General features: G+C 48.9%; 1 protein-coding gene and 1 non-coding gene across 5 annotated transcripts; both read right to left on the reverse strand.

Annotated features, from left to right (window-relative positions):
- Positions 1–2088: 2088 nt before the first annotated feature.
- EFHD1 (EF-hand domain family member D1) lies at positions 2089–52722 on the reverse strand. Of its 4 annotated transcripts, none has more exons than XM_032753816.2 (4): positions 52037–52722; positions 22615–22762; positions 12792–12926; positions 2089–3269 (listed from the first exon to the last, which is right to left on the reverse strand). In XM_032753816.2, exons 1-4 carry the CDS (start codon positions 52330–52332, stop codon positions 3135–3137), a joined length of 714 nt encoding a protein of 237 aa, XP_032609707.1. In that variant the 5' UTR covers positions 52333–52722; the 3' UTR covers positions 2089–3134. The 4 variants fall into 4 exon arrangements, with proteins under 4 accessions (XP_032609707.1, XP_058293176.1, XP_032609708.1 ...); XM_058437193.1 differs by lacking the exon at positions 52037–52722 and adding an exon at positions 51203–51304; XM_032753817.2 differs by lacking the exon at positions 52037–52722 and adding an exon at positions 47547–47577.
- LOC116809966 (small nucleolar RNA U13) lies at positions 5806–5908 on the reverse strand. The gene has a single exon (XR_004370121.1). It is a non-coding gene; the product is annotated as a small nucleolar RNA U13 (small nucleolar RNA).
- Positions 52723–70871: the final 18149 nt, after the last annotated feature.

Raw genomic sequence — 70871 nt, forward strand, 5'->3', positions numbered from 1 at the left:
GATCTCGGTTCACTGCAACCTCCACTTCCTGGGCTCAAGCGATCCTCCCACCTCAGCCTCAGCCTCCCAAGTAGCTGGGACCACAGATGCCCATGCCCAGCTAATTTTTTTGAATTTTTGATAGAAATGGGGTTTCACTATATTGCCCCGGCTGGCCTCAAATTCTTGAGCTCAAGCAATCCCCCTGCCTCAGCCTCCCAAAGTGCTGGGATTACAGGCATGAGCCACCGCTCCCGGCCAAGCTTGGCGTTTTAAAAGTTTTTTCGTAGACACAGGGTCTAACTGTATTGCCCAGGCTGGTCTCAAATCCCTGAGCTTGAGTGATCTTCCTGCCTCCACCTCCCAAAGTGCTGGGATTCCAGGCATGAGCCACTGCACTCAGCCTAGGGTGCATTCTTTGTGTTGCACATTCTATAGGTTTTGACAAATGTATAAGACATTCATCCACCAGCATCAATAGCATCATGGAGAATGTTTCATTGCCCTAAAAGTCCTCTGTGCTGCGTTTATTCATCCCTCTCTCTCTCGTCGCTGACAACCACTGATCTTTTCACTGTCTTCACACTTTTACTTTTCCCAGTATGTCATACCATAGTTGGCATCAAATAGCATGTAGCCTTTTCAGATTGGCTTTTTTTTTTTGAGTTGGGGTCTCACTATGTTGCTCAGGCTGCACTCAAACTCCGAGGCTCAAGTTATCCTTCCTCCTCAGCCGCAAGCAGCTAGAACTATGAGCAAGCGCCCTGCACCCAGCTTAGGACTGGCTTTTCACTTTGCAGTATGCATGTAAGTTTCCTCCATGTCTTCTCATTACTTGATAGCTCATTTCTTTCTATTGGTAAATACTTCTCATCACTGAATAATATTCCATTGTGCGGACGTATCATAGTTTATGCACTCACCTATTGAGGAACATTTTGATTGTTCCCAAGTCTATGCAGTTATGAATGAAGCCACTATAAAAATTCATGTGCAGGCTGGCCACAGTGGCCCATGCTTGTAATCTCAGCACTTTGGGAGGTTGAGGCAGGAGGATCACTTGAGCCTAGGAGGTTGAGGCTGCAGTGAGTCATCTTCATACCACTGCCCTCCAGCCTGTGTGACAGTGCTAGACCTTGTCTCAAAAAAATCAGAAACAAAAACAAAAGCTTCATGTGCAGGTTTTTGTGTGGACACAAGCTCTCATGTAATCTGAAGAAATAGGAAGGAGCAGGATTGCTGCATCATATGGTAAGAATCTCTCCATTCCTTTTTCATGTCCCTCCCCGCTGGTGAGGAGACTAGAGGGTGACACCAGCTAGAAAAATGACGTCCGCAAAGCACAGGTCTTGGGTCTGTATAAAACAGAATAATCCTTCCTGAGGAGCAAAGGGTATTCTCTTGGGACAGAGGGCCTTGCATAGGTAGCCCAAATATCCTGGATCATACATGGGAGGGAGGGGCATTGGCTCTCATCACAGTTTCAAGGCATCTAGGATGCAAAAGAAATGAAGCTATGGTTTTTCCCTGCAGCTGAAGGCATCCTCATAGAAGGGAAGGGGAGTGCAACTGATAAGCTCAGTACTCTGAATCCTATAGAATGAAAACCAGCCCTCTAGTTCTCATTTCTTTTCTTTTTTTTTTTTTTGAGATGGAGTCTTGCTCTGTTGTCTATGCTGGAGTGCAGGGGCACCATCTCTGCTCACTGCAAACTCTCTGCCTCCCTGGTTCAAGGGATTCTCCCACCTCAGCCTCCTGAGTAGCTGGCCATTACAGACATGCGCCACCATGCCCGGCTATATTTTTACTAGAAATGGGGTTTTACCATGTTGACCAGGCTGGTCTTGAACTCCTGACCTCAAGTGACCCGCCAGCCTCAGCCTCCCAAAGTGCTGTGACTACAGATGTGAGCTACTGTGCCTGGCCTCTAGTTCCCATTTCTAACTGTACTTCAGGACTCAATGTCAAACAGAAGCCCTGGATGGGACTTGGCTCCTATAGAAAATACTCTACTCTCTCCTTTAATTCAAGAAAATTCCAGGCACATTAATGTGATGGCCACATTATTTGTACAATGTAAAAAGAAACAGCTGTAAGACAGAAAGGCAGACAATTTCTTTATTGTAAAGACAGCAGTTACAAAAGAGAATAAATATGACATTAGGATATATTTGTTAAAAATACAACAAAAACCCCTAGTATTTGTGGGCAACCCCAAGAACTCACAAGTATGGGGGGTAAGAACATCTACAGCTGGATACCCTGAAACAGATGTTAGAAACTGGCTAATGGTGAGTATGGCCACGACTCTGGGGATGTTTGAAAGGCCCTGGATCTGTCACTTGGGAATGTCAGGGGTCTACTGTAATACAATTTGCACAGAGTCAGAGTGAACAGGAACCCTTTTACTCATTGGTATCCTAACTATTCTTTCATTCTTACAGTGAAGTAGTACAGTATTTAAGAGTGGGAAAAAGGCTGAGCTGGGAAGACACAGATGGAGCAGGGTGAAGAGGGAGGGACTGGGGGAATGCTAAGGGGCCAGGAGAAAGGTGGCAGGAAGGAGCAGACCTCTGTCCTTTCTCTAATGTGTGTCACCGTGGCGGCATGCTGTTCCTCCTGGTGAAGAGTGGACGGGCAGTGGTCCACCCAGCCTCCATTAAGACCCACCATTACCCAGGAACAGAAGATGCAAAAGCAACTGGCAGAGTCCTACCAAAGATGAGAACAGGGAAGCTGGACAGGAAGCAAAGAGGAGTGCAGAGAATTCTCTGAGAAAATGGGCATTTTCTCTGAGGACACAAAAAGACAGACATATCTCTACAAATTGACATAGCAGACTACTCTTTGATGTGGAATGGTAAAGGGACAAGGACAAAGTGAAGGTTGCTGAGAAGATACAAGTTCTGGCTACAGGTAGGGCGGAGGAGCAGAGGCAGGAGACAGAGGTGGGCAGGCATCTGGCCCACGCCAGGACCCTCCTGGAGGGGCTCGGACACTGGGAGGAACGAAGGCTGGCATGGGAGCTGGCACGGGGTGGTGGATGGAGACGCTGGCTCAGGGAGGGGACCGGCAGCAGTGATGAAGATGCCTAGTCATCTCTTCTCGGGGCATCTGTGAGGCACAGCTGTGGGCAGAGGGCAAGGTCAGCAGGACTATGTACTGAAGTTGGCCTTGAGTTTCTGGAAGGCTGCCTGGCGGAGCTGCCTCTCCTCCTCCTCCCGCTTCCGCTCATCTTGCTCAGCTTTCAGCTCTGCTTCAAACTTACTGGCCGATGACAAGGCTTGGACCTGCAGAGAAATAGCAGACACAGACCAACCAAGTAAGGGAGGGCAGAGGACTCTGGAGCTGCTGACACCTGAGCCAACAGCCCATTCAGCAGACCTAGAGACAAGGGAATGTGGGCCCATGGAGGGCAGGACCCCAGCAAGCACTCTTTCCATGTGGCCTTCAAAAGTTGCTTTCTGTTGGCGCAGACACCATCTCTAACACATCACTGTATTTGTTGCTGTGCCCCCATGTGCTTCTTTTGCTGGGGTTGGTCATTCTACTTGACTTTTTTTTTCAGGATACAGTTTAACATCCCAGTTTATTAACCACTTTTACATTATTTTAATTTCACACTAATATTGTTCAGTTCTAGGGAAAAAAGGCAAACCAAAATAAATCCCCTGATGGGATTTATTTTTTATTTATTTATTTTTTTGAGACGGAGTCTCGCTCTGTCACTCAGACTGGTGTGCAGTGTCGTGATCTTGGCTCACTGCAATCTCCGCCTCCTAGGTTCAAGCAGTTCTTCTGTCTCAGCCTCTTGAGTAGCTGGGACTACAGGCGCACACCACCATGCCTGGTTAATTTTTGTATTTTTAGTAGAGACGGGGTTTCACCATATTGGTCAGGCTGGAGGCTGGTCTCGAACTCCTGACTTCAGGTGATCCACCGGTCTTGGCCTCCCAAAATGCTGGGATTACAGGCGTGAGCCACTGCACCCAGTCCCCTCATGGGATTTTTATTGGAATTGCATCCGTCTGTCTATGGCAAAGGGATACCTTTAAAATACATTTCTCCTTGGGCTGGGCGCGGTGACTCAAGCCTGTAATCTCAGCACTTTGGGAGGCTGAAGCGGGTGGATCACCTGAGGCCAGGAGCTTGAGACCAGCCTGGCCAACATGGCAAAATCCTGTCCCTACTAAAAATACAAAAACTAGCCAGGCATGGTGACGTGTGCCTGTAATCCCAGCTACTCAGGGGCTGAGGCAGGAGAATCGCTTGAGCCTTGGAGGTCGAGGCTGCAGTGAGACTCCATATCAAAATGATAATGATTTTTAAAAATACAGTTTTCCCTGAATGCCTCAGTTTTCATTCAATTATGCCTTTATGTTGCTCACTAAATCAGTCGTTCTATATTTACTTCTAGATATTACATGTTTTTGTTGGTATTGTGAATGGAATTTGGTGCCATCTGAGTATTTTAAATCTAACAATTTGTCTTCAATAATATCATATCAGATAAACCCATCTAAAAATCCTCTATTCTAGAACTGATTCTGTGAGTGTGTGTCTCAATTTGTAAAATTTCCAAACACTCTTGAGTATGTACTTTTTTTTTTTTTTTAGACAAGAGTCTCACTCTGTTGCCCAGGCTGGAGTACAATGGCACAATCTCAGCTCATTGCAACCTCTGCCTCCAGGGCTCAATCAATCCTCCTGCCTCAGCCTCTTGAGTAGCTGGGATTACAGGCACACATCATCACATGTCTGGCTAATTTTTGTATTTTTAGTAGAGACAGGGTTTTACCATGCTGCCCGGGCTGGTCTTGAACTCCTGAGCTCAAGCAATTCACCTGCCTCAGCCTCCCAAAGTGCTAGAATTACAGGCATGGGCCACCACACCCAGCCTTATGTACGTTATTTAAATAGACTATTAAATTGCTCTCCAAAGTAGCTGCTCTGATTTACACCCCCACAATCATGAACTGGAAGCTGTCATTTCCCCACAACCTTGCCAAGGTTATCATTAATGTTTTTACTTTTTGCCAATCAGATAGCCAAAAAATTGGCACCTTCTTTTATTTCCTCTTTTGTAAATTGCCCATTTATATCCTTTGTCCACGTTTCTATTCAGTTATTATATTATTTTTAAATTTGCAGTTCCTCTTTTTTTTTTTTTTTTTTTAGAAACGTCTTGCTTCATCCCCCAGGTTGAGGTTGAAGTGCAGTGGCACAATCATAGTTCACTGCAGCCTTGAACTCCCGAGCTCAAGCGATCCTCCTACCTCAGCATCCTGAGCAGCTAGGCCTATAGGTGCATGCCACCTATAGGCTAATTTTTTAATTTTTTGTAGGGATGGGGTTGCTTTATGTTGCCCAGGCTGGTCTCAAACTCCTGGGCTCAAGCAATTCTCCCACCTCAGCCTCTTAAAGCACTGGGATTATGGGCAGGTACCACTGAGCTCAGCCCCGATTTGCATTTATTTACATAAGGTTAAAAAAAAGATAAAAGAATATTTACTTTCCTCATAAATACTAGGTATTAGTCTCTGGTTATACATACTTTAGTTACTTTATCCCAGTTTTTTGCTCGTCTTTTAACTTTAAGGCATTTGGGACGATATACATATTTAAAATTTTGATGTAATCAAATTTATCAACCATTTCCGTTCTGCCATTTGCATTTTATGTCATGTTTAAGAAGGTTTTCTAAACCCCCGAGGTTCTAAACCCATTTTCCTGAATTTCCTTTGAATACCTTTATGGTTTTGTGTTCTCATTTGGCCCCTTAAGCCACAAAAATAAGCTCATTTATTTCACTTTTTTTTTCTTTCCTGTCAGAAGGCAAATGTGCTGACATCTTAACAAGATTGGAGGTAGGCGCACTTCACACATGGACATGAAAACCTAGTCATCACATTATGAACCACAAAAGGATCTAAGTGCACTTATTTTAGTGAAGAGTATAAAGTAGGGACTTGACTTTATCTTCCTAAGTGCATAGCTAATTGTCTCAGCACCTTTTATTGCTAGCCCATTATTCTCCCAATCTTCTTCATATCCTAAGTTCCCACATGAAAGAGATGTTTCTATTCTCTATCCTGTGCCACTGACTGATTTGTTTATTCCTGCACCCATACTGCGCTATTTAATATTACTGCTTTATAGAATGCCTTGATATTTATGAGGAAAGTAAATATTCTTTCTCTTTTTTTTTTTTTTTTTTTTGAGGCAGAGTTTGGCTCTCTTTGCCCAGGCTAGAGTGCAATGGTGCGATCTCGGCTCACTGCAACCTCCGCCTCCCAAGTTCAAGCAATTCTCCTGCCTCAGTCTCCCGAGTAGCTGGGATTACAGGTATGCACCACCACGCCCAGCTAATTTTGTTTTTTAGTAGAGACGAGGTTTCTCCATGTCGGTCAGGCTGGTCTCGAACTCCCCACCTCAGGTAATCCGCCCACTTCGGCCTCCCAAAGCGCTAGGATTACAGGCGTGAGCCACCGTGCCTGGCCAATATTCTTTTATTGTGCTAAAGAAGCACTGTTTTCTTATTTTAAAATGTTTTATTATGAACGGGTATTAAACTTTACCAAATACCTTTGAGATATTTAATTTAAATGACTTTTTTCTTGATAACCTATGATAGCAACATTTTCAAATTATTCTTACAGTTTTTACATCTATCTCCTTAAATGTAATCACTGCATTCCATTTTTTGAAGTTTTAAGATTCTTTTTTTTTTTTTCTTTTGAGATGGAGTCTCACTCGTCACCCAGGCTGGAGCTCAATGGCGTGATCTCAGCTCCACTTCCCGGGTTCAAGTGATTCTCCTGCCTCAGCCTCCCGAGTAACTGGGATTACAGGCACACGCCACCACGCCCAGCTAATTTTTGTTTTTTTAGTGAGACAGGGTTTCACCATGTTGACCAGGCTGGTCTCAAACTCCTAAACTGAAGTGAGGTGCCCACCTTGGCCTCCCAAAGTTCTGGGATTATAGGCATAAGCCACTGCTCCTGGCCCCTGAAGTTTTAAGATTCTTAGAGCTACATTCATTGATATAATTCTTTTTTCTAATGTGTCATTTTTATCTGACTTTCTCAGAACCAATGGCTTCAGATAATGACATGATATTATCTTTTTCAATATGTTTGCATTCTTTTTATAACATTGGAGGACAAGGGAAGAAGTAATCCTTACATTTCCCAACATTTAACTGTCTTGAGGGAGTTAGAGCAGAGTTCTCAACTTTCTAAACGTCTTTTTTTTTGAGACAAAGTCTTACTCTGCCACCCAGACTGGAGTGCAGTGGTGCAGTCATGGCTCACTGCAGCCTCAATCTCCCAGGCTCAAGTGTTCCTCCCAATTCAGCCTCCTGAGTAGCTGGGACTACAGGCATGCACCACCACACGCAGCTAATATTTTTGTTTATTTTTGTAATGACAGGGTCTCACTATGTTGCCCAGGCTGGTCTCAAACTCCTGGCCTTAAGCAATCCTCCCACCTCAGCCTCCCGAAGTGCTGGGATTATACGCATGAACCACTGCACCAGGCCTGGATGCTCCCATTTCAATGAAAAATCAGTGTCCATTTTCTAAATTCCCCCTGCATTTCACAGGGTCCATTTCTGAAGACAGGTAACTGTAATAATATTAACAGCAAGAGTTATGCTTATATAGAAAGATGTGTGTGTGTGTGTGTGTGTTTGTGTGTAGAGATGGGGTCTTGCCATGTTGCCCAGGCTGGTCTCAAACTCCTGGGCTTAAGCAATCCTCCCACCTTGGCCTCCCAATGTGCTGGGATTGCAGGTGTGAGCCACAGCACCAGGTCACTTTTACGGAATTATAATCCCTAGAGGCAGGGACTAAAAACTCTCTTTTATTGTCTGCTTTTTGTTTTGTTTTGTTTTAGAGACAGGGTCTTGCTCTGTTGCCCGGGCTGTGGTCCAGTGGCGTGATCATAACTCACTGCAACCTTGAACTCCCAGGCTTGAGCAGTTCTCCTGCCTCAGTTTCCCAAAGTGTCCAGATGTGAGCCACTGCACCCAGCCTAATCTCTTCTAAAAACTGCTCCTGTCCTCCAAAATAGCATTTCCCCAGGGTTTCCTTATACCTCTGATTACATCTTCTTCTTCTCCAAAGGCCTAAATGCCAGCCTTCCCCCACAGTCCTGGCACCAGTCTGTTCTACCATAGGTCAATCTCTAATCCTTGGTTTCAACTTGTATCTTGTGAAGTTAGCTCCTGTGGTCTATGTTGTGAGGTGCCCAGAAGCACCCATTTCCTGCCTTATTTCTTTTTTTTTTTTTTTTTTTGAGACGGAGTCTCGCTCTGTCGCCCAGGCTGGAGTGCAGTGGCGTGCTCTTGGCTCACTGCAAGCTCCGCCTCCCGGGTTCACGCCATTCTCCTGCCTCAGCCTCTCTGAGTAGCTGGGACTACAGGCGCCCGCCACTACGCCCGGCTAATTTTTTGTATTTTTAGTAGAGACGGGGTTTCACCATGGTCTCGATCTCCTGACCTCGTGATCCGCCCGCCTCGGCCTCCCAAAGTGCTGGGATTACAAGCGTGAGCCACCGCGCCCGGCACCTTATTTCTTGCTATGAGGCCTGACACATGGCCCAGGGGCCTAAGGGAGACTGACTCCACCCCTGGCTCCAGGAGCACCCAGTTGAGATAATGATATTCCAGCGTTTTCCAATGGCAGGTTCAGAATTGGACATATGTGGAAGAAATTACTCCATGACCCTCAACAGGTAGGATCCTCATCTTCCCTAGTGGCATAATTACAGCCAGGCAGACAGATCCCAGAAAAAAAGACATTCCCTAACCTCCCACGCAGCCAGGAGTCACCAGGTTCGGTCAAACAGGATGTGATCAGAAACTACTTGCAACCAACACGATGGCCTTCAAATGAAGGGGCACGCCTTTCCCATGCCCGAAGTCACCTCACACTTGACACCAAACCCAGTTCATAACTTTTCCTCCTCAAACCACAGCCATTCTGGGAATAGGGGGAGGCCAGGCTTTTTTTTTTTCCTTTCTTTGAGACACGGTCTTGCTCTGTCGCCCAGGCTGGAGTGCAATGGCATGATCTCGGCTCACTGCAACCTCTGCCCCCGGGCTCAAGCGATTCTCATGCCTCAGCCTCCCAAGTAGCTGGGACTACAGGCACATGCCATTATGCCCGGCTAATTTTTGCATTTTTAGTAGAGACGGGGTTTCACCATGTTGGCCAGGCTGGTCTCAAACTCCTGACCTCAAGTAATCCTCCCACCTCACCCTCCCAAAGTGCTGCGATTACAGATGTGAGCCACTGCACTCTGCCTGGGAGGCTGGTCTTGATGAAAAATGTCATCAACTCCCCTCCTTACAAACCTCATGGCACTTATCTCCTTCCTCCAGTGGAGTGATGATGAACACTGAGACTTCTAGAGAATTCTCAATTTGTCTCCTCCTCTTCCCTAGTCTGGTTGTCCGTACCCTTATTGGACCCACAATTCTTCTCAGGACATCTGTGAAAACTTCCCTTACTCTAAACTGTCCCCAGGCAAGTGTGTCCTGGTAGTGCCCACCCCGATCACGTCAAGGCCCTGCTCAAACACTCGAGGGCTCCCCTGCACCTGTGGCTGTGCATTGGAATCATGTCACAGCTCCATCAACTACACGTTTCCTGAAACCCACCTTGGAGAAATCCCAGGTGAATGTGGGTGGGCCTGGGAAGCTGGTGTGCAGGTGGTTCTAACACTCAGCAGTCTGGAGAAGGCCTGACCTTCCCAACCAGGTACCCAGAGAGGAGCTCCTCTCAGCCTTAGGGAGGCTGGAGCTCTCTGTCCAATAGCGTCTAGTGTAGCCGGGAGCCATCCTATCTCAGAGTCATAGACCACATGTGCCATGGTGTGCCAAAGGGTGGCAAGTGCTGGCCCAGTTTCCTGATCACCATATTCTCTTTCTTTCTCTCTTTCTTTCTCTTTCTTTCTTTCTTTCTTTCTTTTTCTTTCTTTCTTTTTTTTCTCTCTCTCTTTCTTCTTTCTCCCTCCCTCCCTCCCTCCCTTCCTTCCTTTCCTCTCTCTCTTTTTTTTTTTTTTTTGAGGTGGAGTCGTGCTCTGTCACCCGGGCTGGAGTGCAGTGGCACGATCTCGGCTCGCTGCAGCCTCCGCCTCCTGGTTCAAGCACTTCTCCTGCCTCAGCTTTCCAAGTAGCTGGGATTACAGGTGTGCGCTACCGCGCCCAGCTAATTTTTGTATTTTTAGTGGAGACGGGTTTTACCATGTTGGCCAGGCTGGGGTTGGGGTCACCATATTTGCATCTTGGCTTTCACCCCCTGCCATGTCACCAGCCCTGCTCCCTCACACATCCTGTATCCTCACACTGGGACGCCTCTCCAGCCTCCAAACACGCCTCACCCTCTATGCCTTGGAGCCTTCCACTTGCTGTTCCCACGATCACAACGCCCTCCCTTCCTTGATTACAAGGTGAATCCCCATTCATCTCAGAACGTCTGTCACAAATGGTGGCTCCTTTATGGCCCTCTCCCAAATCCAGCGACGATGCCCTCCATTTGTCATCCACGCAAATGTTTATTGAGGGCCATTATATACCAAGCACTGTAATTACAAAGATATCACACCTACTCTGCCTTTGAGTCTGGGTGAGGAGGCAGACCTATAAACATAACGAGCTGCAAGAATTTTTATTGTCATTCTTTTCATCTTTTCTCCAGTTATAAAAATAATGCACCCTCATTGTAAAACATTACAAAAATATAAAATAAGTCCCTCAGACAAAACTATTACTAATACTTTGGCATTTAATGATCCAGGTTGGATTTCACGTTTACAAAATTAGATTTCCAGCATATTGTCTTGCTTCATTTATTCTGGACATCTGTCCACACAGACACGCAGCTGCATCTCATTTTTTGACAGCTGCAGAGTGTGCAAATGTGTGGGTATATCACAATGAACTCACTTCCCTGATAATGGGAGTTTTGGTTAGTTCTAATTTTTGTCTATCACTAACAATATTGTATGAAAATCCTTGTCCATACATGTATGTGCATTTGCATAGGTGCGGTGGCTCACGCCTGTTATCCCAGCATTTTGGGAGGCGGAGGCAGGCAGATCACGAGGTCAGGAGTTTGAGACCAGCCTGGCCAATATCGTGAAACCCCGTCTCTACTAAAAATACAAAAATTAGCTGGGCGTAGTGGTGGGCGCCTGTAGGCCCAGCTACTCAGGAGGCTGAGGCAGGAGAATCGCTTGAACCTGGGAGGCGGAGGTGGCAGTGAGCCGAGATCGTGCCACTGTACTGCAGCCTGGGCGACAGAGTGAGACTCAGTCTCAAAAAAAAAAAAAAAGAAGAAGTCTTAAGAGGTAGAATTCTGGAAGGGAAATATATAAAATGTGAATAGTTAGTTTCAAACTGCTTTACAAAAAGTTGGGTCAAAGTTGCAGTGAGCCAAGATCCTGCCACTGCACTCCAGCCTGGGCAGCAGAGCGAGACTCCATCTCAAAAAATAAAATAAAATAAAATAAAAAGCTGAGTTAATTTATATTTTTACCAAAAGCATCTAAGGGTGCCTTGAAAAGATAAATTATAACACCACTTCCACGTGCACTAGAGGCACACAGAAGAGGATGGACAGTCAGGGAAAGCAGCCCAGAGGAGGGAACTCTTCAATGTGGGTCTGGATGAAGAAGCAGAGTTTTCTAGGCAGAGGCATTTGGGTAGGGCATTCAGGCAGAGGGAACAGCAGATCCAGTTGGGAAAGGCGTGGCAGCATTTGAAGTGGGTGGATGAGGCTGAAGCTGGGATCAGAGCCAGATTATAACAGGTCTTGAATGCCCAGATAAGACATTCCCAGACACTCAAACCTACTTCAACTAGAGCACGTATCACCTTGCACTGGAGCAGTGGACTGAAAACTGTCCTGCTAAGCTCGGGCTCTCAACCCTAGCACCTCTCCCAAGGCATCATAAGACATCTGCATGTGATATACTCAATGGATGGAGAAGACCCATCCCTGCAAAATAGCCCTTCCCTCCTCTCTACCCTCTCTGTGTCATTGTGGAGCTTGCTTTCTTCACTGGACTATGTGTGTGCCCTGGGAAGGGCAACAGTTATGTTCACTTCGCCTTTAGAAAGGAGTTGTATCTTAGAGCTCAATGTGGTGCCCAGCTTTGCTGGAGATGAGCTGAATCAATGCTAAGTCAGGAAGGAAGGGCCAAACCACTTTCAGGATTGGACACATGGTGCCAGTGTTTAAGGCACAATGAGTGGTTGGCTTGTCCCTGACACTGTCAGATGAGAGCAATGGGCTTTCAGCATGGCAGAGAGATGATGAAATCTGTCTCCAAGCAGCCTCAAAGAGAAGTATGAATTTAGAGTCCTGCTTAGGGGACTGGGCAGGCCAGGATGTGTCACCAAGGCACTCTGTCTCTGGGCAAGCTTCCAGAATAAACTAAAACAAAACTCCACAAGAGTCCCAGCAGCCCATACCACCTACGAAGGGCTCACAGTGAGCCAGGCACTTCCTAAACGCTTTCATGTACATGAACTCATTTAATCATTCAGGCAGTTCTCTTGTCACTCCTCCATCATACAGATGAAGACACTGAGGCTCAGAGTGGACAGGGTAGGGAGATGGAGGAGGCAGAGTCTGAACTCAGGTGGACTGGCACACACTGTGCTGGTTGGCAGGGGACTTGGAGGACCCTCCTGGTCTGTTTCTGCAGGTGTGTTCTGTTGAGATGGAAATGACAGCCGCAGTCTGGTGGGCAGGGTGAAGGCTGGGAGTGGTTGCTCCTCAAAGAAGGAACGAAGCACCTACCTTGGCTTCAAAGAAGTTCTTGGCACCTTTGACGCCCTCCAGGGCCACATCAATCTCGGAGAGCTTTGCCAGCGCCATCAGCCCACTGTCCTCCTGCAGCTCCCCCGCCGCGGCCTTGTGGAAAATGAGCAGGAACTACAGGGGAAAAAAAGCAGGGAACCAGAGTCAGTCTCACTGAGAGATTCACAACCAGCCCTCTGGCCCAAGCCGAAGTCACTCTGCCAATCACTTAAGAAAGATGTTTATGTGTGCATGTGGCAAATTATGTTTTTCCCGCGTCAGATTGTCAAAAATGAAAACACGCCCATTTTTCCCAAGGATATAGGGAAATGGGCACCCTCATATTTATTTCAGAGTGTAAACCGATTCAAACTTTTTTTTTTGTTTGTTTTTTGAGTTAGAGTCTCACTCTGTCGCCCAGGCTGGAGTGCAATGGCGTGATCTCGGCTCACTGCAACCTCTGCCTCTGGGCTCACGCGATTCTCATGTCTCAGCCTCCCGAGTAGTTGGGATTATAGGCACGTGCCACCACGCGCAGCTAATTTTTATATTTTTAGTAGGGACGGGGTTTCGCCATGTTGGCCAGGCTGGTCTCAAACTCCTGATCTCAAGTGATCTGTCCACCTCGGCCTCCCAAAGTGCTGGTATTACAGGCGTGAGCCACTGCCCCCCGCCCTCAAACTTTTATTTATTTATTTTCTTTTTTATTTATTTAATTTTTTTGAGATGGAGTTTCACTCTTGTTGCCCAGGCTGGAGTGCAATGGCGCGATCTCAGCTCACCGCAACCTCTGCCTCCCAGGTTCAAGCGATTCTCCTGCCTCAGCCTCTCGAGTAGCTGGGATTACAGGGAGGCGCCACCATGCCCGGCTAATTTTTTTGTATTTTAGTAGAGATGGGGTTTCTCCATGTTGGTCAGGCTGGTCTCAAACTTCTGACCTCAGGTGATCCGCCTGCCTCGGCCTCCCAAAGTGCTGGGATTACAGGTGTGAGCCACCGCACCCCGCCTATTTATTTATTTTCTTGAGACGGGGTCTTGCTCTGGAGTGGTGTGGTGCATTCATAGCTCACTGCAACCTTGACCTCCTGGGCTCAGGTGGTCCTATGGCCTCCGATTCCTGAGTAGCTGGGACCGCAGGCGTGTGCCACCACACCTGGCTAATTTTTTTTTTTTTTTTTTAATTTGTAGAGACAGGGTCTTCTACGTTGCCCAGGCTGGTCTCAAACTCCTGGTCTCAAGTGATCCTCCTGCCTCAGCCTCCTAAAGTGCTGAAATTACAGGTATGAGGCACTGTGCCTGGCCTTGATGGGCACTTTGGAAATGTTTACTGAAAATAAGATGCTTTTTGCCTTCCAACCATTAATTCCACTGGTGGGAATTTATCCTTCAGAAACATTTCTACAATGGTTTAAACATTATCTATGAAAGTAAAAAATTAGCAGCATCCTAGTTTACAGTGATGAAAGAAAAATCAAATAAACCTGTATATACTATTTTTTAAAAACTAAATAATTTAATATTTCCAATGGTTTTTTAACAACTTGTATTTTTCTTGTTTGTCTCATTTTTGCATTAGATTGTTTGCCTTTCTTACCATTTGCTAAAGATCTTCATAGAACCTGGTATGTTTCAAATACTTTAGCTCTGTCACCTGCTTTTTCAGTATATTTATGCTAATTTTCAACTTTCAAAAATTTTACATATAGTGCTATGCTTAGAAAAACCTTCCTCAGCACCAAGGTTATATAAACAACCACCTACGTTTTGTCTACAACTTTTATGGCTTCTTTTTTTTTAACCATGTAAATATTTAATCTCTGAAATTTATTTTTATTTATCATGTGAGGTTAATCATTAACCTTATTTTCTTCCAAATGGTTGGTTAGTAATCCTTGCATCATTTGTTGAATAATCCACCCTCCTCCTCCAGATTCAAAATGTGACCTGAATTAATTAATCTTCAGGCTTCCAAAGAACAAACTTTTAAATAAATAAATTGGCCAAACTTTTTTTTTTTTTTGAGATGGAGTCTCACTCTGTTGCTCAGGCTGGAGTGCAATGGCTCGATCTCGGCTCACTGCAACCTCTGCCTCCCGGGTTCAAGTGATCCTCCCGCCTCAGCCTCCCAAGTAGCTGGGATTACAGGAGCGTGGCACCACACCTGGCCTAATTTTTGTATTTTTAGTAGAAATGGGGTTTTGCCATGTTGACCAAGCTGGTCTTGAACTCCTAGCCTCAGGCCTCCCAAAGTGTTGGGATTACAGGCATAAGCCACCATGCCCAGCTATAAATTGGCCAAACTTAAATGGCAGTTCCCCCATCTTCCTGTCCTCTCCCAAGGCAATTTTGTGGCTTTTTTAGTTCTCTTCTTTAAACAACTGCTATCTAAGTTTCATGATTTATTTTTCCATATGGAAAGAATATAAACTGATATGTTCCAAGCCATCATCGAAAGAGGCTCTCTCCAGGTTTTCAGATGCTACCTAAAATGTGTGCACCCACAGGAAAATTTCAGGTTTCCAGGTCTTTTTTCATAACCCTCTTCCCTAAAAGAATGCCTTCTTGCCAGGTGCGGTGGCTCACGCCTGTAATCCCAGCACTTTGGGAGGCCAAGGCAGGTGGATCACGAGGTCAGGAGTTTGAGACCAGCCTGACCAACATGGTGAAACCCCGTCTCTACTAAAAATACAAAGATTAGCCAGGTGTGGTGGCGCATGCCTATAATCTCAGCTACTCAGGAGCCTGAAGCAGGAGAATCGCTTGAACCCAGGAGGTGGAGGTTGCAGTGAGCCGAGGTCGTACCATTGCACTCCAGCCTGGGCTACAAAGCGAGACTGTCTCAAAAAAAAAAAGCCTTCTCAAAAGGGAAAAGAACACTACTTAAAGTAGAGTGCTAGGTTAAGCAACTTCTACAGGCCTTCCAAATCCTCACTTGAGTATCATTACTGCCAAGGCTCTCAAACCCCAGAGGGAAGTGTGTTTCATGCGGGTGACAGTCTCAACCACCGCATCCCCAAAATGCCTTGTAAGACACCCTCTTCCTATTGCTCCCTTCAGGGTCCTAACGCCACCGTGGATATTGTCAAATACAAAAGAAGAGACACAGCAAGATGCCCATGGAGAGACCGACGGTCATGCCCACCTGCAGCTTCAAACTCTCTCACTAGAGGCCAGCAGAGATTCAGTTTGCTGTGGATTATCAGAACCTGAACATTGACTTGAAAGAAGACAGGCCCCTTGGAGGAGGCCAGGCCCCCCAAGAATAGGTTGGAGGTCAAGGGGATGGTGACACAGGGGTGGAAAAGATCGAAACAGCAGACTTCAGGGCTGCGGATGAGAGGCATGTGGAGAGAGGGACTGACATACTGGTTGCTCTGTGCCCTGCTATCCTTAAAGCATTTCCTTCACAGAAGGCCCCACCTCATTGCTCCACGAGGCAAACAGAACAGGCAGCCCCACCAGGCCAGTGCTGTCTGGGACCCAGACAGGCAGCTGTGAAAAGATGGAGGGCTGGCTGGGCGTGGTGGCTCACATCTGTAATCTCAGCACTTTGGGAGGCTGAGTCGAGTGGATCACCTAAGTTCTGGAGTTTGAGACCAGCGTGACCAATATGGTGAAACCCCATCTCTACTAAAAATACCAAAATTAGCCAGACGTGGTGGTACACAACTGTAATCCCAGCTACTCAGGAGGCTGAGACACGAGAATCGCTTGAATCTGAGGGGTGGAGGTTGCAGTGAGCCGAGATCATGCCACTGCACTCCAGCCTGGGTGACGGAGTGAAACTGTGTCTCGAATAAATAAATAACTAATAAAATAATAAAACAAAATATATTTAAAAAAAAGAAAAGAAAAGACAGAGCACCACCCCCAGCCAGCGCCCACCCAGGTAACCTCAGGGACTCTCGCTATCCCCGAGGCTTGGCCTTCTCACATCCAGAGTGGAGATGACAGTTTATGGATAGGTTTCATGAACTGGAAACATGAGGGAAAGCTCTCCTCACAGGTCCCTTCCCCAGAGCTGTGTCCTTTGAACCCTCAGGTCTGGGGCAGATCCAGACCGCATCCACTCACTGTGCCAGGTCAGTAGGTGACCAGCAGCGTCCCTGTCACACCTCAGGGGTACCCCCTAACCCAGCCAGTTAAAGAAGGGAAAAAACTCAGCTCAAGCTGAAAGCGCCCAGCCTTCCATGAAGCATGCCAGACATTTCCATTTAATTTTGTTACAATCACCAACCGCCCTAAATGACAATTTACCCAACTGCCCAGCCTTGTTTGTCTTCCTATTTATAGTCCACAAAGCCGGGCATGTGGTAGAAGAATTGGAAACTGTCCTAGCTGTGACTGTGAAGAAAGAGGGGGAGGGAAGGAGAGGTAGAAAACAAAGAGACAGCAAGAGAACTAACAAAGCTAAAAAGCCTTTTCACACACAAGCTATGGATGCTTCTGATACACTCAGGGAATTTTTAACTTCATGGCTGCGGCTGGTGATGCAAACACTCCCTCGGTATTAGTTAGAATTCTTAGGTTGCAAGTGACAGAAATAAACTTGTTCACTTAAGCAAAAAGGAGGTATTCATTATTTAAAATAGATGTCTCAGCCAGGCACAGTGGCTCACACCTGTAATCCCAGCACTTTGGGAGGCCAAGGCGGGTGGATCGCCTGAGGTCAGGAGTTTGAGATCAGCCTGGCCAACATGGTGAAACCCTGTCTCTACTAAAAAGAAAAATATAAAATTAGCCGGGTGTGGTGCCGCATGCTTGTAATCCCAGCTACTTGGGAGGCTGAGGCAGGAGAATCACTTGAACCCGGGAGGCAGAGGTTGCAGTGAGCTGAGATTGCACCATTGCACTCCAGCCTGGGCAACAAGAGCAAAACTCTGTCTCAAAATAAATAAATAAATTAATTAATTAATTAAAATAAAATAAGATGTCTCAAAAACCCAAGGACAAGACACAGTGGCCTGGAGGAGGACTGGAACTGGGAGAGGCAAAGCTCTCAGGACTGGAGGCAAGATTCCTCCTCCATCTCTCATGCTGGTCCGCATGGTAGAAAGTGGGCACCCCACGTTGCATTATCCTTCCAAGAACAGCCATCTGCAGAGCCAATTCAGAGCACTTCAGCCCCAATTTCAAAATCCCGAGAGACAGAATTCGATTGGCCTGGTCAGACCAGGGGTCCATCCATGGTCTGATCAACCATGATCAGGCAGGCGGGCAGCCCAGCACAGCCAGGCTCCAGGGGCCACTGTATTCGTCTGCTTGGGCTGCCCTAACAAAATTGTGCAGACTGGGTGGCTCACACAACAGAAATTTATTTTCTCACAGTTTCAGCAGCTGCAAGTGCAAGAACAAGGTGGCAGCAAATATGGTTTCCCGTTAGGAATGTCTTCCTAGCTTGTAAAAGGCACAGAAAGAAAACTTAGTTTTCACAACGGTCACAATAGCGGGGAGAGCTATTCACATCGCTATTTTAAAGACACAAACACTGAGGCTCAGAAGTAAAAGATCTCACTCTGGGGACCTAGCTTTGCGTGGTAGACTGAAGCCATGCTCTTTTCAGTCTGTGAACACGGCCCTGGTCCACTAGGGCCTTAAGCAGAGGTGGAAACCAGCACAGTGAAATAATGGAACAGGAAAGTGTGAGTGGCAGCATGTCCTTACACTCCCAAGGCCTGCACACCTGGTGCAGCTACTAGAGATGAGACTGGGCTTGGAACTGACAAAGGGTAGACTGTGAATGTCCCTGAAGCTCTGGAACGGGGGTGCAAACCAATCACAGGAACCCTTTGGAGATTTCCAAGCCTCTGATGTCTACCACCTGCTGGCCAAACCAGCAGCTAGCCAAAAGCTAACCAAGCATCATGGATTCAGGGAGGAGCACCTGCAGTTGGCCCCTGAGTACAACGGGGCAGAAGGGGGAATGCATCTTAATTCATTTGGCAATTGCAAGCCACGAAACACCCTCTCAGCTCCTGTTCCCAGAGCTCACCACAGCTCTCTCCCCAGAATCTATTCCAAAGCTTCACCAAGGCAAAAGTCTCTGCCTTTTATACTCCAGGGGTATTCAGGCTGAAAAGAGCTAGTACCCCAGCAGGAGCCAAATAGGGCAGCTGTGAAGACAAGTGTGGTGGTGATAGGGCAGGCCGAGTGGCATGAAGGCCACAGTCCACACCCAGCAAATCCAGATCTCTGTGGCCCTTCAGCTCCTTGGCTCTGGCATGCAAAGCTGGATGAGATCATCCAGAGGGTCATGCCCAGCCCTGTGAATCGTACGTATCTCAGGTTCAGCAAAGGTGGAAGGTTCTGGAGCTGATTTGTAGAAGCAAGGGACCAGCCCAGTTCATCACAGCTAGGGGAGGGGCTTGTGGCTGCCAGTTCTGCTGCAGACCTCCAGGAAGAACTTCTAGCCTAGACAGACCAATGCTTGACCCAAAGTCTCACATCAGAAACCAGGGTGCTAGTTGGGTGTGAGGGCTCACGCCTGTAATCCCAACACTTTGGGAGGCTGATGTAGGAGGATTGTTTGAGCCCAGAAGTGAGAGGCTGCAGTGAACTGTGAAAAAACCAGGGTGTCAGTACTCCAACGTTTCTGGAATAACCAAGGTTAAACACCAGGAAGCAGGGACAGTCCTCTATTCCCAGCTCCTAAGGGCTGAAGCTAAGACACGACTGAGACTGCAGATGCTCTGAGCCTTTAATCTGATATTATCATCAAAATTATTATAATAGGCCAGGTGCGGTGGCTCACACCTATAATCCCAGCACTTTGGGAGGCTGAAGCAGGTGGATTGCCTGAGGCCAGGAGTTCAAGACCAGCCTGGGCAACACAGTGAAACCCTATCTCTACTAAAATTACAAAAATTAGCCAGGCACGCGCCTATAGTCCCAACTACTCAGGAGGCTGAGGCAGGGGAATCGCTTGAACCCAGGAGGTGGAGGTTGCACTGAGCCAAGATCACACCACTGTACTCCAGCCTGGGCAACAGAGTGAGACTCTGTCTCAAAAAAAAAAAAAACAAAAAAACAAAAAAAAACGTAATATAATACAGGTGCCAAATGACACATCTAGAGGCCTTCTGATAAAACTCATAAAGACACATCTAACACATGAAATTCCCTTCCCTGTGGGGTGGCATCCTTGACATGGAAGACACCTGATAGTCTTGAGACATTGTACCTAAAACAGCAATGGCTTTCTCACAGAGGTTCTTAGCCATTTGGGGATCAGCTGTGAATGCTATATGCACTCTTCCCGGTGGGATGCCGGTACCTCAAAATTTTGCCTGCAATTTCAGAGGTTCAAAGACCAAGTCCATTCTTGGACTGTTGGTGAGGGGGCTCCACAGGCACAGAATGAGACCCTTTATAAACTTACTTTTGAAAAATTAGCCAGGTGTGGTGGTACGTGCCTGTGGTCCAGCTACTCAGGAGGCTGAGGTGGGGGGATCACTTGAGCCTGGGAGGTAAGGGTTGCAGTGAGGTAAGACTATACCAGTGCACTCTAGCCTGGGCAACAGAGTGAGACTGTCTCAAAAAATTAAAAAATATAGCTGGGCGCAGTGGCTCATGCGTGTAATCCCAGCACTTTGGGAGGCCGGGGCAGGCAGATTGTTTGAGCTCAGGAGTTTAAGACTAGCCTGGGCAATATGGAGAAACCCGATCTCTACTAAAAATACAAAAATTAGCCAGGAACAGTGGTGCACACCTGTAATCCCAGCTACTTGGTGGGGACTGAGGCACAAGAATCACATGAACCCAGGAGGTGGAGGTTGCAGTGAGCCGAAATCATGCCACTGCACTCCAGCCTGGGCAACAGAGTGAGACTTTGTCCCAAAAATCTAAAAAAAACCAAAAAACAAACTAGTTTGGGGATGGCCACAGTGGCTCACGCTGTAATCCCAACACTTTGGGAGGCCAAGACAGGAGGATTGCTTGAATCCAGGAGTTTGAGACCAGCCTGGGCAACAAAGTGAGTCCCTGTTTCTATAAACAACAACAAAAAATTTTTTTAATAAAAAATAAACTATTTTTGCATGCTATAAAAATAAAAAGTAGCTAGGCAAGGTGGCTCATGCCTGTAATCCCAGCACTTTGGGAGGCTGAGTTGGAGACCAGCCTGGGCAACATAGCAAGACCCTATCCCTACAAAAAAATTTTTTTAAATTAGCCGGGCATGGTGGTACATTTCTGTAGTCCCAGCTACTCAGGAGGCTGAGGTGGGATGATGGGTTGATACTGGGAGTTTGAGGCCGCAGTGAGCTGTGATCATGCCACTGCATTCTAGCCTGGGCAACAGAGCAACCCTGTTTCAAGTAAATAAATAAATAAATGAATAAACAATGAAAATGAAAATATAAAGAAGTATTATTCTCAAAATTATTGGGCAAGGTGGCTCATGACTGTAGTCCCAGCACTTTGGAAGGCAGGGGCAGGAGAATCGCTTGAGGCTGAGTTGGAGACCAGCCTGGACTACATAGTGAGACCTCATCTCTACAAAAAATTTAAAAAATTAGCCAGGTGTGGTGGTATGTGCCTATAGTCCCAGCTACTCAGGAGGCTGAGGTGGGAGGATCAATGGAGACTAGAAGGTCAAGGCTGCAGTGAGCCATGATTGAGGACTGAGCCACTGCACTCCAGCCTGGGTGATAAGCAAAGAAGACGCATTATTGTATATTTCAAAATAATTAAAAGGAATAGAATGTTTCAAACACAAAGAAATGATAAATGCTGGAGGTGACGGATACCCAGATTACCCTGACTTGGTCATTACACATTGTATGCTTATATCGAGATATCACATGTAGGCCGGGCTCGGTGGCTCACGCCTGTAATCTCAGCACTTTGGAAGGCTGAGGCGGAGGATCACTTGAAGCCAGGAGTTTGAGACCAGCATGGTCAACATGGCGAAACCCCATCTCTACTAAAAATACAAAAATTAGCCAGGCCTGGTGGCACACTGTAATCCCAGCTACTTGGGAGGCTAAGGCACGAATCGCTTGAACTCAGGAGGTGGAGGTTGCGGTGGGCTGAGATCACACCATTGCACTCCAGCCTGGGCAACAGAGTGAGACTGTCTCAAAAAAAAAAAAATAATAAAAATAAATAAAATATATCACATGTCCCCCATAAATACGTACAACTATTATGTATCCATAACAATTAAAAATAAAAAATTTTAAAAATACGTTTAAAAATGAAAAGCTTTAATATATAAAAAAGCATAACATTGGCTGGGCGCGGTGGCTCATGCTTATAATCCCAGCACTTTGGGAGGCCGAGGCGGGCGGATCACGAGGTCAGGAGATCGAGACCACAGTGAAACCCCGTCTCTACTAAAAATACAAAAAATTAGTCTGGCGTGGTGGCGGGCGCCTGTAGTCCCAGCTACTCGGAGAGGCTGAGGCAGGAGAATGGCGTGAACCCAGAAGGCGGAGCTTGCAGTGAGCCGAGATTGCGCCACTGCACTCCAGCCTGGGCGACAGAGCGAGACTCCGTCTCAAAAAAAAAAAAAAAAGCATAACATTATAAAACCACCAAAATTTCGCCCCTGTAAATATCCACTATGAATATTTTGGTGAACATCCTCCAAATTTCTTAATATTTTACTCAAATGAGGTTATACTACTACCCACGCTGCTTTTTCCAGGCCAGCACTGGGGTTAGCTGTCTCCTAAAACGTATTTTTGAAAGTGGAATTGCAGGTTAGATACGCAAACAGCGCTCTGGAGAGGCCAAACCCATTTGTGCTCCAGGGGGCTGTACACTTGAAGGTCCTCTCAGGGGCACCCCACAGGGGCTCAGGGCCACAGCAGGCAGGTACCTCCCGGAAGCTGAGCTTGCCATCGAAGTCCTCATCCACCTCCTTGATCATGCTCTTCAGGCCCAGGTGGGTCTGGGGGGCCCCCAGTTTCTCCATCATCAGCTTCAGCTCCATCAGGTCGATGAAGCCATCCCGCCCAGCGTCATACCTGCCAGGTCAAAGGAATGCATGACCGGGATGAAAGGACACTCGTTAGTCTCCCAAACATGTAACTCCTTTGGCTTCATTCATTGAAAAATGACTCAAATACCTCCCGCTCTGCGAGGCCGATGTGGGTCACCTGCTTCAGAGGAACCCCTCTCTCCTCAGAGCGCCTCAGGGCTTTGTATGACTCAAAGTGGATCTTGTACTACCTGTTGGTTTTCATGTCTTTTATCTCCTCAACTAAACTATAATTTCTGGAGGGTGAGAAACATGCCTTGTTTACCTTTATTTCCCCCAATTTCAGTCAACAAACATCAAGTGAGCACCTCCTCCTAATGCTGGACACTGGAGGGGTTGCAGGAGCTGGCCCCTGACGCCCAGCACGTTCACAGGGAAGGGCTGGCAATTCCAGGAGCCTCCTCGTGGTCACTGCCACTGGTTCTCTCCCACGGCCATTCCCAACAGCCCAGCCTTTCCGTCCCAGCGCCAGGGAAGTTGCTTCCCACCCCTGTGTGCGGCCGTGACTCTGGCTCATGATTCCCCTCTGGTTCACTCGTCTTGTCTCCAGCTCTGAACAGCCGTGTCTGCCAAGAGGGCTCTGACTCTGTCCTCTAACAGGGCCGCTCCTCTGCTGACTGGCCTCCCAGCCCCCAGCCAGGAAACCAACCCAGCCTCACCAGGTGGGACCAGGTTGTCCCCTCCTGGCCCAGCCATCTTTAGCCCTCTGGACTCTGCTTCCTCCAAGCCACTTCCCCCATTACAGGATCTCTCCACAGACCCCCTGGCTCTCCTCCCTTCAAGCATTTCCCGCCACCCAGAGACCCCTTGTTGCTCAGGTATGAATCCCTTGCTCTAAAAACAAATCAGTTTACAAGAGCCAAAAGGTGGAAACAATGCAAGTGTCCGCGGACAGATAAAGGAGAAACGAAACGGGGTCTATTTAGCCAGGCGTGGTGGCTCATGCCTGTAATTCCAGCACTTCAGGAGGCCGAGGCGGGTGGATCACGTGAGGTCAAGAGTTCGTAGACCAGCCTGGCAAACATGGTGAAACCCTGTTTCTACTAAAAATACAAAAATTAGCTGGGCATGGTGGTGCACGCCTGTAATCCCAGCTACTGGAGAGGCTGAGGTGGGAGAGCTACTGGGAGGCAGAGGTTGCAGTGAGCCAAGATCGCACCACTGCACTCTAGGCTGGGTGACAGAGCGAGACTCCGTCTCAAAAAAAAGGGGGGTATATCCGTATATCCATACAATGGAATATGGTATGCTTACACAAGGGAATATTATTTAGCAATAAAAAGGAAGGGAAGGCTAACACACGGGTGAACCTTGAGGGCATTCTGCTAAGTGAAACAAGCCAGCCACAAAAAGGCAAATCCTGTATGGTTCCACTTCTGTAATGTTCTTACAGTAGTCAAATTCATAGAGACAGAAAGGGATGCTTGGTTGCCAGGGGCTAGGAGAGAGGGGCACTGGAGTTAGTGTTCTCATCTCAACTTGAGATGAGAAAAAGGTTCTGGCGATGGATGGTGGTGACGGCAGCACAATAATATGAATGTACTTAACGCTATCTACTTACATGGTTAAAGTGGTCAGAGGTTTTGTGTTTTTGTTTTTGTTTTTTTTTGAGACAGTCATGCTCTTTCACTCAGGCTGGAGTGAAGCTGCACGATCTCTGCTCACTGCAACCCCCGCCTCTCAAGTTCAAGCGATTCTAGTGCCTCAGCCTCCCAAGTAGCTGGAATTACAGGTGTGCGCCACCACACCCAGCTAATTTTTGTTTTTTTGTTTTGTTTTGTTTTTGAGACAGAGTCTTGCTCTGTCACCCAGGCTGGAGTGCAGTGGCACAATCTCGGCTCACTGCAACCTCTGCCTCCTGGGTTTAAGCGATTCTCCTGCCTCAGTCTCCCAAGTAGCTACGATTACAAGTGTGTGCCACCATACACAGCTAATTTTTGTATTTTTAGTAGAGATGGAGTTTCACCATGTTGGCCAGGCTGGTCTCAAACACCTGACCTCGTGTGATCCGCCCACCTTGGCCTCCCAAAGTGTCGGGATTACAAGCATGAGCCACCGCACCTGGCCTAGTCAGTTTTATGTTAAGTGCATTTTACCACAATTTTAAAAAAATTAAATAAATAAGGCTGGGTATAGTATCATATGCCCACCCATAGTCCCAGCTACTCGGGAGACTGGGGTGGGATGGTCGCTTGAGCCCAGGAGTTTGATTGCATCCAACCTGGGCAATGTAGCAAGACCCCATCTCTTAAAAAAATAAAGAGGCCTGGAGCAGTGGCTCACACCTGTAATCCCAGTATTTTGGGAGGCCAAGGCGGGTGGATCACGAGGTCAGAAGAGCAAGATCGAGACCATCCTGGCTAACACGGTGAAACCCCGTCTCTACTAAAAATACAAAAAATTGGCCAGGCGTGGTGGTGGGCACCTGTAGTCCCAGCTACTTGGGAGGCTGAGGCAGGAGAATGGCATGAACCCGGGAGGCAGAGATTGCGGTGAGCCAAGATCATGCCACTGCACTCCAGCCTGGGTGACAGAGCGAGACTTCATCTCAAAAAATAAATAAATAAATAACACAAATTTAAAAATTAAATAAATCAGGCTTCCTCACTGATCTGGTTTGGATCTGTATCCCCACCAAATCTCATGTCGAACTGTAGTCCCCAGTGTTGGAGGTGGCACTTGGTGGGAGGCGGTTGGATCATGGGGGTGGATTTCTCATGAACGGTTCAGCACCATCCCCTTGGTGCTGTTCTTGTGATAGTGAGTTCGTTCTTGCAAGATCTGGTTGTTCAAAAGTGTGCAGCACTTCCCCGCTTGCTCTGTCTTGCTCCTGCTCCGGCCATGTGAAGTACTGCTCCCCCTTCACCTTCTGCCATGGTTGTAAGTTTCCTGAGGCCTCCCCAGAAGCCGAGCACATGCTGCCATGCTTACGGTACAGCTTGTAGAACTGTGCATGAGCCAATTAAACCACTTTTCTCAGAAATTAGTTAGTCTCAGGTTTTTCTTTATTGCTGTTTGAGAACTGACTTATCCACTCATTACCCGTCTGCATTCTCCCTAACACAGCCTCAGTAACAAAAACCCACCGTTATTGAGAACAACCACTACCCACCAAGAAATGTAGCTTGTGGGCACCTAGGAATCTAGTGCTGTGGGCTGGCGGTAGTTAAGGCTCCCAAGGTCAGGCTGGAGAGGAGGCCCAGGAATCCCTGACAGGCTCCCTTCCAGCCACAGCGGCCAACTCGTGCCATTCCTCCCACCCAGCCACCCCCTCCCTGCCCTCCTCTATGGTCTTCCTGTGCCCAGGAGCTCAGGGAGCCACCCGCTTCCTCCTCAGCTCTCCAATAGCACCCACTGTCCATCCTTCTCCTGGACTTAGCATTCACCACCTTCCTCTGGTGGGTGCTTCTATTTTTATTTCTTGTGTTTTTTTCGCAATGCCCTCACTTTAACAGTATGCTGGCTACTTCTTACTCAAGCAGCTCTGTGCTCAGTGCAGCCTCCTTGCGGGCAGAGTTACATTGCAAAGCACTAAAGGACACAGACAAGATCGCTGGATGGCTGTTGGTGGGCTTTAAGGAACCGTGAAGGATGAGACAGGTGTTCCAGATCTGGAGACAAGCAAGGTGCTTCTGGGTTTCCCAGAAGTGGGCAGAGTATGTGAATCACAGACGCACCAGCCCAGGATCTAGTGTTGCCAGAGGATGGTTTGTGAGCCCTTTAAGAAGGGAAGCAACGATTTCCATGGGTTCACTGAAAATGACTTGAGGATGGACCTCACTTACCTGTTTTTTAAGCTTTTTTTAAAAGACAGCTTTATTGAGATATCATTCACATACCATAAAATTCACTGTACAGTGCATTAATTTTTAGTACATTCAGGTTGTGCCAACATCATTACCATGTAATTCCAGAACGTTTGCATCACCCTAAAAAGAAACTGATACTCATTAGCAGTCATTCCCCACTCTCCTCTTGCCACCCCTACCCCCTAGCAACTACTAGCCTTTCTATCTCTATGGATTTGCCTCTTGTGGACATTTTGTAGCCCAACAATATTCTACTGTATCAATATACCATACCTCATTTCTTCACTCATCAGGTGATGGACATTTTGTTGTTTCCACCTTTCGGCTCTTATGAATAGTGTTGCTTTGAACGTTCATATACAAGTGTTTGGACATATATTTCCATTTTCTTGTGTATATACCCAAGATTGGATTCTGGGTCACATGCTTATTTAGTTGTGAAACGTTACTGTCAAGTTGAGCTAACGGAAAACCACAGCTGACCTGATGTCACCAATCAGGGTGAGCAATGCCCTCTAGCAGGCCCTTATGGGGAAGATAAACAGGTATGGATGCAATTAGGCAGACTGGCTGTTAGTTAGAGCCACCTGGAAAGGGTGCTGACTCTCAGATTTGCTGGTGACAGACACAAAGTTGGGGCAGAATCTAGGCCCAAAAGATCTCAGCAAGCTGGTGTGATGTCCACAGATAAAATATAGCAAAGCAAAATGCAAGGTCCTGGCCGGGCTCAGTGGCTCACGCCTATAATCCCAGCACTTTGGGGGGCCAGGGTGGGTGTATCATCTGAGGTCAGGAGTTCGAGACCAGCCTAACCAACATGGTGAAACCCCATCTCTACTAAAAATACAAAAAAATGAGCCAGGCGTGGTGGCGCATGCCTGTAATCTCAGCTACTCAGGAGGCTGAGGCAGAAGAATCGGTTGAACCCAGGAGGCAGAGGTTGCAGTGAGCCGAGATCATGCCACTGCACTCCAGCCTGAGTGACAGAGTGAAACTCAGTCTCAAAAAAAAAAAAAAAGAAAGAAAAATGCAAGGTCCTAAACAAAGAATTACCATAGGATCCAAAGAATGTCTGGACACTAGTATTCTTTTTTTTTTTTTTTTTTTTTGGGACGGAGTTTCACTCTTGTTGCCCAGGCTGGAGTGCAGTGGCGCGATCTCAGCTCACTGCAACCTCCACCTCCTGGGTTCAAGTGATTCTCCTGCCTCAGGCCTCCTGAGTAGCTGGGATTACAGGCGCCCACCATCACGGCCGGCTAATTTTTTGTATTTTTAGTAGAGACAGGCTTTCATCATGTTGACCAGGTTGGTCTCGAACTCCTGACCTCAGGTGATCCACCTGCCTCGGCCTCCTAAAGTGCAGGGATTACAGGCGTGAGCCACCGCGCACGGCTGACACTAGTATTCTTAGCAGCATTATTCACAATCACCAAAAGGTAGAAACAACCCAAATGCCCATTGACAAAATGTGATCTATACAAACAATGGAATTTCATTCGGCAATGAAAGGGAAGTGAACTCTGACACATGCTCACAGGCTACAACATGGGTGAACCTTGAAGACATTGTGCCAAGTGAAATAAGCCAGTCACAAAAAGGGCACCTCATTGTATGAATTCACTTGTCAGGTCCCTAGAGTAGTCAAAATCATCGAGACAGAAGTAGAATGGTGGCTGTCAAGGGCCGGGGAGGTGAATGAGGAGGCAGTGTTGAATGGGGACAGAGTTTCAGTTTAGGAGGGTGAAGACATTCTGGAAATGGATGACAGTGATGGTTGCATAATAATGTCAATGTTGTTGCCACTGAACTCTATACTTAAAAATGGTTAAAAATGGTGAATTTTGCTGGGTGCAGTCAGTCATGCCTGTTATCCCAGCACTTTGGGAGGCCCAGGCAGGAGAATCACTTGAGCCTAGGAGTTTCAGACCAGCCTGGGCAACAAAACAAGACCTCATCTCTACACAAAAATTAAGAAAGTACCTGAGTATGGTGGCCCACATCTGTGGTCCCAGCTACTCGGGAGGCCGAGGGGGGAGGATCACTTGAGCACAAGAGTTTGAGGCTACAGTGAGCTGTGATCACTCCAGCCTGGGTGACAGCATGCGACCCTGTCTCAAACAAAACAAAATTGCTAAATTTCACATTATGTACATCTCACCACAATTTTTTAAAAAATGCAAGGTACTGGCTGGGAGTGGTGGTGCATGCCTCCAATCCCAGCACTTTGGGAGGCCGAAGTGGGAGGATTGGTTGAGCCTAGGAGTTCAAGACCAGCCTGAGCAACATAGTGAGACCCTGTCTCTTCAAAAATATAAAAAAATTAGCAAGGCATAGTGACATGTGCCTGTGGTCCCAGCTCCTCAGAAGGCTGAGACAGGGGGATCATTTCAAGCCTGGGAGGTCGAGGCTGCAATGAGCCGTGTTCACACAACTGCACTCCAGCCTGGGTGACAGAGTGAGACCCTGTCTCAAAACAATTAAAAAAAAAAAAAAAAAAAAAAAAAGCAAGGTCCTAAAACTAAGACCCCCACAGACCGACTTCCCCAGCACAGGTTTTGAGAGAAATGGCGCTCACTTGCACCTGTGACCACACCTTCAGGGGACTGGGATGCTACAGTGAGTCAGGGAGGCTGCCAAAAAACTCATGGGCAAAATAAATCACAGTGGCAAGTACAAAAGGTCCTGAATCCCGAATGCAGGGGCCACAGTCCTACCCACCCCATCATGGTCAGCCCCACTCCACGCAGACCTCACACTTCAGGGAGGCCATGGGCCTGGTCAGTGGGAAGCACCCAAGACAAATGGACTTAAGACCCCACACAGGCTGGGCGCGGCAGCTCACGCCTGTAATCCCAGCACTTTGGGAGGCCGAGGCTGGTGGGATCACGAGGTCAGGAGATGGAGACCATCCTGGCTAACATGGTGAAACCCTGTCTCTACTAAAAATACAAAAAATTAGCCGGGTGTGGTGGCAGGCACCTGTAGTCCCAGCTACTCGGGAGGCTGAGGCAGGAGAATGGCGTGAACCCGGGAAGCGGAGCTTGCAGTGAGCCAAGATCATGCCACTGCACTCCAGCCTGGGAGACAGAGCAAGACTCTGCCTCAGAAAAAATAAAAAAGACCCCACACAAGGACAGGGGTGGAAGGAACAAGTGGGATTTGGCAAAGAGCTGCCTTCAGAGTTGCCCAGGGGCCCAAAGGCTGCCAGAACTGGGCTCTGTGCATGGAAATGGGTGAGACAGGCTTCAGCTAAGTGCAAGGAAGTGCCTTCTGGCAAAACGGCCAACTGGAACTAGACCTGAGAAGTAAAGAGAGCTTGCACAAACCGGCTGGGAGGGACAGTCTGTTACACGGAGTCCCAGTCAAAGTAAACAGGTTCAGTGTGGAACTTTCCAGAGCCTTCTGTATGTGTCCAAAACTTACAAGAGGGAAACAGCGCACAGACTCATCTGACCACACAGTCCTCTGCATTTGAGGATTTTCCATTGAGAAGACGCACCTTGGCAACGTGGTTTTTCAAGGAAACCCTCTGAGAAGCACTTCTCTGGTCAAGTCAGCCTTAGAAGGGGTGGCCCAGTTAAACGACCACTAAGGGCAGGTACAGTGGCTTGAACCTGTAATCCTAGCTACTCCAGAGGCTGAGGCAGGAGGACTGCTTGAGCCCAGCAGGTCAAGTCCAGCCTGGGCAACACAGTGAGATCTATCTCTTAAAAAAGAAAAACATGACCACTAAGGTCCCTTCAGTGCCAAGATTCTGGATAAATGTCTTCTGCCCACCGCTCACTGCCCAGCATACATAGCGCGTTCCAACAGAATTCGCAGAAAAGGCTGAAGTGATTGATCAATGTGGTGCATATGACACGCGAATCATTTGGGACATGAACAAAGAGTGAGCAGAAAGGAAGGAGAGTGAAGCGAGTAAGGGAGGAACTGAAATGTCTGGGTGTAAGAAGGCAGCAGCGCCCAGGAACAGGAGATAAACTGGCTGGGCAGACGGGAGGATAAGTAAAGGTCAGGGAATAGGCAGGAATCTGTCCTCAGCTGGGAGAGGAAGGACCAGGGAGACGGCTTCCCAGCCCACATAAGCCGGAGCTAGCACAGCCTCCCGCAGACACAGAGGGGCTGTCACATGTGAGGGACAAGAGGCTCTCCCCAACACAGGGAGGGGGGTGAGAAAAGCCATACTCTGGCAGGGCATGGTGGCTCATGCCTGTAATCCCAGCACTTTGGGAGGCTGAGATGGGAGGGTCAGCTGAGGTCAGGAGCTCAAGACCAGCCTGGCCAACATGGCGAAACCCTGTCTCTACTAAAAATACGAAAAACTAGCCAGGTGGGGTGGCGGATACCCACACCTGTAATCCCAGCTACTCGGGAGGCTGAGGCAGGAGAATTGCTTGAACCCTGAAGGTGGAGGTAGCAGTGAGCCAAGATTGTGCCACTGCACTCCACCCTGGGTGACAGAGTGAGACTCTGTCTCAAAAAAAAAAAAAGAAAGAAAGAAAAGAAAAGTCATCCTTTTACCTCTGGGGTTCGAACTGAAAGGAGTTTAGAAGACTTGGGAAACCTTCCTTTCAGGCCCCAAAGCCTGCAACATTCTCCAGGCCTAACAAAAAAGGTCAAATATGTCAGAAAAGACCTTGGCAAGCTTGGGGCAATATTGAAGGAATTCCAACTTCTTTTTTTTTTTTGGGACGGAGTCTCGCTGTCGCCCAGGCTGGAGTGCAGTGGTGCGATCTCAGCTCACTGCAACTTCTGCCTCCTGGGTTCAAGTGATTCTCATGCCTCAGCCTCCCGAGTAGCTGGGATTACAGGCACCTGCCACCACACCCGCCTAATTTCTGTATTTTTAGTAGAGACAGGGTTTCTCCGTGTTGGTCAGGCTGGTCTCGAACTCCTGACCTCAGGTGATCCGCCCGCCTCAGTCTCCCAAAGTGCTGGGATTACAGGCCTGAGCCACCGGGCCTGGCCCCAACTTCTTTAAATGGGCAAGACAATTTGGTTCAATTCCTTTGGAGAGAATGTGCCGGGAAACAAGCCCACTAGCCCAGTGGGCAAGTCCCATAGAAGGAAAAGGGCCATTGGTGTTCTGCTGAGAGGCACCAGCTGGGCACAGGAATAAAGTGAGTGTGGAGATGTGACCATGTAATGTGGAGGGGAGAAGGGCAGGGGAGAAAGGAATCCTGAGCCAACCACCCCCTTCAATCCCAGCTGCTCAGGCAGGGCTGCTTTCTTTTGTTCCTGCTGGAAGCATCAGCCAAGTTCCCTTTATTTAAGTCCTGGCAGGATTCTAAAGCTACCACAGGCCGGGAGCGGTGGCTCATGCCCGTAATCCCAGCACTTTGGGAGGCTGAGGTGGGCGGATCACTTGAGGTCAGGAGTTGAAGACCACCTGGCCAATGTGGTGAAACCCCATCTCTACGAAAAATACAAAAATTAGCTGGACCTGGTGGCGCATGCCTGTAATCCCAGCTACTGGAGAGGCTGAGGCAGCAGAATTGCTTGAACCTGGGAGGCGGAGGTTGCAGTGAGCTAAGATCATGCCACTGCACTCCAGCCTGGGCGACAGAGTGAGATTCCATCTTGAAAAAAGAAAAAACCAGCTGGGCACGGTGGCTCATGCCTGTAATCCTAGCATTTTGGGAGGCCCAGGTGGGTGGATCACCTGAGGTCAGGAGTTTGAGACCAGCCTGGCCAACATGGCAACACCCTGTCTCCAATAAAAATACAAAAATTAGCTGGGCGTTGTGGTGGGCGGCTATAATCCTAGCTACTCAGGAGGCTGAGGCAGGAGAAACGCTTGAACCCAGGGGACAGAGGTTACAGTGAGCCGAGATTGCACCACTTCACTCTAGCCTGGGCAAAAGTGTGAAACTCCGTCTCAAAAAAAGAAAAAACCAACCAAACAAACAAAAAGTATAATAAAAAGAAAAAAATAATAAAGCTACCACATCAGTGGCACCCTGTCTCCTATGGAGCCAGGATATATACACCAGAAATCGATCTTTATCTCTTCAAAGTGACCCTTGGAGGGTTTGTCTAGTCACTTCCTTTAGGGCCTGGATTTGCAAGACAGGGAGGAAAAACCTCACGTCTTCATCATCTATTTTATTTGCTTCTCTCAAAATGCCTAATGTCTACATAGGGCACTGCACACAACAGGGTTCCAAACATGTAGTAACTAAAACTGGTCGGCTTTGCAGTTCACAAGGCATTGTCTCATGTACTGATCCTTTTGATCTTCACAACAGTCCTGTGAAGAATTAATCACAGCCGCCTGCCTTTATGGTTGCCTGAGAGCTTAGAAGTGCCAGGCACTGTCCTAAATTACCTCATTGAACACAGCAGTGCTGTGAAGTGGTTATTAGTAGCCCCGCTTCATAGATGGTGAAAACTGAAGTAAGTGAATTCCTGGGGATCAGAATGAACCCGGGGTTTCAAGCAGACGCTAAGCTTTCGAGTATAGTAGGAATGATGTGCCCGTGAACTTGGAAGGGGCTAGAGAAGGCACAGTGTGTGCTCAGTGTCCCCATTTCCAGGTCACTGTTGTAACTGTGAGAGTTAGACATTTGGCAATTATGTCTCCAGATGTAGACAGAAATGATAGGAGTCACGTTTCTGAATATTTGTGGATTCTGATTTTGGCCTCAAAGCATGGTCCCGTGGCTACCGACATATGCAAAGGAATTCATTGTTGGCCAAGAGGAATGCTGATGTTGCCGCCTTGCACGCATTCAGAGAAACAGTCTCACCAGCCATACCCTTCAAATAAATGTCATCTGATGTAATCCTTCAAGGCTCCTCTGAGGGGTGTGGTGCTGTTTGGCTGATGGAGAAACAGGCCCACCAAGGTCGATCAGCCCAAGATCAGCAGGCCCAAGGAGGACCCCCAGCCTGACCCCCTAACCCGCAGCTCTGCCCCAGGCTGGGTGATGTGGCCAGAGGAGCTGGGTTTTAGGGAAGTGAGACTTGATTTTCAGGTCAGTCCTCATAATGCCAAGGTCGCCCCTCCAAAACAGTTCACGAAGACAGAAACTGGAGTTAGGTATTTGTTTTGTTTGTTTGTTTTTTTGAGATGGAATCTCCCTCTGTTGCCCAGGCTGGAGTGCAGTGGAGCAATCTCAGCTCACTACATCTGCCTTCGGGGTTCAAGCGATTCTCTTGCCTCAGCCTCCTGAGTAGGTGGGACTACAGGACCCTGCCACCACGCCCAGCTAATTGTTTGTATTGGAGTTAGGTATTTGAAAAGATAAAGGAAAACAGACAAGATGAAGAATCCTCAACGTGCTCATCGCACAGGCAGGTGTGGCTGAAGGAAGCTGGGGGTGAGGGGCTCAGCCTCCCAGGTAGGGTCCAGGGCCAAACACACTGGGGGAAGGGAGAACACTTATCTTTAACCTGCTAGAAGGTTCTCCAAGCAACTGCAGTGTGAAAGCCCCTTGAGACAAGGCTACCTGTAAACAGGTGATCTTATACCAAACTTTTGAGCCTCTGGGAAAGGCAAATGCAGGTGGATTTGTTTTCCTCGTTCTTGAAAGGTCTGTTGCTCCCTCTCCTTCCATGAAAATGCTATCACATTCCTTGCAATTTGGAATCCAGCCATGTCGAAAGGGAACCCCACAGAATAGCATGCCTGGCACCCCTCCCCTGGGCAGAGATGCCCAGCCCCGGAGCACCTGAAAGCGGGAGGCCTGGGGAGGGAGGACGAACCTCAGTCCAGGAGGGAGGCCCTGGCCCCAGTGAGGCCCCACAGAGGCCCAGCCCTGGGCCCGACTGACCGGGGCCTGCTTTCTCCCCACAAGCTTGGCCTAAACCTGGATCCCTCCCTCCTTATTTCAAATGATCACCATCTTTCCTTTTTCTCCCCATAACCTACATCTTTCAAATGCTGTCAGGCTTATTAGAGTCCCCTGAGCTCCCAGCTCCTTCTCTGCCAACATCTTAGCTCTTTTTTTCCCTATAATTTAAACTTTAATCCATATACATATATATTTTAATTAAAGGCAATCCAAAATAGATCAGGTGTGGTGGCTCACACCTGTAATCCCAGCACTTTGGGAGGCTGAGGCAGGCAGATTGCCTGAGGTCAGGAGTTCAAGATCAGCCCGGCCAACATGGTAAAACCCCGTCTCTACTAAAAATACAAAAATTAGCCAGGCATAGTGGTGGGCGCCTGTAATCCCAGCTACTTGGGAGGCTGAGGCACAAGAATTGCTTGAACCCGGGAGGCAGAGGTTGCAATGAGCCAAGATCACACCACTGCACTCCAGCCTGGGTGATAGAGTGAAACTCAGTCTAAAAAAAAAAAAAAAAAAAAAGTGACTGGGCACGGTGGCTCATGCCTGTAATCCCAGCACTTTGGGAGGCTGAGGCGGGCGGATCACCTGAGGTCAGGAGTTCGAGACCAGCCTGGCCAACATGGTGAAACCCTGTCTCTACTAAAAATACAAAATTAGCCATGTGTGGTGGCGCATGCCTGTAATCCCAGCTACTCAGGAAGCTGAGACAGGAGAATCGCTTGGACCTGGGAGGCGGAGATTGCAGTGAGCCGAGATTGCGCCACTGCACTCCAGCCTGGACAACGAGAATGAAACACCTTCTTAAAAAAAAAAAAAAAGAAAAAAAAGGCAACCCAGAATAGTAAAGAAAAACTACCCATAAAAAGACCCTGCACCCCTGTTTGCATCCTAGAGCTTCCTTGTGGACTTGTGGCCTTTTCCCATATTTTCCATTTTCTCAGTCCCTTTCATCTTTGTTATTGTTACTTTTTAGAGATAGGGCCTGGCTATGTTGCCCAGGCTGGAGTGCAGTGGCTATTCACAGGAGCAATCCCACTGCTGACCAGCACGGGAGTTTTGACCTGCTGCTTCTGACCCGGGCCAGTTCACCCCTCTTTAGGCATCCTGGTGATCCCCCCTAACCCCGCCTCCCCTCTTGGGAAGTCACCGTATTGATGCTGAGCTCAGTGTGGGCACCCGATGGGCACAGCGTACAGAAAGCCGAGAACTCTTGGGCTCAGGCGATCCTCCCAGGTGGCTGGAACTCCAGGCATGTATCACCACGCTCAGTCCCTTTCATCTTTATATTCTCCAGACTCTGTTAGGGGGAGACTCTGGTTCCACTGGCACTTGGGATGATTCCAAACCAGCCCCACCACCCTCTTGGGAGAGACTTGGCCCCATCTGTAACCCGAGAGTGCCATGAGCCTTGTGTGCCTTGCAGAGTGGTCAAGGGGCCCAAGGGAAATCGTCCCCTTGCACAGGACACGGGCCCAGGTAAGCTATCGGTGAGGAGGCTATTTTTTTAAAGTAGCACCTGTCTGCGGTCATGAGGAAGCAGACAGTTCCCAGGGCTTCCATCTAACAAGCTGCCCACACCCAACTTGTCCCAGACAGCCTCATCTTTAGCCTTCTGGGGAAAACCCAAACCCGCCACCTGCCATGGTCACTGTGCTGCCGCTCCACAAAGCCCTTCCTGAGTGACTCTTAGGGCCCAGCCCTATCAGAGGATAAGGCCTGCCTCCCCAGGTCTCCTGGAAAAGGCTTCTCAACTCATCTACTAGTTGAGGCCACCACTGAGCGGTGGAGCGAGGCGCGACTGCGTGGGCCGCTTGACCATCTGCTGCTGTGCGTGCCCACTGCCTGGGAAAGCCCCCAGATCCGCCAAAGGGCCCGAGGTGACTCCGATCCCAACCCCACCAGGGCCAGCTAGCAAGAGGACAGCAGCAAGGGACAATGGCTGGTCTCCGGCGTCCTCCCAGTTTCAGGCCCATGAGTCAGTCACTTATTCTCTTGGCTTCCACTGTGTAGAGCCCCGGGCTTTCTTGGTTTTCTAACTTCCCTCCCGGGAATTATCCTGCCATTCATGGAAAAAGAAGCTGGCCAGCCTTTGTCCACCAGAAGTTCAGCTGTTGGAAACTCCCCAGGGATCCCTCAGATAGGGTGTTCTCAGGAGGGTAGTAGTGCCCCAGAACATGCCTTAGTGATGGGAGGGGGTTGCCTGCATCTCAGGGACACCAGGACACAAGAGTACCTTCTTCTCTTCACACAGAAAGGCTTGGAATAGAAATCAGGCATTGCCTTTTTCAATAGCCAGGCTCCGGCCCCACAAAGTGAGGTCCCCAGACCAAAGCATCACGGCCACCCAGGAGTGTAAAAAAATGCAGTCTCAAGTTCTACCAAGACCCCTAGACCTGCTGAATCAGAGCCTGCATTTTCACAAGCCCCCCCACACCACAGCCCCTGGGCACGTTGAAGGCAGAGAAGGGCAGCACAGACTACACCCACTGGCAGGTGGTCTTCCCAGGGGCCCTCCTGGGGTTACCCTATGGGTGTCCCCAGCTGTGCCTATCTAGATGAGCCTCGGGGACTCCCTAAGGTCACAGGACTGTAGTCCCTCCTCCCTACATCCCTGCCTGCAAGGTTCTCTGAGTTTCTACTTTTCTCTGGTTGTGTGGGTCCTCCCCAGCTGTCAAATCACCTGCTCCTCCTTCCTGCCCATCCAGCTGCGGGCTGGGAAACAGTCACTCCCAGTGCTCTACCTGCATGCAGACTGAGGGTGAGCAGGCTCTGAAAAAGGGCCAGGGGACTCAGAGATACAAAGGCTTTGACCCAAAGTTTTCATCATCCAATCAAACCACTCATAGCCACTTTTGTCTGATAAACTCCCAGCTCTCCTTGTGCCCCAAACACTCGGCTTATTCACTCACTGCAGCCTCCAACTCCCAGGTTCAAGCAATCCTCCTGCCTAGCTGGGACCACAGGGACGTACCTCCTATGCCCAACTAGTTTTTCATATTTTTTGTAAAGACAGAGTTTCGCCATGTTGCTCAGGCTGGTCTTGAACTCCTGTACTTAAGCAATCCTCTTGCCTCGGCCTCCCAAACTGCCAGGACTACAGAACTGAGCCACCTTGCCAGGTCTGCATAAAAGTTCTGAAAGGAGGCCGGGTGCAATGGCTCATATGTAATCCCAGCACTTTGGGAGGCCGAGGTGGGTGGATCACCTGAGGTCAGGAGTTCGAGACCAGCCTGGCCAACCTGGTGAAACCCCATTTCTACTAAAAATACAAAAATTAGCCGGGCGTGGTGGTGGGTGCCTGTAATCCCAGCTACTTGGGAGGCTAAGGTAGCAGAATCACTTGAACCCAGGAGGCGGAGGTTTCAGTGAGCCGAGATTGTGCCATTGCACTCCAGCCTGGGTGACAAGAGCAAAACTCTGTCTCAAAAAAAAAAAAAAAGTTCTTTTTTTTTTTTTGAGACGGAGTCTTGCTCTGTCGCCCAGGCTGGAGTGCAGTGGCACGATCTCGGCTCACTGCAAGCTCCACCTCCCGAGTTCACGCCATTCTCCTGCCTCAGCCTCCCGCGTAGCTGGGACTACATGCGCCCGCCATCACGCCCGGCTAATTTTTTGTATTTTTAGTAGAGACGGGGTTTCAACATGTTAGCCAGGATGGTCTCGATCTCCTGACCTTGTGATCTGCCCGCCTCGGCCTCCCAAAGTGCTGGGATTACAGGCTTGAGCCACCGCGCCCGGCATAAAAAAAAAAAAAAAAAAGTTCTAACAAGAGAGTCCTGAGGGGCCAGGAAACTGGGTTGGAAGGGCCCCTGGAAACCTAGTTCTTCTGGAATTCCCAGGATCCCTCTGGATATCAGGGAACAGATGTTCCCAAACAACACAGAGTTTCCACACCAGACTCCATTTGGGCTGTGCCTGGTGCAGTTCCAGCAGTGCCAAGGTCAGGGAAGGAAACGGCCAGTGCGAGGCCCCGACAAGGGGGTGTGCAGCGGCCCAGGGGTCACAGGTCTCAGAGCAGGCCAGGGCAGCCAGCCTAATGTAAGCGGACTACAGGGTGCCCGGCCATCGCCCCAAGTGGGAGACAAGGACACCTTGGGCTGCCACCCATGCAGCTCTTGACATTTCCTCTCCACCCACTGCTGCCAGCAGGACCTTTTCCTGCTTTCCCCACTCCAGGCCCACACCACCTTAAACCCAGCAGCCCTCAGTGGAAAGAACACTGGGCTGGAACATGAGTGCCCTAATTAAGGCCATGACTGCACACCGAGTGGTCACGAGGTCTTGTGCACAACCTGAGAAGGTGGTCACTTACCTTTTTCCAGGTCTCACTTACAGGTGTGTGCCCGTGTGGGTCAGTGGCTCTGTTGGAGGGAACCGCATGACCCCACTGAAGGCTCACATTACCTCCCACGGCCGCGGGGAGCTGTGAAGCTCCTCTCAGCAGTCATCAGGGCCTCAGTGCAGCTACGGCCGGCAGAGCTCAGAAGCCTCCACAGAGGTCAAGGTGCCCACTCTGCCATGGCCCTGGGCCCAGCACTGGGCTGGGCGTGGGGACTGCAGGAAGAGGTTAGCCACTTTCAGCCATGAACATTCTGTCTCTGCTTTCCCAGGGAAACTCTGGAAGGGGAGGGAGCCTCATAAGAATCAGCAATAACCGTCCGGGCACAGTGGCTCACGCCTGTAATCCCAGCATTTTGTGGGACTGAGGTGGGTGGGGATCACCTGAGGTCAGGAGTTCAAGACCAGCCTGGCCAACATGGTGAAACCCCGTCTCTACTAAAAATACAAAAATTAGCCAGGCATGGTGGCGCATGCCTGTAATCTCAGCTACTCAGGAGGCTGAGGCAGGAGAATAGCTTGAACCCAGGAGGCGGAGGCTGCAGTGAGCGGAGATCATGCCACTGTACTCCAGCCTGGGTGACAGAGTGAAACACTGTCTCAAAAAAAAAAAGAAGAAGAGAAGAGAAAAGAGAGAATCAGCAATAACGGACAATGGACAGACCTAAGTGTAATCAAATGGGAATTGCAGGGTTACAGGAGAAAGGCTGTGGGGCCATTCGGCTCAATGAGAGCAAGGCCCGGGCGGGGGGAACCAGAGAGAGAGAAGACTGTGACGGCCAACTGGAGTGGACCTTACGGGTCCACATGAGGAGTCTAGACTTTTTTCCTTGGGCAATAGGGAGCTACTGAATGTTGTATATTGCTTCACCCCACCCCAAAATAACTTCTGAAGAGGGAAGCAAGGTAATGACATCTGGGTTCTGGTGAGCTAAAACATGTTGGGCGGATGGGGGAGGCCAGGTCTGAGGCAGCTGCTACAGGCTCAGGGCAGGTGGTCCAACAGGGCCTGGGGGTCAGGCTGCCTGCAGACACTGTGCCAGCCAAGGCCCTGCCTGGCTATGCAGGGGATGGTGTCGAGGATGGCTGAGATTTGGAGGCTGGAAAGCTGGGAGGTGGGAAAAACATTAGTGAGACGGGCACGTGACACTGGACAAGAGTGCAGGCCACTTGGGTTCAAATCCCAGCTCTACCGCTTACAAGGTATGTGACTTTAGGCGAGTTCCCTGGCTTCTCTGTGCCTCAGTTTCCTCATCTGTGAAATGGGGTCTGATATCGTACCCACTTTGGAGTGTCGTGAAGCATGAGTTCCCATGTGGAAATCGCTAAGCACAGCCCTGAACACAGACGGCTCTGTCAGTGGGGCTGTTAGGTGGCATTAGGGACACCCAATGCTCCATGAAGTCAGCCATTACAGGGTGGAGGGGCACGACACATTTAGAGAGGAGGCAGAGACCCTGTCACCACCAAAGCCAAACAGGACAGCATCGGAGGCCAGCATTTCTCCAAGGCCACAGCAGAGTTCATTAGGTCCTCATGGGCAAAGAGTGAGGGCTGTCAGCAGCCAGATTTTTTTGATCAGGGCTGTCCCAAGGCACAGTGGGTGCTCAGTGAGGGGTGCTGGGGAAACCTGGGAGTGGAGATGTCTAACCCTAGAGCTGGGATCAGCTACAGCCCTGTGGGGTGGGGGGTCTCTGCTGTTTCACCACCCAGAAGGGGCAGAGTGGCCAGCCTTGGGCATGAGGCAGGAGGCCATCCTCCTACTTCCTGCAAACCTGATCCATGGCAGAGGGCTGAGGGCGTGTCTACCTTGGATGTGGCCCACTCCAAGGCTCTGCCTGGCCTGGAAGGACGCTGCCACTATCACTGCCAACCCAGGTCTGAGCTCCAAAACCAAAGAATTTACCTTCATTCAGCAACACGACTGGGGAGTAGGGTGTGCTAGGCTAAGATTAAAAAAAAAAAAAAAAGCAGGCCAGCATGGTGGCTCACACCTCTAATTCCAGCATTTTGGGAGGCTGAGGCAGGAGGATCACTTGAACCCAGGAGTTCAAGACCATCCAGGGCAACATAGTAAGACCTATCTCTCAAAAAAAAAAAAAAAATTGCCGGGCATGGTGGCTCACGCCTGTAATCCCAGCACTTTGGGAGGTTGAGGCGGGTGGATCACCTGAGGTCGGGAGATTGAGACCAGCCTGACCAACATGGAGAAACTCCGTCTCTACTAAAAATTTAAAAAAAAAAAAAAAATTAGGCCAGGTGCAGTGGCTCACACCTGTAATCCCAGCACTTTGGGAGGCCAAGACGGGTGGATCACGACAGCCTGGCCAAGATGGTGAAACCCCATCTCTACTAAAAATACAAAAAATTAGCTGGGCATGGTGGCGGGTGCCTGTAATCCCAGCTACTCAGGAGGCTGAGACAGAGAATTGCTTGAACCCGGGAGGCAGAGGTTGCAGTGAGCCGAGATCGCACCACTGCACTCCAGCCTGGGCGATAGAGTGAGACTCTGTCTCAAAAAAAAAAAAAAAAAAAAAAACCAGCCCTGAACACCCCCCAACACACACTCACACATGACTTGTACAAAGGCCTCCAAGCCAACAGAGGTGCCCTTAGCCACAAAAGCCCAGGAGCCACTAAAGGAATGAGGATCATCAAGGCATGGCAACTCCTGGCCAAAGATAGCAGCTAGAGCCCCTTCTAAGAGGAGACGAAATCAGAGGCATGGCACCCCCCATGAGAAAAAGAATACAAGAGGTTTGAGGAGGGGGTCTGAGGAGACACAGGGTAGCAGCCAACCATTTTCTAAGACAGTGAGCAGCCAGCAGGGTGAGGCAGAATGATCAAGCCCTCCAAACCCAGGGGGCAGGCCCACCATGCCAGGCTCTTTGGAGGGAGGAAGGGCGACATGAGATGGAGGCGGGGGGTTCACTGAGAGCTGGCCTAGGGAGCGGTCGACACGGACAGCCCACCCAGCACCAAATACACACACAGCACCCCTAGCTGTGGGTCCACCCCCACAGGCAAGAGAAAAATCACAGGGAAATCCCAGTGAAAATGACGTTCCGCAGGAAAGACTTCTGCATTTGGTCTTCGGGAGCCCCCAGGAATGGGCTGCTCCCTGCCTGGCCTCCAGAAACCAGGCCTGACATCAGTAGTCCCTCCCATGTACACAAAAACACAGATGAGCTGGGCGTGGTAGCACACCCTATAATCCCAGCTACTCAGGAGGCTGAGGCAGAGGGGCACTTGAACCCGGGAGGCGGAGATTGCAGTGAGCCAGGATCTTGCCACTGCACCCCAGCCTGGGTGACACAGCAAGACTGCCTCAAACAACAACAACAACAACAACAACAACAACAAAAACACACAGATGGACATTGGGAGGCCAAGGTGGGCAGACTGCTTGAGCCCAGGAGTTTGAGACCAGCCAGGGCAACATGGTAAAAGTCCGTCTCTACTAAAAAAAAAAAAAAATTAGCCAGGTGTTGGGGTGGGGGGACTCAGGCAGAAGAATGGCTTGAGCCCAGGGGGTCGAGGCTGCGGTGAGCCATGATCACACCACTTCACTCCAGCCTAGGTGACAGAGCAAGACTCTGTCACCAAAAAAAAAACGAGAACTACACTCTATACAAACAAAAACAAAGCACACAGATGGACAGAGAAGAGAGCCCTGGAACATTATTCAGTAAAAACCCACCTCTCCTTCCTCACTAACAGAACCCCGTTTTGGCTCCACCCCTCAGGGAATGGAAACTACACCTGGATGGGCCAGTGACCTAGTGCTGGTGATGGGATGCCAGAGGCCGGCTTGGGGCACACAGAGAGGAAGACTTCCTCATTGTTAATTTTTTCTTTCTATCTTTTTCTTCACTTCTAGCTGGTTATACTTTAATTTCTTCATTGTTTAGAAGAACCCTAGGTCTTTCCTGCCTCTGGATTTTGTCGCAGCTGATGTGACTCGGGGAACCTCACACCTTGCTACCTTGACGCCAGCACAGAGGGTGGCAGAGGGCAGAGGACAGAACCCAAGTCCTGGATGACAGCAGCAACCAACCATTGCCCCAGGGCCACCCTTGTCCTCTGGATGCCCTCATCCATGAGATGATCCATTTCTTTATTCATTAGTGAGTTTGGGGCAGAGTTTTCCATCATTTGAGCCAAAGGCCTCCCAAGTAATACAGGCAGAACAGCACAGATTGTCTCTTACAATCTTGTGTAAGAATATGCACCCAACCAGCTGAAGGTGACCCTCGGGAACAGCTGGAGGTGACCCTCGGGAACAGCTGCAGGTGACCATCGGGAACAGAACAGCATCGGCTTCCACTCTCTACTTCCTAAAGATCTTTACTGTTTTAAAGGAAATTTTCAGTGGGGAACATCATAATTTGATAATGAAAAATAAGTTTTCCTTAAGTCATAAGATTCTTATCTCCGATTTCCCTCCAAACCAGTAGATCTCAAATTTTTCTGGGGTGAGAAGCCGTACACCCCCTTGAAAAGCAGGGTCTCCCAGCAGGTGTGAGAGTGCAATTCCACACACGATTGGTGAGAGTTCCAAGACTGGAGGTCAAGAGCTCCTGCTCCAACCGTGGGGCTCAAGTAAGCAGACACCCAAGGCTAATTAGCTTTTGTTTTTTTTTTTTTTTTTTTTTGAGACAGAGTCTCGCTCTGTCGCCCAGGCTGGAGTGCACTGGTGCAATCTTGGCTCACTGCAACCTCTGCTTCCCGGGTTCAAGTGATTCTCCTGCCTCAGCCTCCCGAGTAGCTGGGATTACAGGCACCCATCACCAAACGATGCTAATTTTTGTATTTTTAGTAGAGACAGGGTTTCACCATATTGGCCAGGCTGGTCTCAAGCTCCTGACCTTGTGATCCACCCACCTCGGCCTCCCAAAGTGCTGGGATTACAGGCGTGAGCCACCACTCCTGGCCTCATTTGTCTTCTTCGTTGGGAGTTTTTAAGCTCAAACACACCATGGACCACCTCTTAGGGGAAGCCATGGGAAGGCAAGCCTTCCTAGGGTGGGGAGTGTTACCCCGGGACTCTGGCTTCGAGGGCCAGCTGCCAGGCCTCCTCAGCCCGCAGAAGAAGCAGATGCAGGTCCTGTTCCTTCTCCAGTGCTAATCTTCCAAAAGCAACTCTGGGGTCCTGGAACTCAGGCCTCACTACGCTGCCTACCCAACTGGGGGGACACCAGGCTTCAACTATGTCCCCTCTGGACCTGAGGCAACTGATGGGAGGAAAGGCCAAGAAGTGAGAAAGGGGACAAATGAGATCAGGCTCTGGATTCAAGATTCTAAGGCGACTGCCTAGCATGGGAGCTGGCTAACTGGGGCCTGCAGGCCAAATCATGCTCACCAAGTGTTACAGGAACACAGCCATGCCATTCCATTTGCATATTGCCTGTGGCTGCTTTCATATCACAATGGCAGGCTGCAGAGGGACAACTGAAACCTTAGGGCCCAAAGCCAAACAGATGGATTATCTGGCCCTTTACAGAACAACTTTGTCCACTCATGGCCTAGAAAGAATCTCGAAAGTCACACAGCCCATCTCCTAGCCTCCATAAGCTTTCGGCCGTTCCTAACTGCAAGCCTCTCACACCAGGGAGTCAGAGCACCACCCTTCCAGTGAAACTCCAGAGAAAGCAGCTCACCACCTTGCAATACCTTTCGTTCCATTTCTCAGTAACTCTGATCGTGGCCAGGTGCAGTGGCTCATGCCTGTAACCAACACTTTGGGAGGCAGAGGTGGGCGGATCACTTGAGCCCAGGACCAGCCTGGGCAACATGGCAAAACCCTGTCTCTACAAAAAATACAAAAATTAGCTGGGCGTGGGGGTTGTGCCTGTAGTCCCATTACTCAGGAGGCTAAGGCGGGAGGATCACTTGAGCCCGGGAGGTGGAGGTTGCAGTGGGCCAAGATTATGCAACTGCATTCCAGCCTGGGCCACAGAGAGAAACCCTGTTTCAAAAAAATAGTAATAATAATACTAACTCCCACTATGAGAAGGCTCTTGCTTCCCATCGGCTGCAGCTTCCTTTCCTTGAGCCCTCACTGCCCTCCTTCTGCCATCCAAGGTCAAGCACTCACCACCCAGATCAAGTTCTCAGCCCCCATTCTCTGTCTCCAGGAGGTTCATCCCAAGGGCCTTCCCTGCTGCCTCCACCCAGGGCCTGAATCCCTTCACAGTCCTCAGTGGCTGCTCCTCCATGGCTGTGCCCACAACGACCAGGAGCCCCTGCTTTGAATGCAGCAGCCTGAGGTCAGAGTGTCCCCAACTCCCACATCCTCTCAGGGTCTGCTCAGCTACTGGAGTGTCCTGTATGTGGGTGGTGGGTGGCTTCTCAGGGAGTGACATCCCTCCCATCCAAACAGCATCATCTTACATCCAGCTTGTTGTCAGCATTTGTTGAGCTTCTCAAGGGCCAAGACCCTTCCAGATTATACAAGTATGTATAATCTGGCACCTGGCAGGTGCTTAGCTAAATGAATGAAAAAATGAATGAGTGAATGAATAGCTCATAGCAGGTTGGAAAGGGGCTCATGGTGATCATCTTCCTCATCATGATATGGTACCACAGGAGCACACACTAGCAGACGTATGGACAGTGCTGGACACAGGAGCCCAGAGCTGGGAACACTGGAGGAGACTTAAGTGGACTCTTAGGTCACTCGGCCCATCTTTAGAGACCCACTAGCTCAGCCACCACATGAACCCACGCATAACGTAGCCCCATGCCAGTCAAAGCCCCTGCAGGTCAATGGAAGAAGTATTCCTGTTTACCAGTTGGACCGGGGGTACCACAGAACCTCTGCAGCCTTGGAACAGGCAAAGCCATGTCTTGGCAGGTCATTGACCACAGGTCAGTTTTCATCTTGCTGGGAATGGAGGATCGTGGTCCATGCTCCAATAACTCAAGGTGTGTCCCCTGCCAAGAAGCGTCTAGGATTTAGGATCAATGATGCCCTTTGGCCACCAACACTCAGGGGACACAGAAGCAGGAGGAGGCTATAGAGGGGTGTTCTGGGAGGACTGTAAGATGTGGAGGAGGCCAAGTGCAGTGAGTCACGACAGGTGAGTCTGAGAAGGCCTCACCCGAAGAGTGGCTGTGGGAGTGAGCTAGTGTGTGAGCACGCAGGTAGGTATGTGTGAGTGTGTGAGGTTGTATATGATATACAGAGATTTGTGAAGCCTAAAGCTAAAGACGAACGTGTGCCAACCCCAGATGTCAGTGCCCTGAGGGTGTGCTGGGCTCCTAAGATGAACATCAATTGTAGATGGCCTGGTACCCTCTAGCTCCCAAGACCTGATTCGTGGACTCTTAGGCCATTCGACACATCTTTGGAGACCCACTAGCTCAGCCACACCATGAACCCATGCAGAACATAGCCCCATGCCAATCAAACTCCCTGCAGGCCAACGTTAGAAGTATTCCTATATTAATTGGTCCAAGGGGTACCACAGGGCTGAGAGTATCAAGTTAGTTTGGTTGGTATGCAACAACATTTAAAAAGAGAGACAGAGAGAGAGTCCAGCCAGGCGAAGTAGCCCATGCCTATGATCCCAGCGCTTTGAGACAGGAGAATCACCTGAGCCCAGGAGTTCGAGACCAACCTAGGCAACATGGCAAGACCCTGTCTTGAGAAAAGAAAAAAAAAAAAAGGCTGGGCGCGGTGGCTCACGCTTGTAATCCCAGCACTTTGGGAGGCCGAGGCGGGCGGATCACGAGGTCAGGAGATCGAGACCACGGTGAAACCCCGTCTCTACTAAAAATACAAAAAAATTAGCCGGGCGTGGTGGTGGGCGCCTGTAGTCCCAGCTACTTGGAGAGGCTGAGGCAGGAGAATGGCGTGAACCCGGGAGGCGGAGCTTGCAGTGAGCCGAGGTCGCGCCACTGCACTCCAGCCTGGGCGACAGCGCGAGACTCCGTCTCAAAAAAAAAAAAAAAAAGTTAAAGTCTCCTGGACCTTAGAGCTTTGAAATCAGTCACTTTTTAATAATCTTGCAAGGGAGAATGGGGAAAGGACTTTTCTCTTTTTGTATAATGTAAGACTTTAATAACTGTTTTTATCACTCAACTTCAAATTCCCATTATTCAAATTCTCATAAAATTTGATGGCTCTGTAACAAGGATGGTGGAGGAGACAACCCAGAGAGAGGGAGATGGGGAGCGAGGAATGAGGAGGAAGAGGGAACTCTCTACAAAGATAAACCCACCAGCAACTGTAGAAGCTCCTTCCAGCTCCTCCTACATGGGTTAATCATGCGTGCTGGCAAGTAAAAGCAGACAGCACTTAAACCGGTCTAAGACACAGTTCCAAGTCATGGGGTCTTTCTGCCAGAGACTAAGACTCAAAACAGAAGGCTGACCTAAAGCTATCCTCCAGAATTCAGACAAGCCCTAGGTCCTCTTACCCTACCCCCCAATTCAAAATTGTCAAATGTACAAACTCCAGTGCAGGTGAGAAAACTTCACATCTAAGGTGATCACTGTTGACTGAAGCTACAGCCAGGACAAGTCAGTACCAATTGCCTTTCTCCAAGGAAAAAGAAAGCACTTAACTTCTTTATTTTATTTCCACCCATCTGTCCCATTTTTAGAGTCAATTCACTCAAAAGATTAGGATGCCAGTATGCAGGCAGCCTCACCTCCACCTCCCCAGGAAGCCTCCCTAAGAGGGCTCACCTTACCTCTTTGGAAAATTCCCAGCCTTCCAAATCTACACCCGTTTCTCCCTCCTTTAGAGACAAGACTAAGGAGAAGAAAAAGAAACTGGGAGAGGAGAGGGGACGAGAAATGAAGAATTCCACGACAGCCTCACCTCTTTGGATTTCACTGGTGCCTTGGTAATGCGGGACTCTGGCACTGGCAGGACATCCATGACATCACCATTTCAGATTCTTAAGAAAAAGACAGCTTTCCCAGAGCCAAATGTTCCTCTTCCCACCCTCTCTTTGGGGAATTGAAACACAAGCTTTTAGTATGCTGCAAACACCTCGCAGCTGCATTTTAAGATGTTGCATTGGGGTCCTGCCTTTAAGTGGCTGCCCTCATTGCCTCCCTTTGAAAGAGGCCTCCAGATAAGTCCAGGGTAATTAAAATTTCCTGTCTAACCTTGAGTGCTCCACCAGCTCACGTTACAGCCACGGATACACACTGTAGAGTCAGTTTCTTCTGGGCCTTCTCATTCTTTTAAAATCAGGCCACTATTCTCTTGGCTCAGGCTATCCAGTAACAGGCTTGGAAATGGAGAGGGAAATTTCTCTGGCCGGGCTGATGATGCCTCTGGCTTCCCACACTCATTAGAAAACCCTCTTTCTTCTACAACCCACCATTTAGGAGCCAGCCTCATTTGTTAGGTCCTAAGGACTCAGGGACAAAGGACACCACTCCAAGAATCCAACAAACTCAGAGGCTGGGAAGGATCCAGTTTTTTTAAGCCTTGAAAATGTAAGAAATCCCTAAGCCAAATACTTCTAAATAGGAAAATCAAATTTAAACGATCAAAGCATGTCTCCCAGTATCTGTATGAATCTTTCTAGCCCCAAACAAAAAGACAGGGTGTACTTTGTACTGGTCTAATCAGGTTACACACTGCAAGGGGCCCAATGAACTAAGGCGACATCAGAACGTGAATCTAGAAACTGCTTAAAAGTGAAATTCTTAAGCCAGGCACGGTGGCTCACGCCTGTGATCCCAGCACTTTGGGAGGCCGAGGTGGGTGGATCACGAGGTCAGGAGATCAAGACCATCCTGGCTAACACGGTGAAACCCCGTCTCTACTAAAAATACAAAAAATTAGCCAGGCATGGTGGTGGGCACCTGTAGTCCCAGCTACTCAGGAGGCTGAGGCAGGAGAATGGCGTGAACCTGGGAGGTGGAGCTTGCAGTGAGCCAAGATCACACCACTGCACTCCAGCCTGGGCGATAGAGTGAGACTCCGTCTCAAAAAAAAAAAAAAAAAAAAGAAGGCCACGTGAAGACACAGAAACACACATAGGGAAAGCACCAGGTGCTCAGGGTGGCAGAGATTACAGCGATGCGCCCATACCACGAGGAATACCAAGAATTCTGGCAACCACCAGAAGCCAGGAAACAGGCACAGAAGGAGTCTTCGCTGGAGCCTCAAGGGCAGCACAGCCTGGCTGACACCTTGGTTTCAGACTTGTCAGACTTCTGATTTCCAGAGCTATGAGAGGATACACTTCTGTTGTTTTACGCTACCCAGTTTGTGGCATTTCATTCACGCAGCTCTAAGAAACAACCTCACCCAGCAGCAGAGGAGCTAACGAGTTCCTTCCACAGAACCCGGAAGCGCAAAGCACACAGTCCCAGGGGGACCCGGAACTCACCAAGAGGCCAGGTCACCACTCCACAGCTCAAACTGTGGGCTAAATCAGGTTCAAAGGATAAAGTGGACTCAGCAAAGTGAATTATTAAACAAAAAAAGGACAACACAAAATGTGCACTTTTTTTATTTTTTTGAGATGGAGTCTCACTCTGTTGCCCAGGCTAAAGTACAATGGCGTGATCTTGGCTCACTGCAACCTCCACCTCCCGGGTTCAAGCAATTCTCCTGCCTCAGCCTCCTGAGTAGCTGGGATTACAGGTGCGTGGCACCACGCCTGGCTAATTTTTGTATTTTTAGAAGAGACGGGGTTTCACCATGTTGATCAGGCTGGTCTCGAACTCCTGACCTCGTGATCCCTCTGCCTCAGCCTCCCAAAGTGCTGAGATTACAGGCGTGAGCCACCGCACCCAGCCAAATGTGTACATTTACCCAAATTACGGATATGTGATAATCTAAAAATTAGTGGCTAAAATCCACCGGGCCTTCAACATAGGCTGAAACATGGAACTAAATGCATCGCATACATGAATTAATTTAATCCCTACAATAACCCCACATGGCAGGTCCTGTGCTTTCCCATTTGACAGAAGGGAAAACTGATGGCACAGAGGTTTTAAATAAGCTGCCCAAGGAACCTTCCAGGTAGCAAGTGGTGGGGCTGGGGTTTGAACCCAGGAAGCCTGCCTCCAAGTGCTTGCTCTTCCCAGCCTCACAAGACTGCTGCTGCAATGAGTAAAATCTGGAAGGTAATCCAATAGAAAACAAATTGGTGTGTTACATTTTCTTTAGTGTTTTTAACATTCTTATGTTATTAATTTAAGCTGTTGTGGCCACACCACCACCACCAAGGATGAGCCATCTGAGAATGGGGACAACACAGAGAGGAAGGTGGCATAACAAAAAGAGAAACTAAGCACTGATGGCAGCAACAAAGCTCCTAGATCTAGCCATACCTGAAGCTAGTGATGGCTTTTTGGTTTCCGCAGCCAAATTATTCCCCTTTTGTTTATGCCAATTTTGGTTGCAAGTGACAGAAAACTCAACCTAGAAAGAAACACCAAGTACTGGTCGAACTGTTAGCTCTGCTGGGATCCCAGGCCACACACTGCCTTCCCCTTAGCTTTTTTTTTCCCCCTTGAGACAGAATCTCCCTCTGTCACCGTAGCTGGAGTGCAATGGTGTGATCTCTGCTCACTGCAACCTTCGCCTCCCAGGTTCAAGCAATTCTGCCACCGCAGCCTCCCGAATAGCTGGGACTACAGGCCTGCGCCACCACTCCCAGCTAATTCTTGTATTTTTAGTAGAGATGGGGTTTCACCATGTTGGCCAGGCTGGTCTCGAACTCCTGACCCCAGGTGACCCACCTGCCTCGGCCTCCCAAAGTGCTGGGATTACAGCCGTAAGCCACTGTGCCCGGCTCCCCTTTGCGTGATCCTGGTCCAGTACCTGTTTGCTCACAGATGCCACCTTGCTTCGTCTCCCAAGACCCTCTGAGCGTATGGACTCTTTTTATCACTCTTAGGTAGTCAACTACAAGTTGATCTTTCCAAAGATTGTTTTATAGGAAAAATAAAAGAAGCCTGAGTGGCCACAAGAAAACTTGAAGATAAAGGTCCCTCCCCAAGATCCCCTGAATCCAGCTGGACTGGGAGGAACTGGTGGGGTCTGGGAGCAGCCCGGCCAGGGCAGTCTTCCCATGAAAGGCATTACCCCAGAGAAATCAAAGGGCTCCAACAAGCCTTGCCTCACCCATTGCTTTTCCATTTTCGCCCCAGCCGCATTCTTTAGCCCCACTCAGCCTTCCTGAATTGCCCGAACTACACCCAGAAAACGCCACAGATTAGTGCCTGGAAGCCAGACAAAGAAACCAGGGTGTCAGGGAGGCAGAGGAGGCGGAGGCTCCCAGGTGGCGGCTCTGCAAACCTCCATGCAGGGGCAGCGGAGGCTCAGGCGACGCAGCGCCAGCCACAGCGCCTTTAAATAGAACCTCCACGCGGAGGGCAAACACATTCCATGCGCTTTTAAAAACGCCCAAGCATGACCTGGCCGGCGGCCTCAGCTCCCCCAGGCATTTTTCCCGTCTCAGCTCAATTCTGGAAATATTAATAGCTCGGTTAAGAGCTTACCGGGTGCAAAATACTTTTCGGCCTTAAAAGGCAGGGGCCGTTACTGCTCCCACTCTCCAGATGAGGAAACTGAGATCCAGGGAGGTTCCAGGCGACGAGGTGGACTAGTGGGTCTCTATCGCCTGCCTCTGGCTCAGTGTCTCCCCAGGTGGGCGGCTCCCCGCGCACTGGGGCTCACAGAGCAGGACCGGAACGAGCCCCCGCCGGACCGGTGCCAGCGGCCAAGTTCGGTTCCCACAACCGCCACCGCCGCCACCCCCGCCTCGCGCCCCCAGGAGGCTCCCGGGCCGCGCTTGCTCCAGGAAAGTCCTGAATCTCTCACAACGAGTTTACCAAACTCCCTGTTTTCGGCCTCCGCTCATTCATCAGACCCCGCGCTGCAGCCAAGGATTAACTTTCCCCTTTTGTTTTAAAAGATAAAAGGCCAACAGGGGCTAATTTTTCCCTTGGGGGATACAGTGAAAGCTGGCAGGTGAGGCGCGGCGACGGCTCCCTTTCCTAGAAGTTGCTTTCGGAGCAAATCTCCGGACCGGCGGGCGGAGGGGGCGGGACCAGTGGTCGGGGTTGGGGGACCTGGAACTGGGGCCCGGCAGCCGCCGAGAACTTTTTGGGCTCCATGCCGGAGAGCTCCTGCTCCTGGTGTCCCCCCTCTTCGGCCCCGTCCCCCACCGCGCCGAGATAGACCCGAGCACGCAAGATCTGGCTGCGTTGGGCCAAATGCTACCTGCACCCCGGGACCCCTCCCCACACAAACGGGGCCAGGGACTTCGGACCAGAAAGCCCTCCCGCTCCCTCCCTGGTCCCGGGGGCGAAGGGCGCGCAGCGGGAGCTCACAGTTTGAACATGCTCTCCAGGTCCTTGATGAGGCGGCGGCTGAACTCCGGGAACTCGGTGTAGGGGTTGAAGACCCTGCAGCGCCGGGGCCGCGCAGCGCCCTCGTTGATGTCCAGCCGCCGGCTCAGCTGGGCGCTCAGCTCCGCGTCCGCGCTGGCCGTGGGCGCACGGGCGGGGGGCTCGGGCTCGGGCTCTGGGGCTGGGGCGCCAAGGGGAGCCAGCTGGGGGCCACTCTTCTCGGCCTCCTCGCGCCGCAGCCGGCGCTCCAGTTTGCGCGCCAGCTCCTCGCTGGCCATGGCGGCGGATCGCAGGACGCAGGAACGCGGGGACGCGGGACGGGGCGCAGGGAGCTGGCGGGCGGCGCGCTCCTCGCAGGCTCGAGGCTCTACACCACTCCGCTGAGGCGGCGGGGACCCGGCGGTTGGGAGGGTCTGAGGACCGACGGGCGGGCGGGGAGGGCGGGGCGGAGCTGCGGCTTTAAGGAGGCGCCAGGGCTCAGAGACCGCCAGCCTGGTGGGAGGAGGCCGCGAGTGTCTGCGCGTCCCGGAGACCCCGACCTGCTTCCTCTCCTCGCGGTTCCGGGCGGGAGGCTGACCTTCCCCCCGGGACCAGGCAGGGACCCTCGGATCAACTCCGACCTTGCTGCCCCCGTCAGCTCCGGGGAAAACCGTAGCGGGAAAAAGCGTCTCGACAGTTCAGGCGGTGCCTTTCTTGTCCCCCAGAAGTAACCTGACTGGAAGCGCTCGCGGCCCGGGACAGACTGGGTGGGGGAGGCGAGCGCCCCCGAGCGACACCCACGCGTCCCCCGCGTCTGGGAGTGGTGCCCACCCTCCCCGCGGTCAGGGAGTGGGAGGCGCCCGCCCGGAGCGCGGGGCGGGGGAGCTGCTTTTCAAACACTCATTGAAACGAAATGTTTCCAAAACATGCTAAAAATACTAAAAACAAATAAGCAAACAAAAAAGAGGGAGCGCAAAGGAGCAGAAAAAAACTCCGGTTTTCCCTGGAGGCAGGAAAGCAGCGCAGCTTCAGGGACTCGGGCTTTTTTGCGTGAAACCCACAAGAAAGAGAAGAAACCTGGCGCGGAGACTCACACCCGCAATCCCAACACTTTGGGAGGCCAAGGTGGCGGGATCTTTTGAGCCCAGGAGTTCGAGACCAGACTGGGCAACATAGACTGTCTCTACAAAAAACTTTTTAAAAATCAGCCAGGCGTAGTGGCGCTCGTCTGTAGTCCCAGCTACTCAGGAGGCTGAAGTAGGAGGATGGCTTGAGCCCGGGAGGTCGAGGCTGCAGCGAGCCATGGTCAGGCCACTGCGCTCCAGCCTGGGCGACAGAGTGAGACCCTGGCTCTAAAAATAAACGAAGAAGGAGAAGGAGGGAGAGGGGGAGGAAAAAAGAAAGGAAAGAAGGAAAAGAAGCTTGAAATTTAAATCAGCATTTTTAACAAGAGGATAAAAACAAATACAGTCGTCATTCTCCCCAAGGAAGGCTGATGCCGCTGTTACATCAGCCAGGCGTTGAGAATCTTGTAAACACGGGTCCGTCCCCGCTTGAGAACGACGCTGCTCTGACCCACCGTGGGCTGATGACTGGGGTGGGTCAGTGACCCCGCTGGACTGTGGTCGTCTGAGACCCAGGGACCAGCCTTTGGCATGCGAGTGCAGGGCATGCGGGGGACCTGGGTTAAAATGTTATTTTTAAAAAGTTATAAAGGAAAATACATTTTTACACTTCCTGACCTGGTGGTGGTAACTAGGAGGTTGGCTTTGTTGTCACATCTGTTTTGACCACTTTATGTGACACATTTCAGAGAAAAAAGGTAAAAAGTTTTTTGTAATTAGAAAATATTTTTTTAATTTTATATTTTAAAAACTTTTTTTTTTTTTTTTTGAGATGGAGTTTCACTCTTGTTTCCCAGGCTGGAGTGCAACGGCGTGATCTTGGCTCACTGCAGCCCCTGCCTCCTGGGTTCAAGTGATTCCCCTGCCTCAGCCTCCTGAGTAGCCGGGATTACAGGCGCCCACCACTGCAACTGGCTAATTTTTTGTATTTTTAGTAGAGACAGGGTTTCGCCATGTTGGCTAGGCTGGTTGTGAACTCCTAGCCTCAGATGATCCTCCCACCTCGGCCTCCGAAAGTGCTGGGATTACAGGAATGAGCCACCACACCCAGCTGGTTTTGTTCTTTTTTAAAAATGTTCTTATTCCATTGAGCTCTCCTCAAGAAAGAAGAAGTTCAAAATTCTTAATGGTCTCCATCAACAAGAAACTGGGGCTGGGCGCGGTGGCTCACACCTGTAATCCCAACACTTTGGGAGGCAGAGGCAGATGCATCACTTGAGCCCAGGAGTTTGAGACCAGCTTGGGCAACATGGCAAAACCTTGTGTACAAAAAAAAATAAAAAATAAAAAATAAAAATAAATAAAAAACAACTGGCCAGATGTGGTAGTATGCACCTGTAGTCCGAGCTATTTGGGATCACTTGAGCCCAGGAGGTGGAGGCTGCAGTGAGCCATGATCAGGCCACTGCACTCTAGCCTGGGTGATAGAGTAAGACCTGTCTGAGAGAGAGAGAGAAAGAAGAGAGAGAGAGAAACTTTGCATGAGTAGGTAATACAATTTGTTTTAAGACAGAGTTTTGCTCTTGTTGCCCAGGCTGAAGTGCAGTGGTGTGATCTCAGCTCACCGCAACCTCTGCCTCCCAGGTTCAAGCGATTCTCCTGCCTCAGCCTCCCAAGTAGCTGGGATTACAGGCACCCACCACCATGCCCAGCTAATATTTTATATTTTTAGTAGAGCCGGGGTTTCACCATGTTGGCCAGGCTGGTTTTGAACTTCTGGCCCGAAGGAATCCACCTGTCTTGGCCTCCCAAAGTGCTAGGATTACAGGCATGAGCTACTGTGCCGGGCCAGTAATAGAATTTTTAAACAATTTTTTACATGCTGAAATTTACAACAGTTCATGTTAAAAAATCTAACAGCTCTTTTTATTTATGAATATAATGTTGAAATTTTTTTAAATTAAAAATGACTTTTTTTCTTTCCTTCTTTCTTTTTTTAATAGAGATGATATCTCTTTATGTTGCCCAGGCAGGTCTTGAACTCCTGGGCTCAATCGATCCTATTTGCCTAGGCCTCCCAAAGTGCTGAGATTACAGGGGTGAGCCACGGTGCCCAGCCTTGAAAATTCTGAAATTAATGAGAGTGGATTGTGAACAAAATTTCACTTTTTCATTGAAGTGTTTCCAAATGAGGGAGCGCTTTTAGATAATGCGCTTGCATAATGTGAGCAGTCACCTGGTGCCTCTCAAAAGGCACATCACCTGCAAGGGGCAAAGATTGAGGGCTGTGTCCCCCAGGCACCCAGCCCAGATAGAACGCCCTCTGAGCTATGTCCCGCCTCTGAGGGAAAATAGCACAGGCCCACAGTATTTACCAGGCAACACCTGGCCACCCCTCGGAATGAAGTGTTAGTATCTCACTAGAGACAATTCCAGGTGGTCACTGTTAACGGCCACAGCTCAAAGCCTGTTCTCCTTCTCCTCTTTTCCAGTGTCCAGTCAGGCACCTGACAAAGACTCAAACATGCTTGGTGGGCCGGCTGTGGTGGCTCACACCTGTAATCCCAGCACTTTGGGAGGCTGAGGCAGGTGGATCACTTGAGGTCAGGAGTTCAAGACCAGCCTGGACAACATGGTGACAGCCCACCTCTACTAAAAACACAAAAATTAGCTGGGCATGGTGGCATGTGCCTGTAGTCCCAGCTACCTGAGAGGCAGAGGTGGGAGAATCTCTTGAACCTGGGAGGTGGAGATTGCAGTGAGCCAAGATCGAGTCATTGCGCTCCAGACTGGGTGACAGAGACCCTGTCTCAAACAAACAAACAAACAAACAAAAAACATGCTTGGTGAATCATGGGCCAATATCAATCTTACTGTACAAATATGACCCATGTTTTGTAAAACAAATGTCTATATATGGAAAAAAAACTAAAGGGGGCAAATTATTAACAGTTATAAATGCTAAGAGTCCAGATAATTTTCATTTTTGTTTTTTAAAATTCTCATTTTTTTTTGGCCGGATGTGGTGGCTTATGTCTGTAATACCAGCACTTTGGGAGGCCGAGGCGGGTGGATCACCTGAGGTCAGGAGTTCGAGTCCAGCCTGGCCAACATGGTGAAACCCCATCTCTACTAAAAATACAAATGTTAGCTGGGCGTGGTGGCACGCACCTGTAGTCCCAGGTACTCAGGAGGCTGAGGCAGAAGAATCGCTTGAACCCGGGAGGCGGAGGTTGCAGTGAGCCGAGATGGCACCACTGCACTCCAGTCTGGGAGACAGAGTTAGACTCCATACGAAAACAAAAAAAATCTCACTTTTTTGGATTTCCTACAATGAATGCATAAAACTGTAATCAGAAAATGAAAGTTCTTGTTTATAGTGAAGAAGAATGGAGGGCGGATGTTTTTGCTGTAGAGCAGCTGAAAATGTTTTGTCTGTGTCATCCCATGAGCTCATTTATTTCACTAACATTCTGGGGTGGCCAAAGGAGGTTCTGCCTTTCCCAGGGAAAATAAAATCATTGTTTTCACTCCAAGACTTCTTGTTCAGTTCTATTGCTGTGTAACAAACCATCCCCGAATGTAGCGGCTTCAAACATTTATTTTGCTCACAGATGTCCAATTTGGGCAGAGTTTTGTGGGGAAATCTCTGCTCTAATACATTTATCAAAAGCAGGGGGCTGCGCTAAGGCTGGAGGCAAGAACCACCTGCAGACTCCCTCCCTCACGTGTCCCAGGATCCAGGCCAGCTCCAGCTGGGCCCTTCACTGGGGCTGTTGGCTGAAACACCCAAACGTGGCCTCTCCATGTGGCCTGGGCTTCCTCGCAACATGGTCACTAGGCTCTAAGGGTAGGCTTTCCAAGAGGGAGAGTCCGGTAGCAGCTGTATCACCTTTTGTGATGTAGCCTCAGAAGTCACATAGCTGAACTCTATCAGCCAAGCCAGTGACAAAGGGGAGGGAGCGTAGTTCGAGGAGAGGGATCATAGACCCCTACCTCTCCAGGGAGAAATTGTGGCATTTTTTGGATGTTATAATCTGCCTGCCCGCCCTCTGAAAATCCCTGCAGGATTGAGTCGGAATGGAGATTTGAGTCTCAAATCCCTGTGGAATTGAGTCCATTTCTGTGGCATCTGGCCAAGAAAAGATTTCTTTCAGCCCCGATGGGTCAGTACGGGCCTCTGAGTCCTGTGGGAAAGTCTGACCTGCAAGTCACAAAGAAGTCAGAATGAACTAAATTTCAGAAAGGGAAGAGCAGAACCCCAGGGCTGCTTTCATCCCCAGAGGTATTCCCTCCCACTTGTTTTTGGATTGTCAACTTCTTTCTTGAGCAAGTCAAAATTTCAGGATTTTGATTTGTTTTAGAGCAAAGGGTTTTGACTTTTATAAACATTATTAAGCACTTCATGTCATGGCCGGGTGCAGTGGCTCACGTGTGTAATCCCAGCACTTTGGGAGGTCAAGGCAGGTGGATCATTTGAGGTCAGGAGTTCAAGACCAGCCTGGCCAACATGGTGAAACCCTGTCTCTACTAAACATACAAAAATCAGCTGGCCTTGGTGGCAGGTGCCTGTAATCCCAGCAACTCAGGAGGCTGAGGCAGGAGAATCACTTGAACCTGGGAGGCAGAGGTTGCAGTAAGCCGAGATCACGTCACTGCACTCCAACCTGGGCGACAGAGTGAGACTCCATCTCAAATAAATAAATAAATAAATAAATAAATGTAAATAAATAAAATATTGTTAAGCACTTCATTTTGGTGCAGAGTCTTCATTCCATGTTTCTTCCTGTGGTGCCTCACTAAATTGTAAATATTCTAACATTAGATAGTGATGATGGTTTTACAACTCTGGAAATACACCAAAAACCACTGAATTGTACACTTCAAAGTGATTAGTTTTACAAAAAAATAACAAAACAAAAAAAGGATGAGTTTTATGATAAGTGAATTATATCTCCATAAATCTTAGTTTAAAAATAATATAATAATAAGCCATTACATATTAACATAAATAATATTGATAAGAAGAGAGGCATTGTTTTACATTTTTGCAAATGTCTTTTGCAAATGTCTTCTACATCTGGCTTAATAGAAGATAGTTAGATATCACATCTGCTTCTGCATTTGGTTTGTTGCAATTTGTTTTGTTTGAAGTATATGAAGAAAATCCAATCTTCCACAGGTCGCTGAAAATACAGTTGGATATATAGCTGAAAAAAGGGAGGTGTCATTTAATAGGCTTTTCAGATAACAGTGGAGATTCTTCTTTGATACGACACCAAAGCTCAGACAAGTAGTGATTTCTTGAGGTGTAGTTGCAATGTGGAAACTGAAAGTATATGAACAAACTTTACATACTCTGTTTCAGAAAAACCTGTTGCTCTGTCTTGCACATTTAAGATCCATGACCTATCCATATTTTTGTACCATTGGCTACGTTGACATATTTTACTTACATGATATTAAAGTTTTCCAAAATTTTAGTTTTTCTTTTTTTCTGTTTGTGTTTTTTTGAGACAGGGTTTCATTCTGTCACAAAGGCTAGAGTACAGTGACACGATCATAGCTCACTGCAGCCTCAAACTTCTGGGGTTAAGTGATCCTCCTACCTCAGCCTCCCTAGTAGCTGGGACTACAGGTGTGTGCCACCACAACTGGCTAATTAAAAAAATATATATAGATATATAGATCTATATATAGAGAGAGAGACAGGATCTCACTATGTTGCCCAGGCTGCTCTTGAACTTGGGGCTCAAGTGATTCTCCTGCCTTGACCTCCCAAAGTGCTGGGATTACAGGCAAGAGCCATCATGCTCGGCCCAAAATTCTAGTTTTCCTTTGAAGCTCACATTTTATTGTTATTGGAAAGTACTATCAATTGTTTACCTTGAAGTGACAGGCTCACTTTGTTCATTGTTCTAGAAAGTGTCTCTGAATACCCAGCTGTGAATAGCCATGGATTGTCAGCTGTGCTTCCAGGCAAAATTGATGTTCCCTGAAAGGGGAGCTAGTTCAGCTCATAAACAACAGCACAAATGCTTTTCTCAAGATGACTAACAGACTTTGATCTGCAGCAGAAGGGCTTTATGTTCACTTTCCATCCATTACACCAAATATTAAAAAGGTGTGTACTTAAGGATCAAAATTTATAAATTAATTAATTAATTAATTAATTTTAGACAAGGTATCATTCTGTCACCCAAGCTGGAGTGCAGTGGCTTAATCTTGGCTCACTGCAACCTCCACCTCCCGGGTTCAAGCAATTCTCATGCCTCAGCTTCCAGAGTAGCTGGGATTATAGGCATGTGCCACCACGCCCAGCTAATTTTTTTGTATTTTTTATAGAGATGAGGTTTCACTGTGTTGGCCAGGCTGGTCTTGAACTCCTGATCTCAAGTGATCCGCCTGCCTCGGCCGCCCAAAGTGCTGGGATTACAAGCGTGAGCCAACATGCCCAGCCTCAAAATTTAATAAAATTAAAAACTATTTTCCTGCTTCATCAAGCATATATATATTTTTCTTTTTCTGGACACAAGGTCTTGTTCTGTCACCCAGGCTGGAGTGCAGTGTTGTGATCATGGCTCACTGCAGCCTCAACCTCCCGGGATCAAGCAATCCTCCTACCTTAGCCTCCCAAGTAGCTGGGACTACAGACAGGTGCATGCCACCATGCTGGCTAATTTTCGTATTTTTGTAGAGACATGGTCTTGCCATGTTGCCTAGGTTGATCTGGAACCTTGAGCTCAAGCAATCCTCCCGCCGCAGCCTCCCAAAATGCTGGGATTACAGGTGTGAGTCACCACTCCCAGCCTCAAGGACATTCTTAAATGCAATTAATTTTTTTAAAATGAGGAGTGTATGATGGCGAAGAATACAATAACTCCTGGTATAGTTTGATGCCACTGCCTTAATTCAGGCTAAGGCGATGTCAGGTTTACCCACCATTCCTTTTGCATCATGGGTACAAATGTCAACACATTGAAAAAGGCAAATACTGTCTTAGTATTATGAAAAGAGTTCTCAGAGGTATGTGGAGCACTTTGAGGAATCACTAATCTACCATATTTCTTTTATTGGCAGCTGAGTATTCTGTTCTCTGTGTGTAGCATACGTTAACTAACCTGTCCCCGTTGGTGGACATTCAGGGTCATTCCTGTATTTTGTTATCTACACAGTATTGCAAAGAGCAGAGGGTAGACTCCCATCCTAAGCGGCTTTTGGGTTGGAAGTTGAAAAATCTCATATATTCAGGCATGCATTCATTGCTTCAATCAACAAATAGGAACTCAGACCGGGTACGGTGGTTTGCCCTACACTTTGGGAGGCCGACGTTGGAGGATTGTTTGAGCCTAGGAGTTCAAGACCAGCCCTGGGCAACATAGTGAGATCCCATCTCTGCCAAAAAAAAATGTTTAAATTAGCCAGGCATGGTGATGCGTTCCTGTAGTCCCAGCTACTCTGGAGGATGAGGTGGGAGGATTGCTTGAGCCTAAGAGATTGAAGCCGCAGTGAGCTGTGATTGCGCCACTGCACTCCAGCCTGGGTGGCAGAGTGAGACTTTGTCTCAAAAAGCAAACAAATATGAACCCAGTACCAGCAAAATAATACAAAATCCCTGCCTTTATGGCCCACATTCTAATGGGGGAAACAGATAGTCAACAAAATAAATAAAAATCTATCTTAGATGATAAGTACTAAGATTAAAAATAAGTCAGAAAAGCGTCTAAGAAAAGTGTGTCGGGAGTGGTGGGGCAAGTTGTAATTTTAGGTAAAATGACCAGGAGGGGCATCACAGAGTAGGTGACATTTGAATCCTGACCAGCAGAAAGTGAGGGGGTCTAACAATGAATTGAGGGCTAGAACAGAAACAACAGAGGCTGTAGGCGTGGAATTCCTCGCTTTTTTGCCAGCATCTTCTGGCAATTGTGTCCTTTCCTCTAATTCTTTCCCTACAGATGTTTCTAGATAGCCCTCAATGACCTCACCTTTCCTCCAGGGATGTCTCCTCAAGGGCAAGTTTCAAGCCTTTGTTTATGTTTGGGAAACCCTTAAAGTGATTCACACAACTTTCCCCGGCTTGGCTGCCAGTGCCCAGTGGATAGCCCCCAGGCACTAGCTAAATGGGTTTCTCTCCATCTCTTTTATTAGCCCAGACTGTGTAAATGAATCCCAGCAAGCCAGACACAAGGGTGCCCCCTGGCATAGGCCCTGGAACCCCTGTGTTGGCACAGCTGCTGGAGAAATTCCTGGCAGAGAATCAGAGATTCAGGCATTAAGAACAGGGGAGCTTTTAAACCTCAGATTCCAGGCGCCAGGCCAGACCCACAGGCTCCAACCCCCAGGTGAGGCCTGGTTCCCAAAGTCCCCTGTGGCTCCTGTCATCCATGTCTGTGGTCTGGGGGGCAAGCTGGGGCCGGGGGACTTTAGGGATTTGCTAGGGAGCACCCCCAGGGGGCTGATTAGCTCCGACCTGGGTTCCCTGGGTAGGCTCAGCTGCCCACAGGCTCAGAGAATCAAGGATTCCAAAAGAAAGAAAACATCAGTCTTATACCTCACCTGACAGGAGCAGCAAAAAACCTATAAGTCCCGAAGGGCTGGAGGGAGGGAGGGCAGACCCCACCCCCACAGCCCTGGGCATGGCTATAAGAAGATGACCCGCCCGGCCCCATCTTGTCCCCACCCATGCCCTTCAGGGGCTGGCACCGCCCTAGGAAGCTCCATCCTCCCAGCCGTCTGTCCCTACATCTGGTCAGTCAACCCTTGGTTCTGGCCTCTGGGGCGATTCTGCTCTCTCCTCCCCTTCTCTGCACAGGCCTGCACACAGCTGTCACCTGGAGGGGCCACAGGAGGCAATGCTTTCCTCTGAAGGAGCTCAGCCCTCTGCCCACCTGTCCTCCCTTCACTCACGCAGGCAGGAAGGACTGGTCGAAGACAGCGCCGTCCAACAGAAACAGAATGAGCTATTTCTTTTCTTTTTTCTTTCTTTCTTCTTCTTTTTTTTTTTTTAGACAGAGACTCACTCTGTCGCCCAGGCTGGAGTGCAATGGCATGATCTTGGCTCACTTTCAACCTCTGCCTCTCGGGTTCAAGCGATTCTCCTGTCTCTGCCTCCTGAGAAGCTAGGATTACAGGCACGTGCTAGCATGCCCGGCTAATTTTTGTATTTTTAGTAGAGACGGGGTTTCACCGTGTTGGCCAGGCTGGTCTCGAACTCCTGGCCTCAGGTGATCCACCCGCCTCAGCCTCCCAAAGTGCTGGGATTACAGGCATGAGCCACCATACCCGGCCTCAGAATAAGCAATTTCATTTGTAATTTTGAATTGCAAATTTTCCAGGCCAGGTGCCGTGGCTCACACCAGTAATCACAGCACTTTGGGAGACTGAAGTGGGAGGATGGATTGAGTCTAGGAGTTTGAGACAAGCCTGGGGCAACGTAGTGAGACCCCGTCTCTACAAAAAATAAAAAATTAGCCAGGTGTGGTGGCACACACCTGTAGTCCCAACTACTCGGGAGGCCAAAGTGGGAGGATCACTTGAGCCCAGGAGGTCGAGGCTGCAGTGAGCCCTGATCGTGCCTTTGCACTCCAGCCTGGGCAACAGAGGAGGACCCTATCTCGAAAAAAAAAAAAGAAAGAAAAGAAAATAAGAAAAATTTTCTAGTGGCCACATGCTTTTAAAAGTAAAGGAAGAAAAATAAAACAGGTGAAATTAATTTTAATAACATTTCATTTAATCCAATATATGTCCAACATTATCATCCCTACATGTAATCAATATAAAACTATTAATAAGATATTTTACATTACTTTATTTCATGCCGAGGCTTTGTAATGTAGGGTGTATTTTACACTTGCTGCTCATCTCAGTCAGACTGGCCACATTTCAAGCACCTGATAGCCATGTGCAGCTGGTGGTAACCTCATGGAATAGCTCAGGCCCAGAAGGAAAACCAGAGTAGCTGCTGCCTCTCCTGCAGCCCTCACTGGAGAGGACGTCCCACCACTGAGTGGCTCTGATCAGGCTTCATCTCTGGCCTCCACTACTTCTCCTCTGAAATATGCCCCCCTCGTTACTCCCTCCCTTCCCACCAAGGTGTTCAGATTCACACAAATCTGACCCAGGCTCCAGGGGTGCTAGACCTGGGGTCTAAATAAATAAAACCCACTAGTCCCAGTTCCCAGATGTCTTCCCCCCCACCCCCGCCCCCCGCGAAACAGAGCTTCACTCTCATTGCCCAGGCTGGAGTGCAGTGGTATGATCTCAGCTCACTGCAACCTCCACCATCCAGGTTCAAGCAATTCTCCTGCCTCAGCCTCCCAAGTAGCTGGGATTACAGGCGTCCGCCAGGAAGCCTGGCTAATTTTTTGTATTTTTAATAGGGACGGGGTTTCACCATGTTGGCCAGGCTGGTCTCGAACTCCTGACCTCAGGTGATCCGCCCGCCTCAGCCTCCCAAAGTGCTGGGATTACAGGCGTAAGCCACCATGCCCAGCCCAGATGTCTTTTATTGTTCAAGTCTGGGTCCTGGGCAGCAGGAATTCCGTGGTAGTGGGTAGGGCTGTCTACCCTTTGCAGAGAAGGGTCATGTCCAAAGTTCAAAGGTTTGCCTCGTGCTAGGCACCTGCTGATGGGAGCATTTCTTTTTTTTTTTTTTTTTTTTTGAGACAGAGTCTCGCTCTGTCGCCCAGGCTGGAGTGCAGTGGCGCGATCTCGGCTCACTGCAAGCTCCGCATCCCGGGTTCACGCCATTCTCCTGCCTCAGCCTCTCCGAGTAGCTGGGACTACAGGCGCCCGCCACCATGCCCGGCTAATTTTTTGTATTTTTAGTAGAGACGGGGTTTCACTGTGGTCTCGATCTCCTGACCTCGTGATCCGCCCGCCTCGGCCTCCCAAAGTGCTGGGATTACAAGCGTGAGCCACCGCGCCCGGCCGGTGGGGGCATTTCTTAAGGAAGTTTGGGGAGATGATACTTCATTTAATTCCCCAAATTCTCTGGCAGTTTTTATATACAGCACAGGACAAATTAACCTTTTGAGTTCTGGTAATAATAAACTATCCTGGCTCTTCCCTTTAGACACAACCAGGAGCCCTCTGTCACGGGCACAGAAGGGTGAGGAGAGGAATTGTATAAATCCTGGCTCTGTCACTCAGAGGCTATGTGACTTGGAGTAAGTTACTTAACTTCTTTGAACTTCAATTTCCCCATATATGCAATGGAAATAATGCCAACTGGGCCAGGCACAGTGGCTCATGCCTGTAATCCCAGCACTTTGGGAGGCCAAGGCGGGTGGATCACCTGAGGTCAGGAGTTCGAGACCAGCCTGGCCAACATGGTGAAACCCCGTTTCTACTAAGAATACAAAATTAGCCGGGCATGGTGGCGGGTGCCCATAACCCCAGCTACTCTGGAGGCTGAGGCAGGGGAATCGCTTGAACCCGGGAGGTGGAGGTTGCAGTGAGCTGAGATTGCACCACTGCACTCCAGCCTGGGCGACAGAGTGACACCCATCTTAAAGAGAAAAAAAGAAAGAAAGAAAAAACGAAAGAATACCAATCACAAGACTTAGAAGGCTGTTGTGACGAAGCACTTAGCTGTTCAGTAAATGTCACTCTGCCGCTGTGTCCCTGTTGCTACAGGCTCAGCACAGGTGGTGGCTGAGGTTGGGGATGGGGGAAATTGGTTCCAGCCACCAGAGATTCTCTGTGTACCCCTTTCATATCTGCAGGCACAGACTGAGCCTATTTTGGAGGGAGCGCCTTACAGCCTTCACCCACATCCCTGCTATGCAGACAGCCACTCAGCCATTCGTGATTCATGATTTCAAAAGCCCACAGCAGTCAGGGAGGTTTGGAAACAGCAGGGAGCCATATTGTTGCATGACAATGACTTCCATTTGACTTTTGGAAAACCTTGGCCTTAGCAACGGCTTCCATTCCAAACTGGCTGTGTGGCTCAGCTCTTCCTCCCCTTCATTCCTTGCCATCCTTGCCCCTCCCTCTTAGAGAACCCCGACCCTCCCTCACCCTGTCCCAAATTCCTCCTATATTCCTAAGCAGATGTTTCCACACCTCCCCAGAACGTGGAACCCAGTTCCTCGCCTTTCTAAGAATGTGGCTGTTGCTTGGGAATTATGGCCTGTGACATCCTTAGACAAAGGCCCAGTGGGTCTGGAGATGAGCGGGGATGGTTTGGCTTTTTCGGAATCTGCAACAAAACATTCATCTATTTACAGTTTCAGTTAAGAGCAGTCTGTTCCAAGAAAATGTATTTCAAGATTTAATTTAATTATGTACACTTTGAGAGGTATCTTCAATAAATGTATCAAAGTATCCAGAATCTTAAAGGAAAGGGAAGCTCTTACAAAACAATAATAAGGCCTGGGCAACATAGCCAGACCCTGTCTCTACCAAAAAAAATCAGCCAGGAGTGATGGCACACACCTGTAGTTCCAGCTACTCAGGAGGCTGAGGCAGGAGGATTGCTGAAGCCCAGGAATTCAAGACTGTGATGAGCTACGATTGCACCACTACACTCCAGCCTGGGAGACAGAGTGAGACTCTGTCTTTTTTTTTTTTCGAGATGGAGTCTCGCTCTTTCGCCCAGGCTGGACTGCAGTGGCGCTATCTCTGCTCACTGCAACCTCCACCTCCCGGGTTCACGCCATTCTCCTGCCTCAGCCTCCCGAGTAGCTGGGACTACAGGCGCCTGCCACTGCGCTCGGCTAATTTTTTGTATTTTTAGTAGAGACGGGGTTTCACCGTGTTAGCCAGGATGGTCTTGATCTCCTGACCTTGTGATCCACCCGCCTCAGCCTCTCGAAGTGCTGGGATTACAGGCGTAAGCCACTGCACCCGGCCGAGACTCTGTCTCTTAAAAAAAAAAGACATCATTATGCTAATTAGCAAATCAAGCTTAGATTATTGATAAAGCTATGGATCACAGAAAGACTTGTATTAGCCACATCTGGAGTGAGACCCTGCTGATATGATAGTGGCTCATACCCCTGGAGCCTGTGCATTCTCTTGTTTTTTAATATATATTTTTTATTTTAATTGAGTCAGGGATCTCACTCTGTTGCCCAGGCTGGAGCTCAGTGCAGCCTTGAACTCCTGGGCTCAAGTGATCCTCCCACCTCAGCCTCCTGAGTCTCTGGTGTTACAGTTCCAGGCCACCGCACCAGGCTCCAATTCACCATTTTGATGTGTACAATTCAGTGGCATCCAGAGCTTTCCTAGTGTTGCGCAACCACCACCTCTTTCTAGTTTCAAAATTTTTTCATCATTCCAGAAAAATACCAAGTACTTCCTTAAGAAATCACTCTTGGCCGGGCCCAGTGGCTCACGCCTGTAATCTCAGCCTTTGGGAGGCCAAGACAGGTGGATCACCTGAGGTCAGGAGTTCAAGACCAGCCTGGCCAACATGGTGAAACCCTGTCTCTACTAAAAATACAAAAATTAGCCGGGCGTGTTGGCAGGCGCCTGTAATCCCAGCTGCTCCAGAGGCTGAGGCAGGAGAGTCACTTGAACCCAGGAGGCAGAGGACGCAGTGAGCCGAGATCACGCCATCGCACTCCAGCCTAGGGGACAAGAGTGAGAGACTTCATCTAAAAAAAGAAAGAAAGAAGGAAGGAAGGAAGGAAGGAGGGAGGGAGGGAAGGAAGGAAGGAGGGAAGGAAAGAAAAATCAATCACCCTTTGTTTCCTCCTCCTCCCATCCCCTGGCAACAACCAATCTGTTTTTCTGTCTTTACAATTTTGCCCATTCTGGTTAATTCTTATTTTCTATTTTATTTTATTTTTTTGAGATGGAGTTTTGCTCTTGTTGCCCAGGCTGGAGTGCAACGGCGCAATCTCAGCTCACTGCAACCTCTGCCTCCCAGGTTCAAGCGATTCTCCTGCCTCAGTCTCCTGAGTAGCTGGGATTACAGATGCCCGCCACCATGCCTGGCTAATTTTTGTTTTGTATTTTTAGTAGAGATGGTGTTTCACCATGTTGGTCAGGCTGGTCTCAAACTTCTGACCTCAGGTGATCCACCCGCCTTGGCCTCCCAAAGTACAGGGATTACAGGCGTCAGCCACCACACCTAGCCATTCCAGTTACTTCATACCAAAAGAATTATATAATATGTGACCTTTGGTGTCTGGCCTCTTTCATTCTTCATAATGTTTTTGAGGTGCATTCAAGTTGTAGCATGTATTTCCCTTTTTTCAATTTTTTTTTTTTTTTTTTTGAGACAGAGTCTTGCTCTGTCACCCAGGCTGGAGTGCAGTGGTGTGATCACGGCTCACTGCAGCCTCTACCTCCTAGGCTCAAGCAATCCTCTTACCTCAGCCTCCTGGGTAGCTGGGACTACAAGGTGCATGCCACCACACCCAGCTAAGTTTTGTATTTTTAGTAGAGACAGGGTCTCAACATGTTGCTCAGGCTGGTCTCAAATTCCTGGACTCATGTGATCAGCTGCCTTGGCCTCCCAGAGTTCTTGGATTACAGGCACAAGCCACCACGCCCAGCTGCATGTATTTCCTTAATGACTAATAACGTTGAGCATGTGTTCCTGCGCTTATTAGCTATTTGTATATCTTCTTTGGAATAATGGCTGTTCAAATCCCTTGTCCATTTTAAAACTGGTTTATTGCCGGGCATGGTGGCTCACACCTGTAATCCTGGCACTTTGGGAGGCCGAGGCAGGTGGATCACCTGAGGTCAGGAATTCCAAACCAGCCTGGCCAACACAGTGAAACCCCGTCTCTACTAAAAATACAAAAATTCTCCGGGCATGGTGGTGTGCACCTGTAGTCCCAGCTACTCTTGAGGCTGAGGCAGGAGAATCACTTGAACCCGGAAGGCAGAGGTTGCAGTGAGCCGAGATCATGCCATTGCACTTCAGCCTGGGTGACAGAGAGAGACTCCATCTCAAATAAATAAATTAATTAAATAAAATTGGTTTATCTTTTTACTGTTGAGTTATAAGGGTTTTTAGAATATATTCTTTTTTTTTTTTAGACTGAGTCTCATTCTGCCACCCAGGCTGGAGTGCAGTGGCGCAATCTCGGCTCACTGTAACCTCTGCCTCCCGGGTTCAAGCGATTCTCCTGCCTCAGCCTCCAGAGTAGCTGGGATTACAGGCGCCCACCACCACAACTGGCTAATTTTTTGTATTTTTAGTAGAGACAACCCTGGCTGGTCTTGAACTCCTGACCTCAGGTGATCCACCTGCCTCAGCCTCCCAAAGTTCTGGGATTACAGGCGTGAGCCACCATGCCCAGCACTGGCAGCATTCTTTTTTTTTTTTTTTTTGAGATGGAGTCTCACTCTGTCGCCCAGGCTGGAGTGCAGTGGTGTGATCTTGGCTCACTGCAAGCTCTGCCTCCCAGGTTCACGCCATTCTCCTGCCTCAGCCTCCTGAGTAGCTGGGACTACAGGCGCCCACCACCACACCTGGCTAATTTTTTTCTATTTTTTTTTTTTTTAGTAAAGACGGGGTTTCACCATGTTAACCAGGATGGTCTCGATCTCCTGACCTCGTGATCCACCCGCCTCAGCCTCCCAAAGTGCTGAGATTACAAGCGTCAGCCACTGCGCCCAGCCAGCATTCTTGATACGTACTGAGTTAAGGATTAAGTAACCGGCATACACATAACATTTCACTGTTGATGCTGAAGTTTGTTAAAGTACATACATTGCAGTAAAGAAGTAATTCATAAAAGTGGTGACTTTGTCACTTCTGAGACTAGGTCATAAAAGGCCACATGGCCTTGCCTGCTGGGGACACTTGTTTTGGAACCCTGAACCACCGCGAGTGGAATCTGAGTGCTTGGAGGCTGCCATGCTGAAAGTGCCACATGGAGGGCTCCAGTCAACGGGCCCAGAAGAGCCCATCCTTGGGCCATCCCAGCCCAGGTGCCACAAATGTGAGTAAACGCATGGTCTTGGAAGTAGATTATCTGTCTCCAGCCCTTCCAGCCCTAGTCACTAGGGTCACCTCCAGATGAGGCCTCAGACATCCTAGTGCAGCGAAGGGCAACCTTGCCTGTGCCCAAACTCCTGACCAGGGAACCCAGGAACTCACACAATGGTGGTGGCTGCTTTCTGCCACTAAGTTTATGTTTTAAATTTGTGGTAAATTACAGGTAAAATTTACCATCATCTTAACCATTTTTAGGTGTACAATTTCAGCAGTATTAAGTACATCCACATTACTGTGCAAGAGATCTCCACAGCTTTTTTATCTTGTAAAATTGAAATTCTTACCCATTAAATACCCACTCTCCATCCCCCCTTCCCAGCCCTAGGCAACCACCGTTCTACTTCTGTCTCTCTGAATTTGACTACTTTAGGGACCTCGTATAAGTGGCATCATGCAGTCAGGCGCGGTGGCTCACGCCTATAATCCCAGCACTTTGGGAGGCGGAGGTGGGTGGATCACCTGAGGTCAGGAGTTCAAGACCAGCTTGACCAATATGGTGAAACCCCACCTCTACTAAAAATACAAAAATTAGCTGGGCGTGGTGGCATGTGCCTGTAATCCCAACTACTCAGGAGGCTGAGACAGGAGAATTGCTTGAACCCGGGAGGCGGAGGTTGCCGTGAGCCAAGATTGCGCCACTGCACTCCAGCCTGGGCGAGAGAGCGAGACTCTGTCTCAAAATAAATAAATAAATAAAAAGTGGTATCGTGCAGTATTTGTCCTTTTGTGACTGGCTTATTTCACTGAGCATGTCTCAAGGTTCATCCACGTTGTCTCAGGTGTCAGAATTTCCTCCCTGTCGAAGGCTGAGTAATACTGCGTTTTCTCTATACCCCCTGTTTGATTTCTCCATTCATCTGTCGACAGACACTTGGATGGTTTCCACCTTTTGGCTGTGTGAGTAATTCGGCTACGAACATGGCACGCCACTAAAATTTTGATTCTAGGTGTTGTTATACCACAACAAATGGCTGGAACAATGTTGTGCCTCAATAAAAATGTATTTTAGGGGCTAGGCACAGTGACTCACGCTTATAATCCCAGCACTTTGGGAGGCCGAGGTGGGCGGATCACCTGAGGTTGGGAATTCAAGACCAGCCTGGCCAACAGGAAGAAACCCCATCTCTACTAAAAATACAAAATTAGCCGGGCCTGGTGGCACATGCCTGTAATCCCAGCTACTCGGGAGACTGAGGCAGGAGAATCACTTGAACCCGGGAGGTAGAGGTTGTGGTGGGCTGAGATTGCACCATTGCACTCCAGCCTGGGCAACAAGAGCGAAATTCCATCTCAAAAAAAAAAAAAAGATAAAGAAAAAGAAAATGTATTTTAAAAATAACTACACTATTTTTTTAAAAGTGTTACTCAGCAAAGCCTTCCTTCAAAGGTCAGGCATCCTGCAGACTCTCAGAGAATGCAGGCCCATGATCTCTTGAAGAAACAAAACCCCTCTGTGCCTGACAGTACCATCCAGAGGTCAATCCACATAAACAAGAGCAGGCAGGGAAAAGCTGCAGAAGGTCGAGGTGAGCATCAAATCTATTTAAAAGTAAAGGCGAAAGAAGAGGGAGAATTATGGTTACTCTGGTGCATATATACAGTATGAACCTTGACCTTCTAAGAAAAAATATGTAAATATATATATATACACAGTCTAGTTGACCCTTGGACAATGCAGGGGGTTAAGGATGCCCCCCCAACAGTAAAAAATCCAAATATAACTTTTCATTCCCCAACAGTTAACTGCTAATAGCCTGCTATTGACAGAAGCCTTGCCTATAGCGTAAACAGTCAGTTAACACATATT

This window comes from Hylobates moloch, unplaced genomic scaffold (genome assembly GCF_009828535.3).
Source record: "Hylobates moloch isolate HMO894 unplaced genomic scaffold, HMol_V3 SCAFFOLD_1, whole genome shotgun sequence".
Classification (NCBI taxonomy): domain Eukaryota; kingdom Metazoa; phylum Chordata; class Mammalia; order Primates; family Hylobatidae; genus Hylobates; species Hylobates moloch.

What these genes read in the sequence shown, in the direction of transcription:
- EFHD1 (XM_032753816.2), bottom strand. Translation starts at nt 52,332, where the DNA reads ATGGCCAGCGAGGAGCTGGCGCGCAAACTGGAGCGCCGGCTGCGGCGC. An exon ending in CTGGAGAGCATGTTCAAACT is followed by an intron (nt 22,763 to 52,036) that starts GTGAGCTCCCGC and finishes TTGACCTGGCAG; the next exon opens with GTATGACGCTGGGCGGGATG. An exon ending in GCAAGCTCAGCTTCCGGGAG is followed by an intron (nt 12,927 to 22,614) that starts GTACCTGCCTGC and finishes TTTCCCCTGTAG; the next exon opens with TTCCTGCTCATTTTCCACAA.